Genomic DNA, 72,089 nt, shown 5'->3' on the forward strand with positions numbered 1-72,089 from the left:
TAGAGATCCTGGCTACGTCATACCACCTACATCCAAATACAGGGTCAAATACCTATTGATGACCGATATACATGCTTGATTGTTTAATGTTAAGTGAGGTGATATAGGTTTATTGTATTATTAGAGAGACAAAATACGTCCTCTTCTTCAAGTAATTCATTCATATACTCAGATATCTAATAAATATTACTCAGTACAAATCCTTCGAAAAACCTGATTAGAACTCGTCTATGACTTTATAAAATAAAATTAGAGTATATTACTCGTTTTATTTGAAGGAAGATATTCGCCATTCTCAGGGATTGATATAGGTCTTGAATATATATATGTAAATAGTCTTCAGAAGTACTAGAGATGTACAAAATTCGCATAATTCCTTCAAAAATATCTCAAACTAGGAATTTCGTTTTCTATTTCTATATATGTCTTTTCTATGTAAGGCTCAAGAAAAGACGACTCGTCTTTTTAACTTTCAAACGAGGATAATTCTGGACACACATGGATTTGAATGATCAAATTTCGACGGTGAGCTGTGAACACTATTACTGATTAACTAAGCTAAAAATGGCGAACCTATCCCTTTAAGAGATTTTTTCAATTTACAGTTGTAGAAAATTAAATTTAGTACAAATATTTTGATAAATGTAATTACATGTATTTAACTAGGCCTATTTTTGTTGAAAATATTGAAGACGGTTATTGAGCTTATTCCATTTTTAGTTCTATAATGCATGTATTCTAAGTGTATACTTATCCCCCTCTACAAGTCTATAATAATAGTATTTATATACAGTAATAAGTATATGATATATATATGACAAAGATTAACTCAGTGGCAGTTTAATATCTATACTTGTCACTTTAAATATCTAACATTCTAGCCAGGTTTGTCGTGTATTGCAAATCCTTCAAATTTAATGAAAACTACGTGAAACTATTTCAGTTGTGCATAATTTTAAAAAGTTAATTTGGGTTTTCTTTTCAACATGAAATACCTTGAATATTTGAAGAATTCCACAATGAATTATATAGATGAATTCCTCAATGTATTATACAGAAGAATTCCTCGATGTATTATACAGAAGAATTTCTCAATGTATTATACAGAAGAATTCCTCATTGTATTATACAGAAGAATTCCTTATTGTATTATACAGAAGAATTACTCGATGTATTATACAGAAGAATTCCTCATTGTATTATACAGAAGAATTCCTCGATGTATTATACAGAAGAATTACTCGATATATTATACAGAATAATTCCTCGATGTATTATACAGAAGAATTCCTTATTGTATTATACAGAAGAATTTCTCAATGTAATATACAGAAGAATTCCTCATTGTATTATACAGAAGAATTCCTTATTGTATTATACAGAAGTATTACTCGATGTATTATATAGAAGAATTCCTCATTGTATTATACAGAAGAATTCCTTATTGTATTATACAGAAGAATTTCTCAATGTATTATACAGAAGAATTCCTCATTGTATTATACAGAAGAATTCCTTATTGTATTATACAGAAGTATTACTCGGTGTATTATATAGAAGAATTCCTCGATGTATTGTACAGAAGAATTACTCGATGTATTGTGTAGAAGAATTCCTCAATATATTATACAGAAATATTACTCGATGTATTATACAGAGGAATTCATATCTGTATTTTAATAGCAAAATTCCTTGTATATTGTATTATATCCTCGATGAATTATACAGAATAATTCTTCCATTAATGTTACCATCGTGGGGGTTATTCCTGTTTGTTCTGTACACCACCTTCTGTTGAACGTTTGAAATAGTATATAATTTATAAGGCATGGTGAAGATGTCATATCTGACACATAACAGGAAGGTTTATAACCTTTGGTAGCTTCCAATATAACCCTATTGTATCATAGTAACTCAAGAACACAAGTGTTGGCTTGGGTGTCTTAGTTTTTTAAACAAACAAACTAACAAAGAAACAGACTTTGTACAGATGTCATACCACCACAATAACGTAAAAAACTAAATAATTTTTCTTCTTTTTTTACATTTTTGTGACCTTACAACTATCTAGCTATGTTCAATGGCAATGAAAGCGCGAAAAGAATTTTTCTCGCAAATCATTTTGGTGCACCTGTTAAAGAAAAGGGAAAGCACCCGAATACTACCCATTCTCATGCTGTTTTTCTCACATTACATCTTTCGACTATATGAATCTTAGTCTTATTTCTATCTGCATATTGTATGGATGTCAAATTACAACAGAATGACGTTAGTGTCAAATTGCTGATTCTGAAATGCATGTTTCATTATATAAATATGCCAGTCGAATTTAATGTTAACAATAACGTAATGATTATGCCAGTCAAATTTCATGAATCGATATTACGGCAAATTTGTATCTCATATATCAAGTATGACTCTGTCGTAGTCTAATCCCAATTCTCTTTGTGAAGGTTATCAACTTTCAAACTGTGTAAACGTCAATTCTTCCCTCTGGATTGGATCAGTGCCGTGGGTTCAAATCTTCCACAGGGCAAGTAAATTATATGTCTCGAGTCACATTACATGTAATAAATAACAATAACAATATGCGAATTGTGACACATAACAATTGTATTTATCGAGTCACATTACATGGAATTAATACAAATTACAATATGCGAATTGTGACACATAACAATTGTATTTCTCGAGTCACATTACATGGAATCAATACAAATTACAATATGCGAATTGTGACACATAACAATTGTATTTCAAATTACAAGTGAAGTCAAAGTAAAAATTCCTCGAGGATGTACCAAGATGTAGAAAAAAAGAATAAACAAAATGAAGACGTAATCAAACAGTCAGCATAAAGTATCCCTTTAACGTTCTATTTAAATAGTAGACCCTTTTAAGTTGTGATGAAATGGGGTGGAACACTTATTACAACGGCTTTATTATCTTAATTCAAACACACTTATACTTTCTTCCATTGACTTATCATTTACTTAATATCCTCTCAACTACAACACAAATTATGTAAATAAAATATTTCAATAACTCGGGTTATGGCAAAGTTTACCTATGTACTCAATGTAACACAAGCTACCTTACACCAAATGCATTCACTATACAGATTTGGCATGCATAAAATGAAATGTGTGCGTAGAACAAAAGCTCATTAATATAAATCTCTGTTTGCTTGTAGACATAAATGTGATACAAAATTATATAATGGCCACTCTAAATTCATATCGTGTACATAGGCAAAAGTCAAAATCATGAAAATGTCTAAGTGTCATGTGAATTCCCATGAAAAGTGTTTTTGAATTTTTAAAAAAAAATTCTTTTCAGAAACAAACCGCATGCTTTAATAAAAATTTGAATTTTTGAAAAAACTTTGAGGTGCTCACGAAGTAGAATTCGTAATAAATACAATGTTAGTGTGTATCAAGAAAGTTACCTGAATCATGTATTGATCAACAACAAGTTTATATGACTTGTATCATGTATTGATCAACAAGTTTATATGACTTGTATCATGTATTGATCAACAACAGGTTCATATGACATACATCATGTATTAACAACAAGTTTATATGACTTTTATCTTATACTGGTCAACAACCAGTTTATATGACTTGTATCGTGTATTAATCAACTAAAGTTTCGTGTACTGATCATGAACAATTATGTATGACTTGTATCGTGTATTGATCAGCAAATTAATGTTAATATAATGTGTTTCTTGTATTGATAAACAAGTTTATATGGCTTGTATCTTATATTGATCAGCAAAAAGGTTAAATGACTTGTATCATATATCGATCAAAAAATGTATATGACTTGTATTTTGTATTGATCAACAAGTTAAATGACGTGTATCTTGTATTAATCAACAGGTTTATATGTCTTGTATTTGGTATTGATCATCATAAAGTTTATATGGCTTGTTTCTTGTATTGATGATCAACATGTTTATATGACTTGTATCATGTTTTGATTAACAAGTTTACTTTTTCTTTGAAAGTTTTCTTAAAAGTACTATATAGTCACAGGATATGTGTTAAAATGATAAACGTTTCGCACTAGTTTACGTGTCATATGTTTTATTTATATCGAACGTCAAGTCTGCACTCACTTAAATTAGAACATGAACGAGAAAATTGACAGCTATAACCACTTGTTAGTGAGTTTTGACAGCAAGTAGTTTGTTAATAATATTTAGACTGGTTATTTAACAGTTTATATAAGATGTAAACTGAATTAATTTGTTATTGAATTATTCTATTAAAACTTTATCAACAGAGACCAATGGGACTCCGTTCGAGCAATATCATGTCCAAGATGTTACATCCGACATATTCCATGAAATAACAAATTGAAATTATGTCATCGTGTTCCTTATCAATGACAAGACTAAATATAACATGCTATCATCTTTATCATTTCCTACATGATAATCATACAATTAACTATGCGTTCTCCGACATTGATTAAATAATGTATCACCAGTGGCGTATTTGGGGGAGGGCCAACGGGTCAGGGCCTCCCCCTCGGGCCTGTGATACTGCTAGGTCTTATTTTGAAGTGATATCTGAAATTCTCATTTTGGACCCTCCTCAGGCATTTTCTAGTTACGCCCCAACGTTTGATATATTTTTCTGTGGTTAGTATTCAACTTTAATAGCGTGAAATACAGGATGACGGGTCAAGAGGATTTTAGAACAAGTTTCCTTCTAAAACTCAAATACAGTTTAATAGTATAAACTTCCTTTTAACAATTTCATAACTAGGCCTACTTTTATACCAAATTGTACAGAATTTTTTTTTTATTAGAAATTGAACGCAAATAAAGTTCAATTCTCTTAAATTAACAACTAAGGAAGTAATTTCTTAAGAAGAACCAACGTTGAACTTGCGATTGGTAGCATCTGAGAGCACTTGGATTTGCGAAATGGCGACAACTGAGAGAATTTGGTCCATTGCTGGATATAATCGACCTGGGCGCACCGACGATTTATAAATCACAGGTGCTCAAGTTCTAAACAATATTGGATCTTGTTGTCGATTGTACATCGCTGTCAAATTAAAGACGAGTATACGACGTCACAAAAACACACGTAAAACATTCTTAAAAGGACATTCCGCTTTTTAGAAAAAAGTTTTTATTATCAAAAAGTCGTAAATTATAGCTTAAGATATTTCTAAAGTATGCTTTTTATATCTTTGTATCTTCTGAATTAGGCGTTTATTTTACTTAAATCCGTAGTAGTTTTCTAACATATTCCAAAAAAGCTTAACGAACTTTATAAATGGTTTTGGCTTAAAAAAAAAAGCGGATTTTCCCTTTAAAACGAACAAGGCATATGCAGACATAGTATGGCCATGTTGAATTTGATGTCTTATTTTCTTAAAATAGATTTGTCACAAAGAAAATGCTTTAAAAAATTCTAGACATTAAGAAGAAAAAACGCTTAAAAATTATCAGTATAAATATCTTAATGGTTTTAAATGAGATTTTCATTTTCTCTCTTCTCGACAAAAAGAGCTGAAAATGGATTTTAAACTAAACCTCGCCTGTTTATAACATATTTAAAAATGTGTTTTATTGAAGATATTAAAAGAAGTTCAGATAACGATCGAAAACATTGCCTGTTTTTTTTTTCTTCTCTTTCTGTGTTTTTATTGTCATTCTTAATAACACAATAAAATACTCGAAAGTAAAATGATCAGATTTGAAACGAAAGTTTGATTTGTGAAAGTACAGTTTTTAAATTTTTAAAAATATTTTTCTTTAAGTGATGAATGTAAAAACTGTATTTGAAAATATTTTATTTCAGAATTTGAGAATAAAAAAAGATTTTATGCTTTATGAGAAAAACATATTAGAGCATAAAGAAACGTTCTGTACAGGCAAATTTTTTAACGTGATATATGAAAGCGCGTGTATGTACGAAACCATCTTAATTTTTTGTATTTGTCATGTTTGTTGTGTATGTTAAGCAGCTATGACGGGTGTGGCTCCATGCAGGGTATGCTTACTCTTCTAGACACCTTATACCACTTTTCACTATGAAACACTTACTCATTTATGACTGATATACCTCCTGGTTTGCCTGGTAGGCATCACCCGAAAACACTATTTGTCTACCATGGGATTTTTCGGTCGCTGCCCCAAAAGATAATATTATGGGGGTGGGGGTTTCGCACTAAAGCTTAATACACCCCCCCCCCCCTTTTTGTAAGACTATTTAAAAAGGGAATGAAGTTTAGAATGACAAAATGTCATTTACTCTAACGTTTGAACAACGTTTCCTTGAACGTGTTTCCCCAACAAAGATATAATAATAGAGTTAAACGGAAGAAAACGTTTGTTTAGGTGCATCAAGAGTCTTTAATGATTAACTGAATTGCATGAATCATCAGCGACAACAAAGAACGTTTGACAGACTCTCAAGAAAAATGTCAAGACATCATATTAATGAAGACAATTCAGCTAAAAGGAAATAATGACTATAATATAATGAGCTCAACACAATGGTTGTATTATTAATTTTAACTTCTATTGATGCCCAACCAAGAGGAAGTACTAATGATGCACCTAGCTTGAACCGATTATAGTGGCGGCACCAGACACATGGAATTCGGGAAACAAATAGGGGACAGACTGACATCAAAGAGGTTGGTCAACTGTCGGGATGAAATGATTCCAAATGCGGATGCGCAAGGGCGCAAACCTGTCATAAAAGGACTGGGGAAATTCTCTACAGGAAAATTTTGAAAAATTAAATTGATTTGGTGAATTCGGACATTGGGGTAAAAAAGTATCAAAATTATTTTTCAAAATTTCTCAGAATTGGAGTTGGGATACCTTGGGGTACAAACTATTTTTCTGGTGGAGGGAGGACTCCCCCCTACCCTGCGTACTCTCACTGCCTCCGGCACTGACTGATTACAATGTGAACTAACAAGATCTCATCGGATGTCGGCACGTGTTTGAATGTTATTCTATCATCAAATCAGCTGGTTTGAAATAAGACGTACTAAGAATTACACAAGCCTGGAAAGCATAGACAACGACCATTTTGAACAAAGGAAAATGGTCTGTGTGGAACTGCTTCTTAGCTCAAACATAATTCGTGCTCGAGAGAAAATCAAAATAGTCAGACAAGCAACTATTCTCTTGCAGCTCATCAGCGTAATGAGGAAGTCATGTGAAGAAAACGTTACTCGGAAATCTTCATATGAATTTCTGACTAACTACAGATCATTACCGGCTACAACCCGCGGCGCTCCGTTTTCCCATCTCCTGACCTCAACTAGGCAGTTAGGACTCTAGAAATACATCACAAAGATATCATCCAAAGATTACAGCATTACTGAAACTTGAACATCGTTTGGACGAAATCATTTTGGCTGTGTTATTCGACCAAACCAGTGCGCTAGCGTCCCGAAACTGGGAGTACAAATAGGGGGTAAACTGGCGTAATGTGGGGAAAACTCTCGCGGCTAAGTTCAAAATGCAGCAACTCTGTGGAGTGTCATAGTAGCAAACATCCTAGGAAAGATCTGAGAGGGGTCTCCCAAGGAAATTTTCGAAAAATTGAATTTGGTCTGACACATATTTTGTTAAAAAAATAAAGTGGGGGTACAATTGGGGATGCAAACCATTTTTCTAGGAGGGCAAATCACCCTCCACCCCTACACCCCCACTTGAGCCGCCACTGGACCAAACTGTCGCTCTGTTTGTTTGGTGTAAAACAGTTGTGCCACGGGAAAATCAAGAGTTACACATAAGTAAAGCTATCATTCTTTTTATCAAAGAGTTGCTGTAAGAAAATCACTCTTATCTTACCTTATACACACTGAACTTAGTGCACATATGTATCAAATCTAAACACAGAATAACAATTGAATTAAAACAAAATACTTTACAGTTGAAATAACAATAACCGTTTTTATAATAAACGTACAAGAACATGCAATAAAGGACTGCAGAAAAAAGCGAACCACGTGTTGGTCGAGAACAATTGTTATTGAAGAATTTTACAGTTACCACACCCCGTCTTCAACAATGGTGTAGACTTGATTAAAATATTTTATGACTTGGCTTTATCATAGAGTGTGACAATAAAAAAAGAAACATCTTAAGGGAAGGCTATCAAACGTGTTACGCAAATGACAATTACCAGGCAGAATATCTTTGACAATACAAGTTAATATTTAAAGGCCACGGTTTGCCATTTTCGGGGGTTGATTGGATCTTGAATATATGTAAATAGTCTTTAGAACTACTAGAACTATAACTAATTCTATCAAATATATCTCAAATGAGAAATTTCACTTTCTTTTTCTATATGTCTTGTTCTATAAAGAAAAGACGAGTCGTCATTTTAACTTTCAAACGCGGATAATTTTGTACACACATGAGTTTGAAGGCTCCAATTTCGACAATGAGCTGTGAACACTATTACTTAACTCAGATAAAAAAAATCCCGTTTCTGATTGGTCAGACGAATGGCGAACGTGTCCTTTTACAAGGAATATATCCCAGAACACAGAGGAGAGCATTGGATTGGTTGACCACGAACAAGTGTTTCAAAACAATTTTGTCAGATCATGGAAGGCAATAACAAGCACTAAAAGGACCATCATTCAGAGAAAGACCAGTGTCACAAACCAGTGACAACGTTTAATGTGCTGCATCTTAAATGATTTAAATGAATTTGGCTGGAATAAACTGAACAAAACAGAAAATTTGCCAAGTACTGTTTTATCGATTGTTTAGACGTAATGGGTTGCGGCAACCTTCAAATACATGGGCTATTTGAAATGTCCAATTTATTGACAAACTGAATATTACTCTAACTAAAATAACACTGACACTGTTTAAAATAGGGCAACACTAAGTGGCGGCGCCAGCCCCCGAGACTGCGGGTTACAAATAGGGGACAGACTGACTTAATAGATTGACAACCGTCGAGGATGAGATTCAAAATACGACAGCTCTGTGGAAGCGGATAATCAAGAGTCTCCAACTGAGCATATGAAAGGGTTCTCCTAAAGGACATTTTTCTGTGCCTCACTGACAGGGAGGAACCAGGTTGAACAAATAAGAATGAATGAATGAATGAAACCCTTGTAGGTAGTAAGTGATTTTCCAGGCCCGTGTCCAGACTTAATTGTTCGGACGATCAAGTAATATATTCGGAGGGGCGGCAGTGTAAGTGTTTAGTTTGTCAGAATTTTTTCAGGGCACAATCCATTGTTTCGCCCCCCTGCAGCTACGGGCATGGTGTATTCATTCACTGAGCCTCTCCGGCTTCTCAGCAACTATTGGAGACAAACCATTCACTAAGAAGGATGTAAATCAGACAACTTAGACCACTGTGACAATAACAATGTATTTGGATGTCAATTGAGGTAAATGGTGGTCTTTAAACTTGTAATCCGATTAAAGTAACATGAAACGAAACTAGCTGATCGATCTGCAAGTTCAAAGTGCATTACTGTTTGAAAATTATTGACTGGAGAGCTCTATTAAAATTACTTTGCCGTGTGTTGCTATAGAGACAGGGCATGATCTCCCTTCCCGATCCCTTTCACATTAAAGGGGTTGTAAAAAAAGTTTTCTCGATTTTGTATTTTGCGTATCGGGGACAATGATACATCAAATTGCGCTATTCCAATTTTCAATCAGATGTCTGAGGTTCTAACAATTCCACTAAAACTAAGTGATGACGTCACCCCCGCAAAGGTCTTATTTGATACAAGCAAAATTTGCGGAGGTGACGTCATAAAACACTTAGTTTTATTGGAATTGCAGGAACCACAGACGTCTGATTGAAAATTGGAATGGTGCACATTGATACTATTGGTGTGCCCGATACGCATAAAAATATTTAAAAACCTCTTTACAGTCCCTTTAAGAGAGCGCACAATATCTATTTGGTATCTTTTAAACGTAAACGTTGTGTCTTTTATTCGATTAGATCATTGAGAGAGTTTATAAGGTGAAGATAATCATTCAAAATCAGTGCTCGTTTAGGGGAAATCAAACCGAAACCAACCGAGGAACCATACATCCATAGCCATCAACGATTCGGCACATTTATTATATGGTTGAATACTAGTTCTGACGACAATATGTTAAACACATGATGTGATATTTAAAATTGAGGTGAATGGGAATAACATACTATTTACCTTTTTAAAAATATATAATTTCATATTAGCGGTATCAGAAACCATCTAATCGACATTTGTTGCATACATTGCATATCTAACTGTAGTGTATTGGTGCAGGTATATGGAGAAGCGTAAAAAAGCGTGCATAACTTTTAACATAACAGAACTAATTAGTAATATTCACTTATACCATAGAGATACATCTTATAAGTTTAAATCTTATTAGTAAAGAATAAAGATCCCTCGACAGTCGTAAAAAGTGCGCTACCGGCGAAATTTACATCATTGTACACTGAATGACATAGTCTTTGTTTATTTGCCTAGCCGGAAGCAGTTAATAGATGTAAACTTCATGTCGTTTAAATTCGTCAAAAGCAAAATGATGTCCACAATTCCCACCCTTTGTCGTTACTTTGTTATTGAATAATATCCTAATTCTAATTCATAAAGTTTTATGAATACTTATTGGCACCGGTTTGGGTGCATATATATATATATATATCACACTCTCTGAATATATTTTGGCAAGTTCCTGAGAAACTTATATGTTATGTTCATACAAAAGAAAGGATAGAATTAAACGCTAACGTAGAACCCTTGAATATGTTAAAATCAAAATAACGAAAACTCAAATTCGCTATAAGTTATCAAAGAATATAAAAAATGAAAAATGACCTACCTAAACACCAAATAATAACATCAATGATAAGCTGTCGAGTTATACAGGTAGATAATTGTGGGCAATATCTGTTGCCTTCATTCCTTCTTTCTTCATTCATCCTTATACTTGTCACTGTATTGTTATTAAATGAATGAATGGATATAATAGTTATAACTATAGTAATACCGACTCTTATAACACGCGACTGCTTTTAAACCCTCCAGTCTCCTTCTAATTGAACTTTAAACTGTGACGTCGTTGTTTTATCAGAGTGTTCGGAAATTAAGTGTGACGTTAGAGTATGGGTACGTCCTTTCCTTCCCTTAAGTCAAGGGTTGTGTCAAACCAAGAACTTGTTGTCAGCCACATCGCAACTCGTTGACAATCGTCACTGATTGGTTGACATTGTTGCTTTACTTAAATTGATGTCAAACCAGGTGCTTGTTGTCAAACCAGGTGCCTGTTGTCAAATACATCGCAATTTTTAAACAATCGTAAACATACAACAATACTTACAACAATGATTGCTTGACACTGTTCTACTTAAAAATAGTGTCAAACCAGGCGTTTGTTGTAAAAAATAGCAACGATTACGCAATCGTCAACGTACAATATTTACAATACTGATTAGTTGACATCATTGCTTTACTTTAAAATGTCAATCCATGTGCTGCTTGTCGAAATCATTGGCATGCACCACAGACAATCGTAAACGTTATCAAAGAATACTGATTAGTTGATATCATTACTCTTAAAATTATGTCAAACCCGGTGCTTGTTGTCAAAATATCGCAACCTTTACACAATCGACAACGTACAATAATAAGAACACGGATTGATTGACATAAAAGTTATAGTATTTTCTACTCGTAAAAGCTTGCGTTATACTAAATGTATCAGCTATAAAAAAAAAACCAGAACTATACCTTTAAGCGTTGTTCATTTCTAAATAAATTTTCCTCCAACTGTGTGAGCAATATCCAAATATGACTCTTATCTGTACATTAATGAGTGGTCAGTAAAAACTCAAGTCAGATGACCATGAATAGATATCGGTTAAAGATTGTGAAAGTTGTCGGTGAACAGTTCAGTAAATATTACTATGTTGACGGTGTTTGTGTAAGCATATCGCTCCAGGTTTCTCGACATCCTCTAAAATAGTCCGAAACTACAAACTCTGATAGATATCCCTGCTGGTTATCGCTAGTGAAGTGTGATCTTTTTTTTTTAATTTTTAATATTTTATCAAAACCAGATTAGATCGGTTCAAAGTCTTTCTCAGATGAAAATTATGAAGAAAATACGTTAAAGCGTTCATAGAAGTCCATAATTATGAAACCTTGCATAGTTGAAATAAAATGCTTCTTATCTTTCAGACTCAAAGAGTTTCAAAAAGAGTTCTCGAGAATATACGTTAAGCTTTTTTTTACATAGACAATATACCGTCTGTGGTTCTTGTTCTTGTAATTCATGAAAAAGAACTCAACCAGACTATATTTTTGTTGTCGCAAAATCCATTCGACGCGAATACCATTTGCGATATTGCGATCGTATTCTGTTAAGTAATGACGAAAAATTGAATTGCATCGCATTGCATCTATATATAAGTGTCCCCAATACACATACAAAGGCTGAAAACTACAGCGCAAGATGTAAATGGATTAGGTTTCGGACTAGACTAATATGCTATTATTTGTTTGTATTGATTAAGCAATTATTAGTCCATGTTTAATTAAGTCTATACAAAAATAATTGACTTTGAGTGCAATATAGTTTTTACATTTTACATGTTAATTGTTGCAAATGAAAGTCGAATGAAATCGAAAAAAAATATATAATACGAGAAATGACAATAACTGCATGTATTCTATTGATACCTATTGATTATCATTAGACTACCCTTCAAGTCAAATTGTGTACAGGGAACAAAACAGAAATTTCCATATCACCTCAAATTTGAACTCTTTATAGCATCTTCTGTGGCAAAGAGCATATTTTGATACGTACTTGTGAACTGTGGAGACGCCTGCCTCTAGAGACTGAAATGTCAACAGGTGATTTATGGGGGAGGGTCGTCAACTGTCGAGGTTGATTTTCAAAATGAGGCAGCTCTGTGGTGGTGGCGACGCCAGATTTCCGTTACTGTAGGTACAAATAGGGGACAGACTGACTCAATGGGAGCAACTGTCGAGGCTGAATTTAAAATTCAGCAACTCTATGGATGCAACTCGTTGAGCGTCTGGGGGGGTTCTCCTGGTAACAATGTTCGAAACATTGTATTGATTAGGTGCATTCTGTCGCATATTTTGAAGCAAACACGTATAAAAATCATATTTTAAAATTTGTTAAAATAAAAAGGGGTGGAAACCAGTATCCATCCCCTGTTTGCCCCATCTCCTGTTTCCCGATGGCGTCGCCACTTCTCTATGGAAGAGCATAGGAGCATAGAAATCCTCCCAGACCCCCACTGATGCCACCACTGCGTGTGAACTGTAGAACACTAACTCAGCAACATTTCTTCGTGATAATAGGTATATCAGTACACTTACAGCTTAAGAGGGGCGTAAAAACGAGTAAGTAGGAACTATCCTGCATTTCCAGGCATAAATCATGATCACAAGAAACAAAGTTTACTACGTCGTCTGCTATTAAAGCTTATTTTATAAAGAAAATCATGCGAATGTGGGCTAATGAAATATGAGCTTTTTAAGTTAAATTAAATTGGGGAAAAAAACGACTGGGCAAATGGTCCACCGTGAACGTTCTGTTAGTGCTCTGCAACAAATTAAGCTCAACGGAAACTACCGAGGATTGCCGAATGGCTGTAATGAATGTAGAATGGAGCCTTTGATAGTTTATTTATAACAAATTACGGAAGAGAGGGCGTTAAATATTATTAAACAATCTAATTATATCATAAAGAAACTTAGACTTCTTATATTTCAATATAAATAAAACATGATTAATATAATATATTTAACTTCTTGAAATATTACTGTTGATATATGCATAATCTGATTAGATAAATCTATGTATGAATATGACAGGTATGACTAAGGCAACAACTTCTTGGACCACACGCGCATTATACCTTACACTTTAGAAAAATTCAACGTATTTGATTTTATGTTTACATCACTGTTTATCAATCTAATCTAATTAAGTAAGATTACAATTGGTTTTTCTGAAAAAATTTCCCTATTGTAATCTAACGGGTTTTCTATGAAAGTGACGTTCTTAAGACGTTATTTTCAACTAATTAAAGTTTTTAATGTAGGGCCCGATTACGTATTGTGGGATAGCGAAATCTACAGAGGCTGTCATATTATTCTACTTTCGTTTCGCAATTCCAAAATTCGTCCGTAAAACAGTTAAAATTCTCAAAGTTAGTGATATATATAATAATAAATGTGTACACAATCATAACGTACAATGTGCATACGAAACTAGTGTATGGTTCTTAATAATATGGAAATAACACACACGAGCGTAGTTCACCGCCATTTTGAATATCAACTCGACTTAATAAGTCGAAATTTTAAAAAGGCTTTGATATTTCAACTAAGCTTTCAAATCACATTTGAAGCCTTTTCTATATATGTGAAGGCTTGGTTGAAATAGTAAACCGGTTTAAAAATCGACTTATTATGTCGATATAGAGATTCAAAATGGCTGAGAACTACGTTCGTGTGTGTTACTTCGTAGTTTCCTGTGGTACAATGTGTTCACGTCATAATTTTGGTAGGGCCTTCAATAATCTTAATGTTTCTTTAATGATACTTCTTTTGTACATGGAAACATTTAGATTTAAATAGGCTAGATATATTTGAAACAGAGTACATCAAGAAATGTTTGCGTCAAAAGTTTGGCAAGGAAGCTTTGTATATAATAATTTGTGAAACTTGATTAGAATCTACACTTTAGCCAAGATCTACGTCACCTTTGTTAAAGGAATGATATTAGAAAGCTCTATGTACTTAAGAGAATTAAGAAAGACGAGGCATGTTTCAGGCAATTATCTGTAAAACGTCAGAATTTTTCCAAATGCAATGCCAAGATAATTTATAATATTTTTTGAATTCCTTTATTTCTGAAATTATTGTTTAGACTGATGTGGTAAACAGTATAGCCACTTAAAAAAACACATTCTAATGGAAAAATAATTCTTTAGAGAAAGATTTAATGGAATGTGGTTATCTTACTATTTCTTTGCTAACCCAAATGGATAATTTCCAACTATAGGCCTATATGTATCATGCTTGAGTAGAACACTCTGACATCAGGTAGCTCTACAATTAAAAAAAAAAAACGATCCGGCATATGTGACAAAGGTCAGTTTTTATCAGACCTTGGATTTTTTTCTTTGAAAAGAAATTCGAGTATGTAACTTAAGTGATATGATTTTTGCATTAGCTGATGGGGTTCATTTACAGTAGTGGTCCCCAACCTATTTAGCTTCACACCCCTGGAGCAAACATACGGACCTATCACACCCCTACAATTTTTCATCCACATTTCCAGCATGTGATGATGTGAGTTGCTTTCTTAATTCAAAATGAATTCTTCTCCTACACCAGTTGGTCACACCCCTGATCCCCTGGTCCCACACCCCAGGGGGTGAAAACATCCAGGTTTGGAACCGGGGATTTAGAGCTATTCGAATCACTTTTCATGAAGAGGTTTCGACGTCTGGTAAGTGTACAATAATATAATACGTATCGAGAACTATCTTCTTCCATTCAGATACTAACGGTGATTGGTTTTGACAGTCGAAGTTTTTACTGTTACGTTTTTCTTTAATTGAAGACAAGCTGGGTATTTGAGGTAAGTCATACGATACGAATAGCTGGAATTAAAGAGATCTAATCGTCAAAGTTTTTGCTTTACAAACTGATAATTACGAAGAGATTGAGATTGAAAACTTTCACCTGGTCAAGAATTTAGACGACTATGTGCCTTTTAAAAAGTTTGATATAATGCAGCAGTGGGTAGTGTTATTATATAGGGTGTTACATGTAGTTATATTTGCTTTGTACAGTCAAGTCAAGTAATTGAATATAATAGAAGTGTTGGTTCTTAAATTAACCTCAAGTACCTTTTGATTGGCATTTTTTTAAAAAATTAAGAAACACTTTGTTAAATTGATATGTGTCTGCTACTTTTCTGGCGGGAACCTTTCTTTGAATTCAGTTTTCAAACGTTGAATTGAAATTGGCACATTGTTTAGTCCTTTTGTTGAAGCTTGACTCAAAGATCTCGTCTGGTGCTGAAGTATTATATACTTTTTAACGTGGTATTAAAACTTCCTAAAAATGTATAGGCCTAAATCCGAAGCATCTGCCTCCCCCCAGCCTCTGATATCTATTTTGACGGTTGTTGGTACACCAGCCGTCAACTGTCAAAATAGATATCAGAGGCAGATGTTTCGGCTTAGTTAAAACTTTTCGTCAGTTGAGCAGATTATAGAGTGAAAAAAGGGAACACTTTTCTAGCTAAATTCTGCCCATTCCAATAGAAACCATTGGCACTATTGTTGCTGTGGACGAAATGGTAACACTAAATGTGGTCTCAATTTATGAATTTTACCAATAACTTGGTTTTAAGCGATTACTAGCTGTATTGGTGGCATCTGTGGAGGGGTCAATCGCTGCTCAAAGTCGCTATGAGACTGAAAACTAACTGAAATTGAAGTTGTGTCCAGTTTCCATCAGCTTCTCGTGCTCTACTTCTATCAAAACTGTGGTCTGGTCGTATACCTGATCGTTCGGAATCTGCAACGAACCAGTCAGTATATCGTTATAGTTGCTAGTAGTCGTATATTTTACCATCTGTAATCCATTTTATGAATCAATTCTTCACTGAATGAACCAGAAACTAACTAAGTTCAGATTCTACAATTTGTTTCAATGCTTAATTATCAGTGATAAAAAAATCATTTAAAATCATATGATGGATGCCAGTTTAAACAACGTAAGTTCATATAGAAAACACTTCATTTATGCAAAATTAGCATTCTTCAACCGATTGTTCTGGAAGCTAACAAACGCACTACGAACTCCGGTGTACAGAAATAAAATGGTGTTCAATTACAAAGTAATAAGGCGAATTATATTGTTATTGGTAAACCATTGCCGACTGTTAAATGTCTGCATAAATACTTGAACTATTGTGTTTGAAACTAAAGTAAACAGATTGCTGTAGTGAATGAATGTTTTTGAAGTATAAAAAGGGGTATCGGAATTTCACTCTATTTAGGTTAGAGGCTTCCTTCCCATTCAATGATGGTCTTTGAACACTTTAACTTAAAGTGCCACATTTAATGTCCCGCCCAAATTTCGACTTCAAAATCGCGATTCAAGCTTTTTAAATGAATTGTAAAGAGATTTTCTAAACTTTTTATATGTTTCAGGTATACTTATAACATCAATTTGCACCATTTAAACTTTCAGTCAGACGTCTGTGGCTCTTGCAATTCCGGTAAGAGTAAACGTTTTATGATATCACTATATAAAACCTCACTATCGAAAAGCTACTGCTATTGGTATAATAAGGACTTTTGAGATAGTGACGTTATTAAGCGCAGATGCTGTCATCTGTACTCAGAATTTGAATGGTGATGCGATAGTGACGTCATAAAACGCTTAGTGTTAGAGAAATGGCCAGAAACACAGACGTCTGACTGAAATTTGGAATGGTACAAATCGATTCTATCAGTGTTCTTGATACACATGAACAAATTAAAAAACCTCTTTACAATCCCTTTATTTGACATTATTTGGCCAAATTTCTCTCTTGAGTTATGACATAGTTTTAGAATCTGCGGTGATCGGTAATTTTCTCGGTAGTTAAATGTCGACTTTTTTTATTTTTGGGTAACATAACGTAAATGTACTGTATATATACTTTGCTCAATCATGAATACAAAAGATATGTAAGGAAGTTTGATTTCGGTTTTAACGCTCGATAGAACGATAGAAAGATATAATTTGTATATAATTGTTCAGAAACATCCATAGAAACTTCTAATTTACGCTTGTTAAACATTTGGAACCTTTCCAACCATCAAAACATCTGCAAGCATAGGATGCTTTAAATTCATTTGCATTGCTCTTGTTATTTCCAATCTCCTTCATTTCTTCTTCTTTTAGTTTACAATGATCACCATCCCGAAGATTCTCTTGTGCCATCTGGAAGTAATCCTTTCGGATACAGCGACCATGTCCGTTACAGTTCACCTGAGTACAGTTCTGAAAGAACTTTTCCGTTTTAATGATGTATGGTCCAAGAACATGCTGTATGTAGTCGTTCATTTTGGCACATTCGTTTGGAATATGAAACATGGAACTGCTACCCCAGAAGACTACGCCGGCAGCTCCCATATCAGCTGGTTCTCGTATGGCAAGATCAAGGTCTGTCTGAAATTAATCAAAATTGTTAAGTGGTTTATAGACAACTTCATTAAGTCGTAATCTTATCAGGTGTTTTTGGAATCACAGAAACCACAAACGTCAAATCGTAATGGTGCAAATAGAAGCATTAAGTTGATATACACAAAGACCGGAAAACCAAGGTTAGACCCCTTTAAAAATCCTGATCGACAAATGCAAGAAGATTTCAGTCTTGAGAATCAAGACTATGATTACTCAGGTCCCAAGCCGTACAATTTATGTGATGTTCAGTCTTAACTGTTATAAAACTCTTACTAATAACAACTCGCGCACATCAGAGAGGCCAAATAGGACGTTTTGTTTGATATCTGTAAAACTAAAAGTGTTCAAACTCTAATCTTTTCAACACATGCAAATGAATACCAATGCAATCGTTCATAAAAAATTCGACTTCAAAATCAAGAATTTTTTGCACAAAATAGCTGATTTTTCTTCACTTAGATACGAGTAATTCCGAACAAACTGCAACTCTGGGGTTTTGAATGTGCCGACTGATTAGACTAATTATCACCAATCAGTGTTAATCAGCTTGAATTTTAACTCGGTTTCTGAAAGCTAATCACCAATTGGTGGAGCAAAATTTTAACGTAATTAAATTCAGTCTCCAATTGTCACCAGAAAATGAGGTAAGCATTACAGAGAATGATAAAGCTACTCATGTAGATTTTTTCCACTCCGAAAGTTGCAATATTTCTCTTATCAAAGGCATGAATCAAATCCAGATTCTAAGATGAGCCAACTATAGATCTGTAGTCAAGATGCACCTAAATCGAAACTGAATTTTCAGCGCAAATTGAAATGAAGAAATTTCAAAGCATTCTTAGATTATTGCTACTGCATTTTGTCGAGAGTAGGGGCGCCCCTAAAATGTGGACCAGTGGACTTGGTTCAACCAGTCCCTGTGATAGTTGAGCCACTCGTTGCTCCTATTGGTTTGCCCAACAGTCGAAAACACCCCATACTTAAGCCCCTGTAACTTATCACGTGTTATGAAATTCCTCACAATAATTGAGAAAAAGCTGAGTTAAGACTGTAAATAGCATACCTCATTGAAAAAATGTAAACCAGATTGAAATACGGCGTATGGTAAAATTGGTGCATCAAGTCCTGAGAACTTGGCTTGAACCCTGGCTGTTTCATTCAGGATACGACGAATATCATTATGTATTGAGTCCTGACTATTAGCTACTGGATTAAAATATATTCGTGGATATAGAGCATTACTGGCACTAAACAACCATCCTAGCCTGTAAAATATATACGTGGATATGGAGCATTACTGGCATCAAACAACCATCCTAGCCTGTAAAACATATACTTTGATATAAAGCATTACTGGCACTAAACAACCATCCTAGCCTGTAAAATATATTCATGGATATAGAGCATTACTAGCACTAAACAACCATCCTAGCCTGTAAAACATATACTTTGATACAGAGCATTACTGGCACTAAACAACAATCCTAACCTGTAAAATATATTCGTGGATATAGAGCATTACTAGCACTAAACAACCATCCTAACCTGTAAAATATATACTTGGATATAGAGCATTATTAGCGCTAAACAACCATCCTAGTCTGTAAAATATATTCATGGATATAGAGCATTACTAGCACTAAACAACCATCCTAGCCTGTAAAATATATACGTGGATATAGAGCATTACTAGCACTTAACAACCATCATAGCCTATAAAATATGTCATGCGAGACATATCATATATCAACGAAATATGCACCCAAAACCCAAATTTCTAAACCCTTGAAAATATATTGACAATCTGGATTAAGCAAACTCAATCACAAAGAAGGCATATTTTGACTGGGCGAGCTACAAGATTAAAGAACCTACTTATCATTGATTTGAGAGGTTATGCCAATTGGACAGGTTTTATCTAGACCGGTCGGTCTTCCCCAACATCTAGGATATCCATAGTAACCATAATATCCCTGGGGTCTGAGCTGTCTGACTTTCTCTATGGAACGTAACATAAAACTTCTGAAACAAAATAAAAATTCGTACAAGCAAGACATTTCCGTCAATCAAAAATTTCGTACAAAAAATGACAAAATCAGTATAGAAGTACAACACAACAAGTACCATCAGGTGTTTGCCAAGAAGTGTTACGTGTCCCTCTCGGATCGGGTTATTCACTTATTTGTTTGATGTGGTGTTTGAAAATCTAAAGCTCAGAGCTCATCATGTCTTGCTGCCAACACGTGCGTACATACATTTCGGAGAGCTTTCACTTTTGGATCTTTTGGGGAAATTAGATAAACTTTCCAATAATGGCCTGTAGGCGCATGGTATTCAATAAAACGACCTAATCACATATACTTTGAATTAAGTAAAGGTAGTTTGATACCAGCCCCTCTGACATTGGGGAATCATGTTTGACGTTGTCATCAAAAGGTACGATCTCGACCGAGCCACATCTCCAGATTTGGGATCAGATGCCTTTCACCTTGCACTCGTTTCAAACTGCTTCTCTGCTTCGCTATTGATTTGTGTTTTGTTTGTCCAGGATGGATGCTGTTGCTTCACCAAGTTGATAGACGCACTTTGGTATTTTCTAAGACTGCTAAAATTTGTGACCCATATTGGTCGCCATGATTCCATATCTATGATACCTGCTCCATGGAACATTGGGTTTGGTAAAAGTTTTAAGACGTTACTCTCTACCATTATCAAATGCTTTGCCAGATCACCTAACTGAAAGAGTCATTCAGATAATGAGTAAGCGTGCGATTTTGAGACTGCTGAAAACAGTGTAGTTTCATAATTGTGCGTTCTTAATGAATAATGTAAATTGTTGTTGGATTTCGAACCAATTTTGTTGCCAAATGATAAAATGTGATATCGTGGATATGCCAAAATAATCGAATCTAGTTTAAACTATTGGAAGCCAGAACAACCTCTGAGCATGTGTAGAATTTAAGAGCAATCGGATAATCATTGGTTATTAAACGATCTTATATAAGAAAAAAATAATGACTGTCTTCATAAGCAGTATCAGACCCATAGCCAGACGTGACTGTTCGGAGAGGCAAGTACTATACCCAGAGGAGCAATGGTGTATGGTGTTTAGTCGCAATAATGGAAATTGTAGGTGATCATAAATTTTATTTTTCATTATTTTTTCTGATCAGTGTCCATTTTTTATATTTCGACATAAGAAAAAAATAGTAAGAATATCGACATAATGGTGGATCAAGGGTTATGGTGTTGAAGACTCGTGCTACTCTTGAAAGAGTCGGGTACCTACCTGTGGTATACCACCATTTACATTAGGATTTCCTAAATGAGGAAATAATCCAAGATTATAAAATATAGCATCTTCATCACCGATAAAGGCATCTTTCGCATTATGTGTTATGCCAGAACCAGTAAAGTTGAAGGGGGTCCTGCTTTCACACACAAACGACGGCACATTCCAGAATACTGAAAATGGTTTAGTTGGTTCCAATTTAGGCGGTATACAAGATCTTTTTTTCTGTGAAGCATTTTGCGTCGTAAGTTCTCGCTCCTCGGTATGATTGGGTTGAACTCTATTTTTCAAATTCGTTAAATTCCATCTATTTTGTATATAAAGTCTGTTCTTGTTGATAAAGCGAAGGTTCACAAGTCTTGGAGTTAAAACCCCGATTGTCTCAAGTTTCAAAGCATTTGAATCGTTCAGGTACAAGTTAGTAGATTCGCTGCCACTAAGCGGTAAGTGTCCAAGTAATCCAATAAACATCAACAAGAGACGTAGATTCATTTTGGAGTTCTCTAGTTCATTAGACGTATTAACAATACTGTACATTATCATTAATTATCAGTATATTAAGATAAATGAGATAAAACTGTAGATATGCCTCTTATCTGCTAATTTCGGATGCATTTAATCGGGCCTGTAATATACTACATTTATGATTTTTTGCAAAGAATGTTGAAATTGAGCCAGATCGGCCGTCCAAATGAACTACTAAAACTGAGAACCAGATTGAAATATAACGATATCATTAATTTAGACTCTGAAATACTGATTGTGAGGCAGTCCTAATTTTGTCTGCCATTATTTTTCATCAGAGCCGCATTATTATTATTTTTTGTAGTCTAGATAGATAAGAATTATTTCCCATGTACCATACTCTCTAGTGGAGAGGCAAGAAAGGTCAGTCACATTATTTCGCTTTTCCAGACTTATCAATCATAATGTTTGTAAATGACATTTAGGTCATGTAAACCGAGACAACGAAAATGGCTGACTTCAGTGAACTCGTGTTGAAAAATGTAAATGAAAAGGGTGAAATCGACACGCAAGACCTTGCCAAGCTTGAAAATATTGATCACCAGAAGCTGGTCGGTGCTGTCAAGAGTTTACAATCTCTTGGAAACGTATGTATCATGATTTTTCCATACGAAATTGATATTTCATTGATCAATATGTCTTTATTTACAAATTCAGTTTTCAGTGTGAGTGTTCATGAATGATGAAATTTTGAGAAATAACTAGACTTTTTGCCTTTTTGATTTAGTTTTACTATTTTGGTCAATATTTTCCAATTTGATTTAATTCATTTGATCTAATTATGTTAGAATTTTAACGAATTTACGAAATAGTTTATTAATTTTTCTTTTCACAGATCATTAAAGTAGACCAGAAACAATCAAAAAGATTGAAATTAACAGAGGAAGGTATATCGGTGGCTGAAAAAGGTAGTCATGAAGCATGTGTTTATAATAGTATACCAGCTGAAGGTATTCGTCAGGCAGATATCATGGTATGTATGTTGAGTTTTAGTTCTAAAGGGAATGAAAAGAGGTTTTCCGGTCTGTAACTGTGCATTGAGAACACCTATTGCTTCCATTGGCAATCAGAATGGTGCCATTGAACCTGGTAGTGTTTCTGATACACATGCATATCCTAAAAATCCCTTTCCAATTTCTTAAATTCAATTTTTGAAAATTGATTTTCTATCTTGCTTATTTCATGTATATTATGTATGTCTTTAAAAGAAAAAATAAATTAATGTTCCTAACTGAAGCAGAAACAATTTATAATAGATGTTTAGGTCTGGATGTTTACATGTTTATGTATGCTTAGGACTAATATAACATCTCTCTTGATTAAAACATTATTTTATTAGAAAAACAGGATAAACACATTTCCAGAAACAAGCAAATGAATACTTAATGAACTTGCTTCGTAATCTTTTGATCTGATAATATATTTTATCAATTATTTTGTTTTAGAAAACTGTACCAAATGCTAAAGTGGGATTTAGTAAGGCCATGTCTGCTGGCTGGATTCAAGTTGATAAAAAGGCTGAAGGTGGTCCTAAAGTATTTAAAAAGGTCAGTAATGGTGTGAATTTTTAAACCAGATAAGCATAGATAAGCATAGAATGGAAGACAGAGTATCAAAAAAAAAAAGAAAGTATCGTAGTGCTAGAACATGAAACGAGATGGTACCTAATAATAACTATTTGATCATCATTTCTCATTCTTATGGCCTCATTGGCCAGTTTTGGTGGATATTATTTATATATGAATACTACTGGATTTAAAAAGAAAGTGTCTGTGTCTATTTTTGTAGGTGGACTCTATAGAAGATAAGGTAGAGAAATGTATGAAGGAAATACAGAGTTTAAAATTAGATAATATTACTGACGCACAAATAGCTGAATTTAAAAAGAGAAAATTAATTAGTGAGGAGTGAGTTTCATTTTGGATCTTTCTTTAATAATATTTGTATGCTCATCATGCTGAAGAAAACTGATCAATGAAGATGGACATTTATGACAAATTAGGGACATTTGAAAAATTGTTTGTTATCAGCTTTTGTATCTTGCCCTGTTTTCAATCCTGTCTTCAATCAGGATGAGAACTTATTGAACAGGAGTTTAAATGAATGTTGTATTTTTCAGGAAAGTAACAAGTTATATTGTTAGTAAAGGTGATGATTTTACATTAAATGTCTCGAAACCAGAAGTTGATCTGACAGCAGAAATGATAGCAAGGTTTGTTGTGTCCATATTCTTATGTGACTGATTTATATTCATTTTATAGGCATATTATATTGACTTTTTCATATTCCTAATGCCTAAAGTCCCTTGATTATTTGTGGCTGAGAATTTGCAGAGTGCACATGCTTATGAGTGATATGGTTTATAGTAATAATTTGGTGTTGTTTAACACCCCTCAACTTTCTCTTCAACTCTTCCACTCATGCATATTGTTAATGTATATAAAACTGTACATGTATGATGTACATTTATAAAATTAGGGGTGATTTTTGTTACCTGCAAAATTTGTTTCCTTTAATTTCTAAAACATGTGACGATCTGTATAACGCAGTATAATAGCTGTGTTTAATGATTTTATTATATTTCTGTATTTTCAGTGGTTCATGGAAAACAAAAACATTCAAACCATATAATTTCGAAGCTCTGGGCGTTCCTCCACAAAGTGGTTATCTACACCCTTTACTGAAAGTTAGAACACAATTCAGACAGATATTTTTAGAGATGGGTTTCACTGAAATGCCAACCAACAATTTCATTGAAAGTAGTTTCTGGAACTTCGATGCTCTGTTCCAACCACAGAAACATCCTGCAAGAGATGCTCATGACACCTTCTTTGTATCAGGTAAAGCAAACTTTTAGAACAAAAACAAAGATATACATATAAATGATTTCTATCAGCCTGAATTTAACCATCAATTTTGTCTGCCACAATTGTTAAGTATACTAGTATCAGGTAAAGAAATGAGATAAAGCAAGTTTTAATAGTTTTTTGTGGCACAATTCTGTAGTAGTTGCTTTTGTTTATAGTACAATATACTAAGTACATACTTTATATTATGTATAGTAACTTGTCTCCTTAGCTTGACAATTCTATGATTTGAATTTTAACAAATTTTCATTTGTAGAGGCTATATAATTCAAAACAAACTGTTTTCATTTTAGATCCTAAATCAGCATCAGGTTTTCCTATGGAATATTTAGAACGAGTAAAGAAAGTACATTCTGAAGGGGGTTATGGTTCTCAAGGGTAAGTTTAATGGAGGCTTCTACCCTCTTTGTAGTACATTCTGACCTATATAGAGAATGGGAAGGGCCAACATGGTAAAGCAGTGTAGCCATGAAGAAGGAAGAAGTTAGTGAAAAAAGTCATGAAAAATTATGTTTGATAATTTTAAGATTCATTAACAAACTTTCTTTCTTTGAACTCTACATGACCTACACTTTCCTTAATAATAAGCACAGTAAACTGGATGTAAAACTCTTTCCACATTATAGTTATATGTCTAACAAGAATTAGTAGTGAAATTTGTTCTGTTATTCTTTTAGTTATAAATGTGAATGGAATATAGAGGAGGCAGAGAAAAATATATTAAGAACACATACAACAGCTGTTAGTGCTAGAATGTTATATAAATTAGCACAACAGGTTAGTTTCCTTCATGCCTCTGATTTTTTCTATATCAAAACATCTCTCTTTGAGAAGATATTGTTGGCACCCATATGAGTCCGTCTGTCTGTCCTGTTTCCTTGATAACGCTCTAGAAATTCAATTATTGTCTTGGGTGCTTTGATAGCTTTGCACGTTATTGAAATATTGAAAAACGAGTAGGCTGATTCTGCTATAGTACTGGTAAAATTTTCCTCATTGCAAACTGCATGTCTTCATCAGTTATGTGCTGAAAGGTAGGATGGGGAAATGCTTATCCAAAAAAATTAAAAGGTTAGATAAAAGTGCTATTTTCGAAGATGATTTAAATTTCTATATTTTTCTTTTTCAGAAACCTTTCAAGCCTGCTAAATATTTTGCTATAGATAGAGTATTCAGAAATGAAACATTAGATTCAACACATTTAGCAGAGTTTCATCAAATAGAAGGTCTTGTTGCTGATAGAAATTTAACTCTGGGAGATTTAATGGGAACAATAAATGAATTCTTTCAAAAACTAGGCAAGTACAAATTTGTTTTATTTCCTCTGGGAACAATGAGAATGTCTCAATACCCCATGACCCATGCTTTAAGTTCTTTCTATTTAAAGCATTCTGTTACTGTTTACACTTGTTTGATTTCAGGTATGACCAAGTTACGTTTTAAACCAGCTTATAATCCTTATACAGAACCTAGTATGGAAATATTCTCCTATCATGAAGGTAAGAAAGGCATGAATGTATTCACTTCTATTCAAATTTGTAGTCTACAAAAAACAAGCTAAGATATTTATTTCATTTTTAAACTAGTTGTTTATAGGGATTGTGAAGAGTTTTTCTCAACTTTTATGTGTTCTGCGGCCATTTATAGATTTTATTCTAATAGAATAACTAAAGTGGGTTGAAATTCTATGAAATTTATGCATTATTTGTCTCTGGGCATAAACCTGAAATATATTTTTGGAATATTCTTAATTTTTATTATGATAGGTCTACAGAAATGGGTAGAGATAGGTAACTCTGGTGTATTTAGACCAGAAATGTTATTACCAATGGGATTACCTGAAGATGTATCAGTCATAGCCTGGGGTCTCTCCACTGAAAGGTATTTCATAGTCTTCAGTTCCCTTCATTTGATCTCACTCATTGTAGCAGCTCATAGGGACTTCAATGGAAAAAATTTCTACTCATTTGAAAGAGACATCTCTTGAGAAAAGAAAGAGATTGGGATAGAAAGGTTCCCTTCATTGCACACAGCATCGTTTTTATTAGCCCAAATAGAGCAGAAAATTTTTTTTATTTTCATAATGTCTTGTTTTTAGGGGCTGACATCGAAAAAAATCTAGTTTGTCTAGCTGTGCTTGCTTTGCTCTGTTAACAGTTGGAAATAAAAGTTCTTGCAAAATTTCACTTGTTGCACACTGTATGGCGTTGACTGTCTTCATTGGCCTAATCAGATACAGAAAAGTAGGTTGTGAAACTCCATTACAATTAATTTCTCTGAAGAAAATCATCAAAGAGGGCCAAGTTTGATATTTGTTTTATTTATTTATTTCAGACCTACTATGATAAAATATAAATATAACAATATAAGAGATTTAGTGGGACCTAAAGTTGATCTTCAAATGGTTTATGATAATCCTATATGTAGACTTGATAAACATTAATTTATAAATAAACTATGTCATTCTTTTCTTCTTCTTTTATTACCTGTGTTCTAAATCAATATATACTGTCAAAGTTGTATGTGGCCTACCTGAGTTCTAATCAATGTACTGTCCAAGTTGTGTGTGGCCTATTCAAGTTCTAATCAATATACTGTCAATGTTGTATGTTGCCTACCTGAGTTCTAATCAATATACTGTCAAAGTTGTATGTGGCCTACCTGAGTTCTAATCAATATACTGTCAAAGTTGTATGTGATCTACCCGAGTTCTAATCAATATACTGTCAAAGTTGTATGTGGCCTACCCAAGTTCTGATCAATATACTGTCAAAGTTGTATGTATGGCCACTTGACCCTGGGCCTTCAGGTTAGCGAGTAAGCCTGTAAATCACTGAGCCACCACAGTTTTCACAGGAGGCGAGAGATGTTTAGCTGAATGCTGAAAAACACAGAGAGTGACATAGGGTGTTCTGGAATGAGCATGTCCTTGTAACATCTTTGTTGTATCGTAAGGACGGCCAAGCGTAGCATAAGCAGGACAGGAAGAATCGAATATAAACAAATAAACTTTAATCATCAAATTCAGACATCAATGCATCATGGCGGTTACATACATGTGTGTACTACTTTCTTGTATTCATACGCATCATAGAAAAACATAGTCCATAAAGGAAAAGTAACTCCAATTAAGTATACGAGTGAGATTAATAAGCAATATAACAATCTTTTACAGTTTATTACCTACAAGTGAAAAGTAAACCCAGCAGAACATAGCAAACAATAATGTTATTTCACTCACATAACTTCTGTAAGTCTCAGTAGCAGCGCCAGCATTCCGAGACTGGGAGTACAAGATTGTTGTGGTAAAACTTTAAACAATATTTATTGGATAATGGAGACTTTCCGGAAAATAGCGTCCGACCGATCGAGACTAAATCGGTTGAACTCGTTTTGTGATGCATGATTTCATCATCACAGTCGACATTTCCCATTTATGATATAGGTGATAATATTTAGTATACATTAATAGTTATTGTCAACAAAGAACAGTAGGAAATTGAGCAATTAACCGTGTACGAGTATCTTTATTAGTAGAACCAGCTGACACAGAAGATCTAGTAGTATATTGCAGATAAAACTGTTTCGATAATCAACTTCATCTTTTCAATATGGTAGGCACCTTGTTATTCAATGCTTGTATCAGGCAAAATAATGCGAAATTACTGTCGAATTTATGGATTTCAACCAACGGAAGATTGAGTTCTTCATTGGCCGAGACTAAGAATATTTTGTCTAATGAACTGAATGGTATTCGAGAGGCAGGGACATGGAAAGCCGAAAGAGTCATAACTTCAAAACAGAAGTCTGAAATTCGTGTAAAAGGAAATCAGCAACCAATAATGAACTTTTGTGCAAACAACTATCTCGGCTTATCAGCTAATGAAGAGGTTATAGAAGCAGGAAAGAAGGCATTAGATTCCCATGGTGCTGGGTTAAGTTCTGTGCGTTTTATTTGTGGCACTCAAGACATTCACAAAGACCTTGAAGCCAAAATTGCAAAATTTCATGAAAAAGATGATGCCATTTTATATGCAAGTTGTTTTGATGCAAATGCTGGGCTATTCGAAGTTTTGCTGACCCCAGAAGATGCTGTTATTTCTGATGAATTAAACCATGCTTCCATTATTGATGGTATTCGACTGTGTAAAGCAGAAAGATTGAGATACAAGCATCGGGACATGGCCGATTTAGAGAATCTGTTGATAAAAACTAAAGGAAGTCGACAGCGTTTGATAGTGACAGATGGTGTATTTAGTATGGATGGTAATGTTGCTCCATTAAAAGAAATATGTGATTTGGCTGACAAACACAAGGCCTTAGTATTTATTGATGAATGTCATGCTACAGGTTTTTTTGGTAAAACTGGTCGTGGCACTGAAGAACATTGTGGACTGACTGGACGGGTGGACATCATCAACTCAACACTTGGTAAAGCTTTAGGTGGTGCTGCTGGTGGTTATACTGCCGGTCCAAAAGAGTTAATAGATCTGTTGCGACAAAGATCCAGGCCATATCTTTTCTCTAATACCCTCCCTCCTCCTGTCGTAGCGTGTGCCAGTAAAGCTTTTGATTTGGTGATGAAAAATGTAGATTTACCACAGAAAGTTCTCAAAAATACTCAACAGTTCCGCAAGAGAATGACTGAAGCAGGTTTCACTATTGGAGGTGATAATGAACACCCTATTTGTCCTGTCATGTTAGGTGATGCAAGATTAGCTTCCACGTTTGCTGATAAAATGTTGGAGAAAGGAATTTATGTTATTGGTTTTAGTTTTCCAGTTGTTCCTAAAGGAAAGGCCAGAATCAGAGTTCAAATTTCTGCTTCACATAGTTCAAAAGAAATTGATCATGCAGTAGATTCTTTTATTGAAATTGGCAAAGAACTTGGTGTGGTAAATTAATTTGAAAAAGTTATTATGTATGATCTTATACCGGTATTGATAGAGAATCATCATTCTTCACTGAACATTTTTGCAGTGAAAATTCTTTTTTTTACAAAATGAACCTTAACTTATGAAGCCTATTTTGACAAATAAGAACAATTTTGATGATGCCAGTAATATTTTTATACATTTAAGATTTAAGAACATAAGTTATATGGATATACTACTTCTAGTTTTATTACATACTACGTTTTGAAACACATACAGGTAACTTTATGGCCTCTATTGATTTCCCTATATGTCTTGTGTTGTTTGGTTGTTAATCGTTTTACTTGATAACGTTACCTGTATGTGTTTCAAAACCTAGTATGTAATAAAACTAGAAATAGTATATCCATATAACTTGTGTTCTTAATGATTCTTAATGCTTCTATATATCCTACATAGATTATATCAAATTTAATACAAAGCTTTTAATACTTCTAATTCATATGTATGTGATGGTCATTTTCATCAGTTTTACATCATGAAAAGTATTTTTAATTGTTATGTTATAGACCTTCAGGCATGAAAATTTTTCATGATGTCACTATTGCACAGCTGCTTAGTGCTTATATATTATTAGCATCTTTCTCAATAGTAGAACTTTAATTCTAAATATTTTTTTTCAGCATAATATTTATAATATACATTGTCGTTCTATATCTTTATACCTGGTTTGTTATGAAAATTATTCTATATCAGAATCTCATATTGTTAGTTGTTTATTTTCAACATTTTTATATGTTTCTAACTCTTGTTTTTTCTGACTTCTATTATTTTGACTGGTTTTTGAGAAATTTGTTGTTTCATTTTCTATTACAAGACTAATCTGAGCATAACCTATATACACCTATGTACTAATTCAACTACATGCCATTGTTATATGTAAATGGAGAAAATTATATATATATTTTATACATCAGCATTTTCTTCCTTTTTTAACTTCTAGACCATCGTAAAATGTTCATTTCGAAGCAAACTTTAGAGAAGAGCTGTGGTACAATCTGTAGCATGACTGCATCTGTGAACTAATGCTTTTAACAAGTTAAGCTTGTTTGGCTCCAGTTAAAAACTGGATTGAGTCATTATGTGTTTACAGAGTTGGTATTTGGGTATGTTGTGAACATCAGTAACTTTACTGACAATAGCTAGGAAATTAATCACAAGAGTTAATATAAAATAACTTTTATTGCACTCTTTCATTATTCCAGAATTTAGGTTTCTTTTTAAAACTGGACGTAATTTCTTTAGCTGATCTTCCCAGTTCTTTTCTTTCATCCATATGATATTTCTGTGCCTTTTCTTGAAATTCTTGTTTTTCATTCTGCATGATAAAAAAAAGAGGAATGAATTAGTGTATTAAATTATTCATTTCATAGCGTTAAAAGTTATTTATTTAAAGCAAAGCTTTTTGTTTAGATATTTATAACTCATTCAGGAGAACTAGATAAATACAATAAATCTGCTTCTCTCATTTTGGCTGATTTGTTGGGTCAGGCATGAATTGATCTGGTTGTATCTCATGCTGTTGATCTATAAAGTAGAGGTGGGTATCGTGCGTGAAGCAGACCATGCTTACTTTCCATACGAGTCCCTGCTATATAACTTTTACTCCAGATTTTATCATTCTTTACACAAGATTTTGATTAACGGAATTATCTTGCCTCACCAAGAATGTGGCCATCCATTGAATTCTAATTTTTTAAGTCCTGACAATAATATCCAAATTATGATGCACTAGACTCTGTTAGATTAGCCAGAAATCTTACCTTTTTCAGTTTAAAAGTCATCTCCATGTTGCCTACTGATTTACTAACAGATGAACTATCTTTACCACTCTCTAGTTCTAGTCTTTCTGCTAAACTTCTCCTACAATAAAACAAACATATAACTGTATGGAATTTAGAGGTATCCTTCTTTCAAGCCAACAACTAATAAAGAAAATAATATCTGTATTCTGAGTTTTTCAAGCTACTAATTCACTTAGGTGGCACTTGATAGGTCAGTTGATAATTACCCTTCAATTCTCTGCCATTTTGTTCTGGGAGTGGTGGCTCAGTAAGATGCTCACTCGCTCGCTAACCTGAAGGTCCAGGTTTCAACCCCGGCATAGGTCGAGACAACAACTTCAGATTTTTCAACCCGGTTTCCCCCTGTCAGTGATGCAGGTAAGAGGGGCTGACATGGAAAAAGCGTCTAGTCGTTCGAATTGGACAATAAACCGAGGCCCTGTGTGCTACAGGCTGTGCATGTTAAAGATCCCTCGAAGGTTGGAAAACAGCAGGCTTATGCCGCTGTCCTGGCAAAATTTCCCTCATTGCACCCGTCTTCATTAGCCCACATGATGCAGAAAAGTAGGACGTAAAACTCCATTTCATTTTCCATTTTCCATTTTGTTCTGTCTCTATTCCCTTTTTTCAGTGCACAGGGAATGCATTTTGAACTCTGTTCCACCTGTTTCATTGAACCTACTTTGGATTCCATGATTCTCCAGCAAGCAGAACTTAAGCGTAACCTAATATTTAATCTTCACTGAACTTACTTCATTTCTCTTCTCTTTCTCTTCTCTTCTTTAGATAATTTCACTTTAAATCCTTGAGATTCATCTTTCAATTCATAAAATTTAGGTTTAGAGATAATTTCTTCTACTTCTTCAACATTTTTCTTGTCTCTTTCCTCTTGTTTTAATAATCTATATTGTTTCTTCATCTCAATACGAGTTGTACGATCATCATCTGAACTACTACTACTGTCATCTTCACTAGGTCTACCTTCTACTTCCTATAATACAAGTTATAAAACAGGTTACAAGACAGATTACAACTCAGGTTACAATACAGGCTACAATACAGGTTACAATAATACAGGTTACAAGATAGGTAACAATACAGGTTATAATACAGGTTACACTAATACAGGTTACAATACAGATTACAATACAGGTTGTAATACAGATTACAATACAGGTTGTAATACAGGTTACAATAATACAAGTTACAAGACAAGTTACAATACAGGTTACAAGACAAGTTAAAATACACGTTATAATACAGGTTATAAAATATGTTACAATACAGGTTATACAGCAAAATAGAATGGTTCAGGGAGACCCTTCAGTAGCATCAATTTGTATTTGAGAAAGGGAAGTCTGATCTTCAAATTTGTTCACCAAAGCTTCATTTCTTCTCTCAGTATGACAGATTAATATTTTTAAAAAAATAGCTTTAAATGTTAATACATTTTTGATACTGCCAAATATTTGCGGAATTGAATATTTAGCATAAAATATCATTGGTGTCTGAATATAAATAAATACACGAGCTATGATTTATTAATGAATTATATCCACTTGACCCAGTTCACCCAGCTAGAACTTACCTCTACTTCATTAAACTGTTCTGATATCTGTTTTTGATCAGCTATTTTTTTCTGTCGTGATTTGTCTAATTTAGTTATTAGAGGATTCACCAGACGATATTCGTGAGCACTTTTATCAATTTGAAAATCTGGATTATTAAACATAGCTGAGAATCTGTCATCTTTTAATAGATTAGGTACAGCCTGAAAAACATGATAAATCAGAAACTTAAAAACTCATCTTTACTAGCAGATCTAAAGAAATTTTGTTTGGTTCCATTGGCAGAGACCATCAAAAATTATGTTTGCCTCTACTAAACATATATTTTAAAATATGATATTGATGAAAGTGGTTTATGAGATGCAGTTAAAAAAAACACTTGTAATTATGATTCTACTATTTTCAACAAATCTAAAATTTTGAGTAAAGACATCTTGTTGCAGTAAAAATCTGCAATACACTCAACATGCAGTGTACTGCAACAAAACTGATCTTTGATTAGAATTCAGTCTATGCAGATAACTATCACCAACATCTTCTGAGTATCCTACCTTTCCTTTCCTATCTTTAATCTTCTCAGTATCCTCAGATAAAAATTTCTCAGCTAAATCTCGATTAACTTGTGGTAATTTCTACAATTAAAAATTATACTAACTAGTTTTCTTAAACAAGGGCTTATTTTTGTAAATTTATTTAAACATATTCAAAGATATATTGCACAGCCTTTTTTTAATCAATCAAGGTTAAATATTTCTTCTATTGCTTTTGAAAAATTGAAGATAGTTGTCCATAGTAAGATATGCCCACTTTGCTGAATATTCTTGACCCTACCTATGAACACACATTTAAGTAATACTGCATCCTCAAATCATCTTCTATGAATGCAAGCACCAAATAGCTATTATATGTAACTGGTTTTAAATTAACAGTAAAATGTGATATCACTACTTACCTTAATTTGTACTCGACTTTTTCTTTCACTTTCAATCTTATCTTTTATTTTATTCTTCTTATATTCTTCATAGGCAAATGGTTGATTTAATGCTTTAGCCTGAAAACAAAATTTCACTCAAAATAATATTGACACAACTAGACAATCTTTCAAACCTTATATCTTGGTGCTCTTCAATGTGAAGATAGGAGAGAGAACAATACTTCACCAGAAATCACAAATGATATGCACCATAACAGATTAATGTCCCAAAGTGTAATTTTCAAGCCAAATAAAACCAATTTGATGGTACCTTGATGGTGGTCTTATAACCTAACCAAGAATAGGGAGAATGACTTGAATTATTGTGTCTTGGGGTTTCCACTCTTTGATAACACGACTACTTGAGATTATAAAGTTGGTTCCGTTTGATGCAGAAATGTACAATATCCTGCTAATTTTAACATTATTTAAAACATTAATGACTCTTTTAAAGCCATAACTTATTACCATAACCAATTTCAGATCTATCAGGGATGACTAATCACACAACATTTTTACCTGATGACACACTGCATGTGATAATAAAAAATATCAAAAAATTACCTTTTGATAAAATCGTAGATCCATAAAAAATCCATGCATGTATGCTTTAACTAAGTTAGAACCAATTAAATGAGTTAATCCCATTTCATCTAATTCTTGTCTGGATACAAATTTATAATCATCATAAACTATAAGTAAATATTAAATAATTTTTTTATTACAAAAATATTGTATACATGTTGAATAGCTTTGCAGGGTACAAATTGATTGAAGAGATATTCGTTTAAATTTTACCTACAGGTGAAAGAAACTCAGCAAAATTATTGCTATAAGTTGCTGTCCTATGTCCAATCACAATATTGTCATGTTTTGGGTACTTATATGTTCAAAGTTTTGTGGGTGAATATCTATCATAAATCTTTACTACTCACTACCTACCTACTAGACTTTCACTTTCTTCTAGTTCTTCAGTTAAATTATCTAGAAATGAACACCATCTAGGAGCTGGACCTAATGCCTATACAAAAACAGAAAAAGGCTGTAGACTAATTTTGTAGCTTTACTTACCAAATTTCTTAAAAGATTTTGTTATTTTGATCTGAAACTTCTAACTGATTCAGGTAGCAATACAAGACAATATCAAGGAATCTACAATGATGTTTTAATGACTATTACTCATACTTACCGGAAGGAAATAAGTTAATACTTTTGGTGCCTCATTAGCCATAAAAAATAATCCTGTATCATTATATAGACATAGATCATTTAAACCTGAACCAGGTTCTATAGCTGTATATGGTTTACCCTGTAAAATATAGACATAGATCATTTAAACCTGAACCAGGTTCTATAGCTGTATATGGTTTACCCTGTAAAATAATTAATTTAATTTAATTTTTAATGAATAAAAAGAAATGTTTTTAGTGAGATCCTCAAATTTTGTCTCGAAACAAGATCTACCGTCTATTAGAAGTCTGAATTTTAAATGATCTTACCGTATTTCTTTCCCATATTTTTAATATTTTGGTATCCATTGAAAACACTAAATCTAACTGATGATTAAATTCAATATTTTTAATAGGTAATTCATATTGGTGATCTTTAACTAATAATGGTTTAGGTGAGCGCAAATCATAGAGTAATATCTGAAATGGGAAAATGATAAAAACTCAATAAAAATAGTCAAAAACAACAATGGACACACACCACGTATATGCCATTTTTTTATTTCATAGTCAATTAGAATTCGGGGCATGTTCCAACATTCACATGCAAATATGAACAATCATAATACAGATGAAGACATAAGAAATTCAAGGTCTAATACCTTGACATAAATAGGCACTTTGTATTGTACCACATAAGTTTGTAAATGCAGCTGTTTCATGTAAACAACAAAATGCACTCACAACTACTAATTGAGAGCTCTGATTGGATGTTTTCTGTTTGTACAATCCAATTAAATTGCTGCATTTACAATACCAAAAAAGTTTCTCATGATGTCAAGGTATTAGACAAAGTTCTTAATACCTTGACATTGTGAAAATGATGGAAAGTTGTCCTAACAAATTTTGGACGTAAACTATTAGAAGGGTTTCACAATCACATAATTCTACGCAAAAAAAACAAATCCCAATATGTATATCCCAATACTCTATGTGCTCTCAGGGTCTTATTTACTTTGTGGTTCCACGCCAATTAATCTAAAAATACCTACATGACCAGTTTGTGTACCAACGGCCATTGTTAATGCATCACGAAACTTTATGGCTGTAACTTCTGGAGATGCCCCAAATCTGAAAATTATGATTAACACTTTAACAGAGTTCAGTAGTCTTCAACCAAGCAGTCAGATAACATGAGCACCCAGGAAAGCAGCTATAGCCTAATCTTTCTCTATTCCCAACTGTCGTTTTATCATGAAAATAGCTCACACAGCCTTGATTTATTGTCTAATTTGAACATTTAGCTCTCTCTTATTATATCATTCAAAACATTTTCTGTATACAAATATCCATACAGGTCAAATTTCTCCTTTAACATACAGCACATATATGAAAATCAATACTAAGTATTAATCAAAGTATTACTCTGTGTTTGGAGAGGTTTTATATATATCTAAAACACCAGTCTTTATTCTTGTTCTTGGATCCCAACATTCTACTGTACCCTAAAAAAATGAGAATAACTTCCCTTGAATTGAAACTCTTTTTTTAAAAAGAAATAACACAGATAATATAGCCAAAAATTCAAATTAAAGAGCCTGAGACTTCCTTTTCATAAAGTTAAGTTTTTTCAATCTTTGTTTTTCTTGAGGTTGCAACCTTTAAATGTCATTGAAGTACCAGTTTTCATTCAAAATATAAACATTTTAAATAAAGCACTGAAACATGTTACTATTTACCTGTTTTGATCCACAAGCAAATAAATAATGTGCTGGATTAAACTGACAACAAGACATTTCTCTACAAAAAAATGATCATTGAATTAGAAAAGTTCTAACTACATTGAATGGGCTATAGTAGAATATCTTTAATCAATACTAGATATTTTGTGTTTTATAAGAATTACATCATTTCAATAAGGTAATATTCCAATCAATCGAATAAGGTATGACTTGTTACTACTTACTCTGCACCTGTTTTTAATGGAGCTAGAAAACGACCTTGTTCTAGATTTAATCTGTATATTTCATCACTGAAAGATAATATATAAACCTTAAACAATATATTCTGACTTATTGCTCCTTTATAAGAGGGATAAGCTTGGATCCACTATTTCTTGTATCCCTGTCACTCTACAGAAAGAAAAGAAAGAGACAACTATATTTTACAAGGATAACAACTTTTCTAAGATCCTTTCTACCAGCGGGTCCTTGTCCAAACCTCTTGGCATTGATCTTTCTCGAATTATCTGTAACCATTTACAGCTGGGACGATTGGAATTATGAGTGAAGGTCATCGGACTAAGCCAAAGTCAAAGATACTACAGCTGTGAGCAGAAAGTGCCTACTCTTTCATGAGACATTTGATTGACATATTGAATGATCATGCATGACTTGCACAGATCAGAGTTTTAAGCTTGACACTATCATTAATCTCTTACCTGACACCAACCATATATAAATCACAAGTAGGATAGTGGAAATCTAAATCACGACCAAATTTAGGTATTCTAGTTCTATAATATCTACCACCTTGAGCATGTATTTCTATATACCTATCATCATGTAGAAACACCATCTACAAATAAAATAATAAACATAGAAATGACATTTTCCTTTCATCCATTATAGGTTATCAACAGTATATAATCAAAATATTGTGCGAAATTGATTATTTAAGTCCCTGATACACATGAAAAGTTTAGAAAACCTCTTTACGATCCATATATTTATGAAAATGGCATCATCTTTAATATAAGTCAACTCAAATACTTTTGATAAATCAAGAACTTATCACAACAGCCTGAATTCAAATTCTGCATAAAACACAAGCATAACATTATATTCACTCCGACAGTAATAAAGAGAGGCTACAAACCTTTGAGTAATCATCTGATAGTATAATAAACTGAGTAACATTAGCATCTAACCCTCGTTCAAACTTTATAGATAACTGATGTACATCATAGCATCTGACTCTAGGTTTATATGTGCCTACAAACAAAACAAAATTAGATTAGAATACGTGTTTGAGGCATGATATTAATTAAATTTACTCTCATTTATTCTGATAGATCGTCTGAGAGGATTCTTCCAAAAAAACTTTAGAAAAATTGGATTGATTAGGTGTATTTTTGCACATATATTTTTTTTAATTTGTCAAAAATAAAGAGGTGGTAGAAGTGGGGGTGCACATGACACTGACAGAGCACAGCATTCACAAATAACTTACCCACTGTACAAATATAATTTCCATCTTTGGTAACCTTGACTCTATGTGAAACTGTTGGCATGTCAAAATCTTGAATCAGTTCAATTTTACGCTGGAATTCTAAAAAAGATAAAGAATAATCTTGCATTTATTTTTTTTTATCATATCAATGATTTATAACTAACTTTCATAGTAGCCTATGACACAGCAGTCTTCCCAAATGTTTGTAATACATGTTTGTGGAAATGTCTTACCTATATTGTCTTTCTTTAATTTTCTCATTTTTCGTTCTGACAGCCACTGAAAATCATCAAAAGATAGGAATACAACTACAAGATATTGTTTGGCCAGAAAACAAAATGAATGAATGGAGTTTTAAAACACTTTTCTCCAACTGATTGGGCTTTTTGTTAGCGTTAGAGCCATTAATGTCAAAGGGGAGTTTGTTTGGAATAGCATGGCTATATACAAGTGAAGAAAATCGTTGCTTCTGTGACAACGTCAATCATAAAGCATTTTAGCTTTGTGGTATCAACAATTAGAATGGAAATGCCATTCTCGATCGCTCTGCTGAATTGAAATAAAAAACGTTTTAAAGTATTAAAACATCTTAATATATTTTCTTCGAACATTTTACACAGGTACTTTACCTCGGGAAGTGACTTTCCAGCACTAAGATTGTAGATTTTAACGTCATTTGGATTGGAAACCTGCATTATGATACTTTATTTCGCTTCTCAAAAATGTAAACAAACACACGTGAATTTTAAACCGGAAGCTTACAAATCTGCTAAAGGGAGATTATCATGTCTTGGACGAAGTTCTTTCCTGCAGAGTCTTTTCGACCAACTTCAGTCAAATCGGACGTACCAAATCGCCACATTCACGATTAAAGCAGAAATTCTGCTTGATTGTGAAATTTCCTCCACATTTCAACTTTATTGTGTATAAAATCAGTGCTTCATGAGTATTAAAACTGCTCTAAAGCAAATAAGGAAATGAAATATTTTACATAAATCATCTACTCAACAATTTTGAACAATAAAAAGTCACTTAAGGTTACCCAGTTGCAATGGTAGTCTAGATAAAGTGGGTTGTAGCTCATTCATTATAATTGCTTAGATTTTTATAAGAGCATCATTTGTGTTGCTGCCAAGACAGCGAGAGTAGGTGAAAGTCTGACAAGATTCAAGAGAGTTGTGTGATTCAGACAGTCTGCTATTTTCGATGTTTGTTTTAAATTAAAGCTACTATTCATTGTTTTCCAACTTGTGATCAAAACAGCCTGCTGCCATACTTTTAAGACTACCCGTTAGGCCTATCACCCTGCATCAATGCCAATATATCGGGGAAGGGAAGGTTGGAACCTTTCGGAGAAAGTTGGGCTTGATTTGAGAAATGAATCTAGAGGTCATAAGAATATCTGGAAACTGGTTTAATATGCTCTTAATAAATAAAACATCAGTTTTAAGTTTTCATTGTTTTATTTTCATTAATAAATGAAATAAGCATACGATGGAATAAACTAGTTAATGAAATGTATAAATACACAACCATCTAATATACAAAACACTGAAGCACAGGTTCGGCAAGATATACAAATATTCACAACCATATTAAATATATATACAATCTTTATATTAAATCACAACCATAATTTAATAATATTAAACTTCATTCTTCATTTTATACAATATCTTGTATAGTACCATATCTTGTACAAACTTTATGAATTATAACAAAAATTTGTTCAAATTGGTCTACAAAATTGTATGATATTCTACATTTTGTACCTTTGATGTATTGACGGACATCTGTGGCCAATTCAGAATATAAACAAAATCAGCCTTTTTGGGTTTTTAGAAGGAAAAAAACATAATTGACTTTAATTTTGTTCATCAACACTGTCTTATATTACTAAAAATATGTCAAAATTTTATGTTTGTATCTTCCCTTTAAATGTGCACAAATGTGACTTAACAACTATAAAAGACAATTTACATACATACACTTGTATAACAAATTAATAACAAATTTCAAACTAGGTCTACTAGAAAATATATGAAATAGCCTACAAAGCCCTTTCATAAGTAAGCTACTAGATAGTTGGCCAACCACAAAAATTTTAGTTTGCTTGATTTCTATGCCCAATTTAATGATGAATGAAGAATGAAAAATGAAAAAAAAAGACAAAACAAAAAAACTATTTCTATTAAAAAAAAAATAATACTAAAAAAATATAATTGTATATTTTATGTAAAATTTGTTAATGGAATGCATTATTTACTTGATGAATGCCATAAAATGGATAAGTTAGGTAAAGGAATGAATTTGGCACAATGGGAAATTAGTCTATGAGTAATCTTAGGCTATCTTTTTGTGTTTTTGTGTTTAATGCACCAGAATATATGCAAAGTAAACCAGATCTTTATGACCGAGCATGGAATGTCTCTTTAAGGGATAGGTTCACCATTTTCAGGGGGTTGATTTAGGTCTTGAATATATGTAAATAGTCTTCAGAAGTACTAGAAATGCACAAAAATTGCATAAAAATATCTCAAACTAGGAATTTCTCTTTCTATTTCTATAATATGTCTTCTCTATATATGGCAAAGACTCAAGAAATAACAAGTCTGGACAATGGAATTTTCATTAAACAAAAAAGATAGCCTAGGTTCCAAGCAAATATCAAGCCTAATTCTGTCTTCAAAACAGGTCTTGACCTAGTTTCCAATTTTTCAAAAGACATATATTTTGATCCCAGGTTATAGAAGTATCTAGTAGGCCTACTATCTACCAATTGCGTGGACCATAAACCAGTCAGAAGACATATAATTTGGTTCGGAATTTTCATTAAATTTCTGAAATTAGATGCCATTATAGAGTATGCTAGCAGAAATATACCCTCTTGCCTTGTAGTGAAAGAAATCGTTATTTTTATTATGTTACTGATTTTGATTGAAACATTGCGCTTGAAAGAAAAGCCTCCATTTTTCTCTCTCCCAAGAAAAAAAGCGATGAATCAAGAACCAAATAAGCTTCTTGCACATTAAAGAACATGCAATGTTTCTAAACATCCTACATGTGGACACGAATTAGTGAAAATTGAAAGCATGCTAGTCAAAACTTGTCTACAATGATACCATTTGTTATTCTTTGATATCAGAAATTTACCCCATTGTACATAGATCATTGATTGACTATATACTGTGTTCATAAGATTGACAGGAAATGTTGATAATAATCGGAATGTATGTCATTCTAAATAATATGCATTTTAATTTGATTCAAAAATGGGACTTGAATAAAATATTAAAATATAACTTAACAAATAACAATAACTAGCACATTTTGATCCAAGATTTAGGATGATGAAATAAAAAGATCATAACTTCTAAGATGTCTGCTCTTCAAAATTAAATTGGTCTATGGTTAAGTCTCAAAACATACGCTAGATCATCTCGATGTTATGAAATTTTGTAACCCTTCTCACACTACGTCACAGAAAACAAAACATCACACAACAAATATAATTATGATGTTATGTGATGCAACATGGTTAATAGCTGCTTCTTAGACAGTGCAGTTCAGTGGCCACTAGTGTTAAAAAGGTTAAACATCAGTGTTTATATCACATGACCCCTAAATTAAAGTTCTGTCGTCGGACCTCCTTCATCTTGATTGGGATCTTCAAAATATTGTAAAGGTAACTGATGCATGTACGCACTGAGTGGTCGCTCAGGGTCAGCACGTCTGACCAGTAATGTTTGTGTGTTATGGATATCACCTGTAGGGGAAACTGGGGACACCAATTCACATACAATACTAGGTTTGCGTTCATGTATGGGACTATTCACAATTTGATGAGGCAAATAACTTCCATCACAATAATCGTCACTTGTGTCACTATTTTCAGTTGGTAAAATCTTAGGCACAATGTTTTTACGTGCTGGTTTTACGGCACCAATTGTCATGTTTTGCGGTCTGGTCACAAAATTCACTATTTGAGATGTTTGAGGTGTAATGGGATTATTTAAATCATTAAAATGGCTAATGTCCACCATGTCACAACCACTGTCATTCAACCCAACATGGTGATAACTATCCAACGTGGGTTCCTCACTAACTGTCCGACCTATCTGATGATAACTATCTATCCTAGACTCCCCAGAATTCAACTCACTGTTCAATCCTGTAGAATCATCATTATCACGAGGATATGTATCACGATTTCCACATTGTACTTTAGTGACATCACGAACAGCATAAGGTGATGGATCCTTATGATGATCAAAAAAATCTTGAGATTCCATGTTATTTATAAGTAAAGATTCAGATGTAATACTGTCATTGCCTTTTCTTTGTGTTGTTGTTGCTCTTGGTTGTTCTCTTTCTTCTCCTATTGGCTCATATTGCTGAAAAATACAAAATTCAGATTTCATACAGATCATGATAAGATGAGAAAAATTGTTTTCAGATTTTTTGATAATATTGGACATAATATTTAATGTCTCATAATTTTCTGACAGATTTTGTGCACAAGGTTGCTTGTTCATCTTGAAATGAAATGAATTATATGGAATTTTATGTCCTCCTCTTCTGCACCTAATTGGGTTAATGCCATGCAGTGTGCAATGAGGAAAATTTTTTCAGGACAGCGGTTTAAGCTTTTTCGATTTTTGACTGTCGAGCGATCTTTAACGTGCACAGGCGGTAGAAAACAGAGCCCTGGTTTAATGTCCCATCGGAAGAACTAGATGCTTTTTCAAGAAATACAATTAGTTAATAAAAGCTAAACTCAACAAAATAATTCTCCATGGCTAAAACATCTCAAAATAAGCACACACACAAAAATTATCTGATAAAACTATGTTAGTTCATGTGTTATTTCATATGTTCATGAATTTAAAAAATGAAAAAAGCAAACGTACAGGTATACTGGCTTCATAACCCGAGTCATGGATACCAGGAATATTAAATACAGGTGGCGTCGGTGGTAATGGCCGATTCTTAAAGTGCTGAAATACATAAGCGATGGGGTGATCATGTTATTAAGCATATAAATCTTAGGCAAAGCTATGTTATTATCCAAAAGCATGTATACAAAGAAATCCAAAGAGCTTTTGGCCAGAAAATCATGGCTTCTATTTGCACCAAATGTGGTTCCATTTTTTTCTTCCTTTCAAACCAAATAATTGAATAAAGAAATACTTGTTCCTCTTGAATAACAGGTATGAAGCATTCTTGATTCACCAAGTCAGTAAACCCCTTTTGAATTCCTTTCAAGTAGTTCTATCCAAAATTTTATTCCACTAGCAAGTTGTTGAGTTATTTTGTGCACACGATTTCTTAGTTAAGCAATGACAAGAGTAGATGATACTCAATGATTGTTAAGTGTTTATGTAACCTACAAATCTAATATGACTATTTAATTGAAGTTAGTTTATGCTAAGAGAAAAAAAAGATCTATTCTATTTACCTTGTAAGAGTCATCATGTAGCTCTCCATGCAAGGAGGGTGGTAAATAACTTTTAACCGCAAGATTCTTACATTTTTTCTTCTCTTCTTGAGTACATCTATAATAAAGAGTCATAGTTGAAAACAATGGATTCAAATTGATAAGAGTCATCTGAACAACCTTGGTATATTCATATGGGACACTCGAGAATTTTGAACTCTTGCCAAGCAAGTTACACAGTGGATTAAATTAGTGTGTAAAAAGGCCTTCAGTATTGACACAAAGCTCATCATTGGGGAGCAACGATCTCATTTAGCTATAACGATATGCCCTAAAAGAAGCAGAAACAGTAATGTAACTTACCTATAGCATCTAAATATAGCAAACAATAAGAGAGCTAACACAAATAATCCACCAATACAAATACCTGCTATTTCAGCTGTATTTAAATCTGCAATATAGAGATTAAGATTAATTTATTTACACAATTTAAAAATTCAATGAGCTTCTGTTACCCTGGCAACCATCTTATGAAGTCAAAGGCTGTTGCAAATTGCAGTCCAAAAAGCAGCAGAATGAACTAACTCCCCGCTGAAAATAGACCACTAACATATCAGCATTACTCAAGTTTGATCAGAAACATACAAATTCATAGCAAGAATCAATTCAACACAATACGACTGAAATATTCCACATCCACAAGCAGTGAAGACCTCATTTTTTAACCTTCTTAGATTTAGACATTGAAGAGTATGGGCCTACTTACTGTTGTCAACAACCTCTAGACTAATAGGTTCACTAGGTGGACCTAGACCGCTATAAGATACAGCTCTAGTTATTATTTTATACATCTGGAAAGGCTTTAAATCATCTATTCTATAACTGGTCATATGTTCTGGTACAGTTATATTATTCTCTTTTTCTGAAATGATATAACAAAAAAAACATTATTGCAAAAATTTGCTTTAGTATGAGAAATAGTGGCACACTGATGTTTTGATCACTGAGGTTTTGATAACTGAGACAATGGTCACTGAGGTTTTGATCACACAGTCAGTCATGACTGAGACAGTGGTGACTGAGGTTTTGATCACTGACACGGTGGTAGCTGAGGTTTTGATGACTGAAACATCGGTCACCGAGGTTTTGATCACTGAAACATTGAACACTGAGGTTTTGATCACTGAGACAGTGGTAAATGAGGTTTTGATAACTGAGACAAAGGTGACTGAGGATTTGATCACTGAGACAATGGTGACTGAGGTTTTGATCACTGAGACAAAGGTGATTGAGGTTTTGATAACTGAGACTATCAGGATCGTTGAAGAGTAGAATAACAGGGCTGTGATTACTGAGATCAAAATTCCTGAGAATTGAGAAGCTATCAAAATACTGTCATTAGAAATAATCCATACCTATACAATTTCCATTTATTTTTTTGACTGGACAAACTTGTACCAAATATTCCTTGATAAAGGCTACATTGTCTACACAATCTAATCGATCCCATTCTATAATCAAAGCTTGATCAGGCTGGATATCAGGGAAACGTACATTAGGAGGAGCTGACTTTGGTTCTGAAAATTAGAAAATTGAAATCTTTAAGCTTGAAGTGGATATAAACTATCAAATGTGAAAAATAAATACTGAGTATTTATGAGACAAATTCCTCAAGAAGTAAGAAGGTCTTTAATTGAACAGACTATTTGATTGGTTGAATAATCTAATGACCTAGAACTCATGTTGCATTACAATATTGTCAGATCATAGATGACATGTGGAGTCATACAACAAAAGAGCAGAAAAACATAGAATTGTATATTCACAAACATGTTTCAGGTTCCATTTTAATATTTCTATATCAATCTACAATTGATGTATTGAGCACTGTTTTAACAGTTAAAGTATTTTATCATTGTATTTTTCAGACTGTGATAAGAATCACAAATTTCTTACTTGTATTTTTGATATAGACACATTTGTTCCATTTAATACCACTACTGAGTGTATCATTACCATATTTAACTTCTCGTGATATACCAATATGATATAAACTCTCTGATTTGCTTAGATTTAATATATACTCTGTTACAGAGGGTTTTAAATGTATCCAAGATATCTCATCCTGAAACAGAAAAATAGTGTTTTTGTAATGTTAATGCCATTTATATGTTTTAATAAATTGCTAAGAATTTTGTCTTACTTGGATAAACTTGCACATATGCAAAGACCATTTTATAAAAAAAACTTTCGATCAATTTTGTCATAAGTAGGCCTCATGGTATTTCTCAGGCCTTATAATATTTCTCAGGCCTTAAAGTATTTCTCAGGCCTTATGGTATTTCTCAGGCCTCATGGTATTTCTCAGGCCTTATGGTATTTCTCAGGCCTCATAGTATTTCACAGGCCTTATAGTGTTAAGAGTGAAGAAGTTCCTAAAAACTTCTATGTAAAGCACTGGCCAAGTTCACAATATATTATAGTATTTCACAGGCCTCATGGTATTTCTCAGGCCTCATGGTATTTCTCAGGCCTTATGGTATTTCTCAGGCCTTATGGTATTTCATATTCATTTATTGGACGGCAGTTCCAGTTTATTTAACTCCTAATTAGCTAATTCCAAGGGAATACGACGCAATACTAATAAATGTGGAAAGCCATCTTTAAATCTATAACCCTATTGTTTTAACAATTAATAAATAAACTTACCCTACAGTCAACAACTACATCTTGACGTTTACAGTAGTGTACTGTATAGTTATATATATTAGTTGTATCTAGATCAGACCAATCAATAATATAACTCGAACTGGTAGCAGTTTCAGCTTCTACTAGTATATCATTTACTGGTTCTGGTGCTGAAAAAAAAAAATTACATTACAAAAGATTAAGGGATTGTAAAGAATGTGTACCATGATTTGCACCATTCCAATTTTCAATCAGACGTCAGGTGGGTTTTGTATTTCAATTGTAACAAATGGTGTGGGCACACGTGCGTTCTTTGTCGGAGACTTTTATCGCCGATTAGAGTCTTGTCAAGGGCAAGGGCACACAAGGAGACAAACATCTCCAGTCGGTCGTTTTCCACCATGTCAATAATCAGGTGCAAAGCATGCATTTGAAAGGAAACTGAATCTGATTGGATGATGAATGTCTGCAATAAAACTATCAGGGACAATTATCAAACTTGTTTGATATTATAAATCCTGTCACGACACGATAATCTTGTCATGGAAGCACGGGCACACCCCAGATTTTACTCAAGATTCGAGTCGGAGACAAAAATCTTCGACCAAGACCGCTTGTGTGCCCACACCTTAAGTGTTTCATGACGTGACTATCACTAAAACTGGTAATACAATATAATGCCATTTGAGATAGTGACCTCATAAAACGCTTAGTTTTCGTTTTCAAGAACCATGGATATCAAATATCATCAAGGCTGTATGTAAATAATTTGAAGCTATAAGCATTAAGCCTTTGAATATACAGTGGGAATAAAATAAACATCAACATCACTTAGTAACGGTTGCTTTGGTAGGCCGCTTGGTATAATCATGAAATCATGTGGCTGGTAGAGTGACAGGATAGTGTTTGCATGAACTCACAATATTGCTTGTTTCAGAAACCATCATGAGATGCCATTTAGAGAAACTTAAAATGTTTGAAGAATCTGCCATTTAGTTAAACATTACCTCCCAAAAAATAAAAAGAGCTTACTATTTGATTTAGCAGGAATGACAAGTCTTGCTGCTCGTTTCGAGAATCCACGACTTGTTTTAGCTGTTATGGTGATTAGATGTTGAGCTGTTGTTACCAAGGAAATGGTAAAAGATGTGGCGGTGCCGTCATGTAATATTATAGTTGTTCTTTCACCATCAGATTTACTAAAACTTTCCACTTTATAGCCTGTTATTTTACCATTTTGGAGGCGGGGATCTACAGGCTATAATATAAAAGAATAAATTAATATTGAGTTTTACATCCTAAGTTATGAGACAAAATAAGCTATGCAGTGTTCAATGATGGACAATAAGTCTTACTGTGCTTTGAAAAAGAAAATGACTCCTTTAAACTTTTAAACTTGACCAAAATAAAACCAGGTAAGTCCACTGTTGAATATACAAAAGATTATCTAATTGACGAAAAGTGATTAAGATGAGTAGGATTATACAGATTTTTCTGATTAGTGTCGTAATCTGTAATACACAGAATGACAGAGTACTCAGAGCTTTTCAAACTGACATAAGAAGGAAATCAATCGGGACCAGAAAATGATGTTGGAGTACGCAGAATGTCAGAATATTTAAATGTCGGATATCACAGGTTACATTGTATAATCTTATTGGTCAAGTTTGAGTCTTTAAATTTTATGTTTTTCTAAGAGGTAATATTCCTTTAAAGAGCTTTAGAAACCTTTTAAGCCTCATTATTATACATGTATAATGGTCCTTATAACTTAAGGTAGGTTAAACAGCCTTCACCTCATGAGAAAAAAGAACGCAGAAATCAAACACCCTTGGCAACAACAAAACGGGAATCAAAGTGTCAAAAAAAAAGGAAATCTTTCCCTCCATTTTAATAGTTCTAGCATAATGAGAGCAGATGCAATGCATTCTTACCTTCCAATAAATCTGTATGTTTCGTTTACAATTAACTTCCTCACACATCCTCTCAGTATAACATCCAGAACAAAGACCAGGTGCACCAGACGGAACTTAAAAAGATAAGATGTTGTGAACGAGACCATCTAAACCAGAGCTCAAAGCTAAATCGTCTCCTTTTTTGTCGGCCATTTGTGTAAAAAGAAGTTCAGTATAGTTTGCTCAACAAAAAGTCCATGTGTCTTTAGAATAACATGGGCTAATGAAGACAGACAACACCATGAAGTGTGCAATATGGAAAATTTTGAATGAGGCAACTCCATTTCCAATTTTTCAAGGACAAAATAAGATGTCGGCATGATTCTATATTCTTAACTTTTAGTCAACGAAAAAGCTAAAGTGCACTTACTGTCTTCAGGTGTTCTAACCGATGTTTCTACCGTATCACTGAAAAATCCTTTAGTATTTATACCGTCTAAACTTGGTATGTTACTAACAGCTATAGTATACAGTGTATATGGTATGAGATGACAGATTTCATAGTAATTCTGTTTATCAAATAACTTCACCTGAAACAGATAACAAGTGAATGTGCTTGAAAATGGCAACTAAGCTACATGTAAACTTGGTTCTTTTCTGATTGACATATTTAGTCCCGCCTCCAGCATGTGCATGAGAACTGCAACTAAGCTACATGTAAACTTGGTTCTTTTCTGATTGACATATTCAATCCCGCCTCCAGCATGTCGATGAGAATTGCAACTAAAAATATTTGCTGTTTAGTGATTGCATGAGTGGGCCTATGACAAAGCTGTCTGAGAAATTTGTTGTTTTATGATTGACATATTCAGTCCCGCCTCTAGCATGCACATGAAAATAGCAATAAAATCATTTGCTGTTTAGTGATTGCATGAACATGGAAAAGCTTTCAGAGATATTTGCGATTGACAAATTAAGTCCCGCCTCTAGCATGTGCTCAGACTATGATCCAGAAGTATACTATCAACAAGATTATCATGTGCTGTTAATGAGTAAGTTGAAACAATGTAAAATGTAAACATACCATCGGTATCTCATCAAATTCAGAAGTAATAACAACTTGATATTTTCTGGTTCTATGTTGTAACCCATGAGTCCATTGAGCTTTTAGACAAGTACTATTATTATTAATCTTAATGACTGATAGGTTTTCTACAGGATCAGGTTGTACTGAAAATAATTTAAAGATATCACTGCCAATGTCAAAAAAACCAAAAAGAGAGATCAGCTATGATGTCATAGAGGTAGTTTGCGTATCATATAATGCACAACTTTAACAGTTGTAAGAGTGATTTGTCCTACCAATTGTCCTACTCAAGTCACGCATGTGTTCTATTTTTAGTATATCATGGTTGAGCTGATTTCTCCTCTTTGAAAACATGGCCAATTTAGTCTTTCCAAATATTGGCAAGGCAACTTGTGTATATACAATAATCACTTTGAGGTTCTGTAGCACGGTTGGTTAGAGCATTGTCTCTTTTACAATATGACATCATTTCCTTGGTTACGTCTAACAAATGGCAGTTATGATCATCGTGTGAAAGTACAATGACCTTGAATAAGTGATCTTCACTTATGATTCCAGTTAATCAAGTTCTAAATGGTTAATCAGGGAAAGTCAATACCAAGAGGTGTGGTCAAGAACAGCTGGTAGAAAGGATCATTTGTGAACCTAAGTTCACTTAAATATCACTTTACATACGATGCTGGTCAAGAAAATACTCAATAATTGATATTAAACAAAAATGTCTCTTTACCTATATTACGTGTTTGAATTCGAAATACATCTGTTCCATACATTTTAGATTTGTTTTTGATAATATTCTGAACCAATACTTTCATATTATATTCTATATCTGGTTGAAGAGTTACATGTCCTGATTGTAACCAGGAACATGATGTCTGACCATTGGTCATATTTGGACAGTCATATTGACCCTGCCTGGAAATAGATAGTGATATGTTCATGAAAAGATTTCATGCATATTCGAAAAGCTTCTTAAAAATCTTTCATCTAAATACAACATATGCCTTTGGGTATTAAATATTAAAATCCATTAAATAAAAATTAATCAATGGATAAATGAATGCATATGGAAAATTTCCTGTAGCTCAAAAATTGAATGTGGAGTTGACTGGCATACTTTTTCTGCACCAGATTTGGCCTGCAGCCTAACAATTCAATTGTCAACAGATCTTGAAATCTGCACAGTTTGTAGTAAAAAAGAAACCTCAGATCATTATCCAATCAAAGTGGTAGGAAACCATTCCTTATTGTGCCTTCAAACCTACATCACTGACAGGAGGAAACCGAGTTTAAAAAAATCCATGGCCATCATTATCTATGCCAATGGCACAGTTCATTAGCCGTTGCTATGGGAACTAATGGAAGACTTACCCAACAGTCCAAACAAGTGACACTTTGATATGGCTAGGATTACAATATTTAACACCAAGATCCCAGGAACACGTCATGTTCTCCCAGTTATAGACTCGACATTTAAAATTAGTAACTGGTCTTGGTTCATCTGAAATACATATTTGTTGAATTAGGCATCACAATGTTATCTATATGATTCCTCTTCTCAGGCATTTTTAAATTCAAACGTCAATACTTCATTCTTATACTGGGTTGGAACATTGTCTGTTTGTGGCAGTTGAATAGCTCAGTCAGCAGAGAATTTGGTTGCCGTTTGCTAAGCAATTAGGTTCCATTTCTTCTCAAGGTAGTTTGGGATTCAAATCCTCCTCAAGGTTAGAAAATTCTAATGCCTGTGCCAGTGCTTCCCAGAGTTGGTCCAGTGTTCTGAGATCCAGTCTCATGGTTGACTTCTGCCTCTTGTTCAGTAATTTTATTTACTTTGCTCATATGCCTAAAGACCTGAAAAGCTAGCCTCCATTTTCAAAACTAGGTGTCCTGATGAGGATTTAATATCCAAAAAATGTTTCAAAAGCATGAGATGGGCTCTTAGAATCATGATGTCCAAATGTATTAAGCAATATATTTGAAGCAGCCATATTAGATGTATATTGTATTTTCAGAGGTCTATATGCAAAAATCAAACAAGAAGATAAAACTTACGATCTACTTTGACCAATTGATGATCTAAAGGTCTCTCTTGATTTTTTGAAAAACACAAGAAATTGAAGGATGTTCTGTCCAAGCATGGTAACGTGTCTTCTGTTACAGGGAATCGTAGTCTGATAGAACGTGTGTTGATAATCCGCACATATTTCTTAGGGATGTCTTTATTACCCAGTTTAAAATATAATGATGAGGAATTTTCTTTAAAACTTGGATTAGTAATATTACACCATAACTCTAGAGTCTGTCCATAATAAACATAGGGATCATCTGGTTTAACCACTACAAAATAAACATAACTTGAATAAAAATTTCTACTCTTCTGCACCTGATTGGGCTGAAGACCGTTATGACATATAGTATGCTATGAGGGAAATTATGCCAGGACAGCGAAATAAACCTTTCAAGCAATTTGGAAAAAGATATTTAGCCAGCAGCATTATTCTGATTTTTTTTTTATTTCTAACTTTTGAGGGATCTTTCAGAGCTGCCGCATTTTGAAACACTACTTTAACAGTTGTTCCCCATTGTCTGTACCCTATTTGTACCCCCAATCTCGAGATACCACCAGGTAGGAAAAAATATGATAGGGGTATCCCATAGAAGTATAATTAGACATACCTCCATCTCCATCTAGTAGTAATGACAGAGAGAAAACAGGTAACGATGTTATAAATAATAAAAATATTGATGTTGTTAAACTTCTAATCTCCATCTTTTCCTTGTCTTCATATCATAACTCCTACTGACTGAAAATAAACAAAATATTTCATATAATAACAAAATATTACTACTGTTATAATAACAAAATATTTCATATAATAACAAAATACTTTCACTGTTATAATAACAAAATATTTTTACTGTTATAATAACAAAATATTACTACTGTTATAATAACAAAATATTTTTACTGTTATAATAACAAAATATTTTCACTGATATAATATATTTTTCTGTTATAATAACAAAATATTTACACTGTTATAATAACAAAATATTTTCACTGTTAAAATATTGGTTGAAATTTCAAAAATATATATTATAATAACAAAATATTTTTACTATTAAATAGAGCTTAATAATCAATTGTAGAGCACTACATAGAAATATCAAAACAGAACATGCTGTTGCTCAGAAATTACACTAGGCAAAATGCAGGCATTAAAACAAGTATCCTACTATTTGTCAAACGTCACTGCAGTACGGACATAGACTGAAACAGGTAATTAGTCTGAAGATTGAACAACTTGTTTCAGGTTCTGTTCCTGTCTAAAATCTTAATATCTCATAATACACATGAATACACTAGCTATATAGCCCTTTTTCACTGTAACCTTAAGCTGAAGGGGTGGCCCTTATCAACAACACACTCAAAATCAAAAAAAATCACTGTTGCTTTCAATACAAGTAATGCTGAAATTTCTAAATTCAATTGCGCATTATGAGAAATTTATGACCTATGACCTATGAATTAGTTTCATTAATCCTCATTTCCTTAAACCTGAAAGAAATATTTCCAAGTTTGAAAATACAGAATGAAATTATTCCAGTTGAAAATATACTGTAATTCCAGCCAGCGAGAGGTTGTGAAAGTGAATATATATCATGATAAGAATAGTGCTGAATGAATATTTAATTCATAAACCCTAGCCAAGGTATGATATAACCCATATAGAAGGTGTTATTATCCATATACATAGTGTTATAACAACACAGTTCAAAAAGTAACCATTCAATATTCATTGTATAAATAATCCGACTAAAACCTTCTATAGACTAAATAAACACTATAGCTCACACATTTATATAACCAACATAAATTTTTCACTAACTACACCATTATAACTATTATATAAGATAGTTTCTCACTCTCTTGCATGTGTAATATGCATGTGTAATATATAACCAATATTAGGTTTTCACATTTATCTATTGCACATTATATTATACAAGACAGTATTTTGCATATATATGTGTCTGTGTAAGTGCATATATATATACAAAATATAACCAACATTAGTTTTTCACACTTATCTGTTGCACATTATGTTATATTAGACAGTATTTTAATATATAAGATATAACCAACTCATTACACATTACGTATATCATATAAAATAGTTTCTTACATACATGTATGTGTTGGTGCACATATTATAAAATATAACCAACATTAGTTTCCACTAATTACACATTAGAAATTATGCCATTTGAATACAGTTTTAGAACTTCTGAAGACTATTTGCATATTTTCAATGCCCAAATCAACCCTCGAAAATGACGAATCTGTCACTTTAAAGCTTATTTCACCATTATATAAATTTCCAGATAATATCACATCAACCATTTAGTTTATTTATATTTATATAAGATACAACAAACATTGAAATATAATTTATAAAAATTTTCAAAAATCCCAAATTACGTTATTTTTATCATTTATGTGTATTATATTTATAAGTTATAAGTAAGATATAACAAACATTGAAATATAATCTATATAAATTTATATTACCAATATATTAAATAAAATATTTAATAATTCCCAATGCTATTATGACATTGTACATACACATTCCAGTTTAATACGCAGTTAAGAAAAAGACCTGACCCATTAAATGTTTTTAGTTGTATTATGTTAATCACTGTCATTTATAATGTTATATTGTCAGTATAATGACGTCACATGACATCTGTGACATTAGGTTTTTAAGGTAATTGAGGACAAAGTCAAAATAACATTAAAGTTATTGTTAGTTCTGGAATTTGGTAATTTAGGTCCGAATTCATCAAAAGCATTGTATTACAAGTTTTGCTCTGCCAACACAGACGCAATACAGCAATATTATAGTGAACACAAAACTATCAATCAATGAAAGTGAAAAGGATTTGAGTTTTACCTCTTACTATGTTGTTCCTATTTAGTCCATGGATTGACAAATGCACTAGAGTGTGCAATGAAGACAATTTTGACAAAAGCACTTATAAGGAGTAGTCACATTAGTAGTCAGTTATATGAATTTAATAAGATGGAAAATGAACTGTTGCACAAGTGCTTACAAAACTCTTCACTCACTACAACTTGATATACAATAAAATCTGCAAAAATTCAAAAAAATGGTTAGTAATTTATATTCAACAAACTATTCATAAGCTTTCATGAATAACCTATGTAAATAACAACAAAACACTTTTCCAACTTCAATGGGGACGCAGGCTGAAATAGGTCAGTTGTCTGAAGATCGCATAGCGTGCAACTGTGAGTAACACCATGTTTTTTTTAGGTTCTCTTTTAATATTTCTATATCGCTTTACAATTGATATGTTTTAACAGTGACAAAATTTCATTGTACCTAATAACAACAAACACATAATTTATCTTTATAGTTATATTTTCTCTGATATATAAAATAACAACCAACACATACTTTATAATTAATAACATTTTCCTCTGATATAGAATATAACAACCAACACATAATTTATAATTAATAACATTTTTTTCTGATATATTTTATAACAACCTACACATAATTCATAATTAATAACATTTTCCTCTGATATATAATATAACAACCAACACATAATTTATAATTAATAACATTTTATTCTGATATATTATACAACAATAAGCACACTTTATAATTATATTTTCTCTGATATATAATATAACAAAAAGCACACTTTATAACTATATTTTCTCTGATATATAATATAACAATAAGCACACTTTATAGTTATATTTTCCCCTGATTATAACAGTTTTTACAAGACATCAACCAGGAAAAGTACTGAAAAAATAATTACAAACTTGTAATACGAGTACAAGGAAACAGCCTTGAAAATTGCGATGTACATGAATTGTGTACATTAGGTAGTGTAAATATTATTCTCGTTTTTTGTAGGTCTGTTATGAAACGAGATTAAATAGAACTACACCCTCTATAGTTCTGTTTCTTTCCGCGTGAATACTCTGAAACACAGACATGCGTGTGAAAAGAAAAAAAATACTGTCAAACTAGTGTTGATAGGTTGAAGGTTTCAATTTTAAAATAATTGGATGAGTGCACAATATGTAGCACACAAGGGCTTTGATTAATTGTTTTTTCAGATACTTAAAGGGATTGTAAAGAGGTTTTCTGAATTTTTTTTATGTGTATCAGGGACACTGATAAGATCAATTTACACCATTCCAACTTTCACTAAAAAACTAAGTGTTAGATATCATCAATTACAAAATATGCTATTCACATAAGAATAACGTGATTAGTGACGTCATAGATAAATTTTGATATTGGGATGGGGGAGTGAGGCAAAACAGGCCTGCCCTAGATTTGGCATCTTACCCTATACCCATAAAATTGCCACTGGAAAATGAAAACTAAGAATTAAAGAAAAATGTAAATACATGTACCAGTTTGAAACCCTTGATTGACAGGTGAGAAAATGTCAAATGTCTTGTTGGGCAGATTTCATTTACCAAAGCTCTCAAACGCAAAAAGATTATCTTCATTGCTTTGTTTCAATCACCTGAAAGCCCTTTAGCCTATATTCTCATAAAATATCATATTTTGTATCAGATACACATGTATACACATAATTATATATATCAAATGATATTAGCTGGTACAACTAGTGAGTAATTTGAATAGAAGAGATTATATGTACCCGTATGCACCATTATGATATAACAAAGCATAGATTATATAATGTTTTATCTGTCATCAAACTAATATTATATATCTCAAAATGATAAGTTTATAACCCATATTCTACAACACAATAACCTATATAGTACAACACAATACATAACTTATATAGTACAACACAATACATAACTTATATAGTACAACACAATACATAACTTATATAGTACAACACAATACATAACTTATATAGTACAACACAATACATAACTTATATAGTACAACACAATACATAACTTATATAGTACAACACAATACATAACTTATATAGTACAACACAATACTTAACTTATATAGTACAACACAATACATAACTTATATAGTACAACACAATACATAACTTATATAGTACAACACAATACATAACCTATATTGCACACCACAATACATAACTTATATAGTACAACACAATACTTAACTTATATAGTACAACACAACACAAAAGACTTTTTATATCAAAACATGTCAACATTATGACATCCTATTACAGTCCAGGTTTTTGTCCTTTAGGGACAGGATCACCATCCATTTGACCAATCGTACCTTAATCTTTTTAGCTAAGATAATCAATAATAGTGTTCACAACTCACCGTCGGAATTTGAGCCTTCAAATCCATGTGTGACCAGAAATATTCTTGTTAAAATGACGATTTTCATGCAGTTCTAGTACTTCTGAAGAATATTATTCAAAACCCAATCCACGCCCCAAAAGTGGCAATCCAACAATGTCTTTTAAAATAATACTTACTTAAATGAATAATATTTTATGCTTTGAAGTTGGCAGTCCCTACTTTACTTTACATAAAATAATATATTAATACTCTTAGACAAAATAAATATATTTTGGTTATTTGAATAATATTCTAGGAAATATTATAGGGACTTTTTAGGGTTTAAAACACTCCCCATATTTGATTATTTAAAATAAATAAATATGCACTGAGTATATGTTCCATTGAAATTCTCCAATGCCTTAAAGGTGACATCCCAGATAGATGTTTCACCCAAAATTACAATACAACAGATCATTTCTAATGTTAGATTAAATTTCATCTGGGACTGTCCCTTTAAGTAAGTATAAGCTTGTTTAATGCTTCATTGATTATTCAAAATATCAATACTCTGTATGAATACTAGTCAATACAATGGCATTATAATCCTTGATTTCAATTCAATGGCAATGCACACACAATTAGGCTTTTCTTGACACTTTCTTTTATAGTCTTTCCTTTATATTCTTTCAAATATGTGTTATGATTAGAGATATGCATTTGATTATCAATAAAAGCTTGTAGGTGATCTTTGAATAAAAATGACACTATTGTCAATAACTATCCATGCTTATTATACTAATCAATACAATTTTCAATTAAAAATTTCTGCAAATATACTTACTTGGCATACTCTAGGACCACAGTTGACATAAAATTGAAATTTTTCTCTCATTTCACAAAATATTCAAAAAAAATTGTTTAGAAGCATTCTAGATGTCTTATGTACGATGCTGACAAGCAACAAATATCAAAGTTGTTTGCTTGTGTGCTCAACAACGATTTTTTACACACGTACATCTTGGATTTCTTTATGAAACTAAAACCAACGTAAAAACCTTCCTTAACAAAAATCTTCCTTCACTTTCTTTTTTTTTACGTCTTAATAGTAACAAACATATTATTCATAATGTATTTAAACTGCCTGGGGGAAGATTTGGTATACTTTTAAAACATAATATGTTTATAAATCACAACAGCTGTTAAAGAACAAAAAGTCATAAAACAACCAAAGTCAAGTTTGGTAGGCGTTTGGGACAGTATAATATGAATTATATATGAATCTAGAACACGCTTTAGGTTGGTTTATACTCCTCTGAGCGAAACTAAGAACTTTTAAGGCTTAGCTGTGAAGCTGAAGTTTCACCTTCCCTATACCTTCACAAACTCGTTTTTGGGTGAAGCAATAGTAGAATCAGATCCTACTTTTTCGTTTCGCTTGGGTCTTCACAACCAATCAGAGACATTGAAAAAGCTAACATCATTACATCACCACAGAACAAATGAAACTGAGAGATGCATAGCGTAGCAAAGCTTTGGGTGTGACCACACAAAAAATCTTGGTTGCCGATTTTTGTTGCTGTCTTGGATCTTGCGTAAAATCTCACATGTGCCTGTGCTCCCATCGAAAGATAATCGTGTTGCCAACAGGATTTATAATCGCCGATTATTTTATTGTGTGTAAGACAGAGCGTCATCATCCAATCAGATTCAATTTCCTTTCAATTGCATGATCTTATCGTGATTATTGACAGTGGAAAATGACTGACTGGAGATTTTTGTCTCAACTTGTGTCAGCAACCAGTTGGTGAAACTCTTGACAAGACTCATCAGCAACAAAAATGGTCGACCAAGACCATTCGTGCACCTACACATTTTGCTAGCTTCTTTTTCTTCACTTAACTCTTATACTTAGCAGAGTAGAAGCCTGTCTTTAGAAATGCAACAATTTGAGAAATTTTAGGACAACAAGCTAAATTTTGTCTAAGCAGTATAAGTTATCAAGTTCAATTATATTTCATTAATTTATTATAGTTATACTGGTAGTGTGTTAATTGAATTAGGTTTATAGATTTATTGACTAGTTGTCAACTAGTAACTGGTTTACTTCTGATAAAATACCTAAATTACTATAGTACTGAGATAGTAGGTCTACTCTGACTAATTTTTATACTAATATAAAACTATATCATGTTACACGAGACAGTTATATTATCTCAAGCTTGCATCCAGGCCTTAATATACAATTTTATGTAACTTTACATAAGGAAATATGTATCATAAATATATAACACATGGTATATTAAAATATAATATAAAACATATAGAAATGGATGTAAATTTATGTTATTATAATACACATATTATACAAATTTACTTATAAAGAACTCCATGTAAATATAATACACAAATTATACAAATTTACTTATATAGAACTCCATGTAAATATAATACACATATTATACAAATTTACTTATAAAGAACTCCATATAAATATATCACACATATACAAATGTACTTATAAAGAACTACATGTAAATATATCACACATATACAAATGTACTTATAAAGAACTACATGTAAATATATTACACTAATACAAATTTACTTATATAGAACTCCATGTAAATATATTTAGGCATATAAAACTTAAATTATATAGAATTCCATGTAAATATATTAGACATATGAATATTTTTGTTGATATAAACAGCCTCTAATGTAAAGTATTAAAAGGCTATAAACCAGTTACCAGAAAATTATAATATGGTTTCATCTATTTTAACTTATAAAAATGCATCAAGTTTCAAAATGTGCACCTCAAAATGTCCTTTCACATAAAAGGAAATAAAATCATTAATGCATGATGATTAAAGGTGAAAATGACCGCTGATCAGTAAAGGGTACAGTAGTTTCATGTCTTTGAAGTAGACAGTAATTAACTCTAAATCTGGACTGGACAGATAAAATATTGACCAGTACAACATTTTATTCTCTAGGTGTTTGGTCAGCCTTTTATAGTGTTCTTGACCTTCTGTTCATGTGCTCCTAAACAATAGCCATATGATTCTAATAACTGAACTTTGTTTTCAAACAAAACACCTCAGTTTTAATGGTCTTCAAACACAATCTAACCTTACTCTATAATGGTTTTAATCTCTTCTATAACTCTCAGAGTAAATATTACAGTAGTTTGATAATTCTTTCAGACAATCTGCAATATTAAGATTACAGTGGTCTATAGCTTAATATTTTAATGAAGAATATATACTGATTTTATATACTGTTGTTCAAATATTCTGATCAAAGTTGAAAGCAGACTTCATTTAAACTGAAGTTATAGAGACCGAATATAATAGGAATAATTCTTATAATCTATGTTATATATGTTATAGGTGTAAATAAACTTCATAAAACATTGGCGATTCCCTCTATAAATACAACAAAGAGACCAAGTATTTTTCTCACAGTAAACAGAAATTCATAATTCTTATTCCAAAAGAGAAATGAAATGAAATGAATGGAGTTTTACATCCTACTTTTCTGCACCATGTGAGCTAATGAAGACAGGCAACACCATACAGGATGCAATGAAGGAAATTTTGCCAGTTTATTGTCCCATCCGAACAACTAGAAGCTTTTTTCATGCCAGAATGAAAAATCTGAAGGTATTATCTCAACCTATGCCGGAATAGAACCGTGAACCTTCAGGTTAGCGAGCCTGCATCTAACTCACTAAGCTATGACTTCCCTTTTACAAAATTGAGACATAATATTAGTTGAAATAACCTATTATATTAATGTAGGTTAAGGTAGTCAATTCAAATTAAGTGGTTATTTCAGCCGGAAACTGTCTTTAGTGAAAAGTCTTAGATATAAAAAATCTATACACATAACGTGACTATACAAATATACCCTGTATTCTGCGTAAAATATCAACACCAAGATTGGAGGCTTCATAGAAATTGGAGTTGATACGAAAAGATAACCATTTATAAACTGTTATCAAATATTTAAAATAATGGTGTCCCCAAGAAACCTAATAACCGAAGAATCTCCTCATTGTCAAAGCAATTTTATTCAAATCATGTAATTTTATAGCGTAATTGATAGAGATAGGATGTGACATTTTCCATTCTGATTACAATCAAACGCAATTCTCTGATCTGAATTGAGTTTTCGAAAACTATTGTTAATGTTGAACGCCTACAACTGAAAGGTTAAAATCATGATATTCATATTAATATTGATTACGCCCAATCAGCAATTTCCCCTCATAGTTGGTATTCTGATTTTGTAATTCAGCTCCTTGTGTTTCAATTGTAATTTAGCTCCTGTTATTCATTTGTATTTTAGCTCCACGAATTCCAATGTAATTTAGCTCCAATTAGTCAAATGTAACTTAGCTCCAAGTTTTGCAATGTAATTTAGCTCTTAGTATTGCAATGTAATTTAGCTCCAAGTATTCAAATGTAATTTAGCTGTAAGAATTCAGATGTTATTTAGCTCTTAGTATTAAAATGTAATTTAGCTCCACGTATTCCAATGTAATATAGCTCTGAGTATTCCAATGTAATTTAGCTGCAAGTAATACATTGTAATATAGCTTATTAGTATTACATAGCAAAATTCTTGGAAAATTCATTTTTCAGCTTTTACTTAAACTAAAGCAGAATTTCTAGTAATTTAAGATTAAATCAATCTTTCAATTCACTTACTTTTCAATATTTGAATGGTTTGCACTTGATGTTGAACTATATAATTTATTTAAACTTTTATCAAAGCAGTAGTAACTGTCAATGCAACTCATCATATACAAAATTGTGTCCTCAAATAATAAGTATAGTGTAATAAATGGAAAATGTACTAAATAACATGGACTATTGACATATACTATTTATCTTTATTATATCAAATACTAATTCACTTAAATCAGTGATTATATAGTACTGAATAGTATTTTCTGTTGAATATTACTATGTATTGGTAAGGATTGGTTGCGCAGACTGAAAATAGGTCAGTTGTCTGAACTCGAATTACCAAATTTTTTTTTTTAGGTTCTGTTTTAATATTTCTTTATCGCTCTATAATTTGCATTGAACACTATGTTAACAGTGAAAATATTTTTATGTAATGCTAGACTACCTATTCAAGTAACCAATAGCAATAAAACACTCATAGCAAACACTTATTCAAAAGTGCTTTTGCATGCTCTCTCTTTGTTGAAAATCATGAAACATAGTTTGCATGGCTTATGACCTTTTCAATAGAATAACCCTCTTGTTTATTCAACAAATTTGCACAAGTCTTTTATCAAATAGTAGTAAAATGGAAGGGTTCACAAACAGGGCTAACTCTCTAAAGAACTGGCTGTGACATTAGACAATCCTTTATCTTGAGGGGAATCCAACTAATTTCCTAGCAAACTGCAATCTAACTACTGTCTGAACTTTTCTACAGTTCTCAAAATTTTTAAATAGATGTACACAGTGTGAAACTCTAAGTAAAATGTTTCAGGTTCTGTTTTAATATTTCTAGATGTAAGAGATTGTAAAATGATCTCATTTGTGACAAGAGTACAAATTGGAGATTAAACTGTATTTAAACCACAGATTGATTAGGACAGACAACAGATGGAGGATAGAGGGTTAAGGGCTACAGGTGAAGCTATGTAATATGATATGACAGATGGTCTGATTATTAACCCTCTGATAGCAATGTCATTGAACTTATGTTACACTTGTCTCTAGGCAAATATAGCCAGGTAGGATAACTATAAACTTTACAATATTACTAAACTATCACATTACTAAACTATCACATTACTAAACTATCACTTTACAATATTACATTACTATCACTTTACAATATTTCTTAACTATCACTTGTCAATATTACTTAACTATCATATTACTAAACTATCACTTTACATTATTACTAAACTATCATATTACTATATTACTAAACTATCACTTAAAAATATTACTAAACTATTAAAATATCGTATTACTAAACTATAACTTTACAATATTACTAAACTATCACAAAACTAAACTATCACTTTACAATATTACCAAACTATCACATTACTAAACTATCACTTTACAATATTACTAAACTATCACATTACTAAACTATCACTTTACAATATTACTTAACTATCACTTTACAATATTAATAATCTATCATATAACTAAACTATCATTTATTTCAAGAGCAATTGCTTATTTCAAGATTATATGGTTACTTCAATAGTAATTACTTATATATTCAATAGTAATTGCTAATATATTCAATAATAATTGCTTATATATTCAAGTAAAAATTCTTATTTCAATAGTAACTGCTTATATTTCAAGTGCCAACACTTCAAGTAAAAATGCTCATTTCAATCTGCTTATTTAATTCACATAAATTAATTTTTTAATTTGTAACTTTCAGTACAAAATATGTAGATAGTATGTTAAACCATGGGAAAGACAGATTAAATCTTTGTCCTCTGATCTCTCTTTGCTGAAATGTCAAGTTATAGCTTATGTTATATTGCTCTGAACATTGAATATATTGAACGCCAATTGTTCACCAAATGATGTTTTCCACATTTGGATTTGAAATCAGTCAATAGATTTTCAAAGGACCCATGTATAAAGCAAATAAAAACATACTATTCGAGCGAAAGATTAACAATACAGAATAATGTTTCATTAAATTGAAAGCTCACGGATATTAATGTTCATTGTATATGTATAATAATGAAACAACATCACAACACAGCAACAATACCATCAACACACAATTGACCAGATAGGAAAATAACGTTGAACAATAAAAAATCCATCAATAATTCAATACGAGGAAACAAGTTACAGGCCGATGCATGTCTACCATTACTAATAAAAAACTCATGTTAATACGGAAGCTGACCAATGGAATGTTTTAGAACTAGCAGACGCCATAATAAAATTATTGAACCAACCATGAATAAGATAATGCTTATCTGAACAGGTGATTTATTATGATTTTATATGATTTGGCACATGTCTTTTCAAAACTGTAATAATTGCGGAAACGACTAGTTTGAAAACATGAACTTGAGTGTTACTTTTCAAAATAAGTATTGGAGATACTGTGTATTTTGCCGAGAAAAGAAAATTATTTTGTCAATCTAAAATTTTTTTTTTGCCTATCTAAAATATTGACAAAGAATTTTGTCAATCTGAAAATGACGATGAATTTTGTCAATCTGTAAATGATGAAGAATTTTATCAATCTGAAAACGATGAAGAATTTTGCCTATCTGAAAATATTGAACAATTTTACCAATCTGAAAATGGTGACCAATTTTGTCAATCTGAAAATGATGAAGAATTTGGCAATCTAAAAAAATGACGAAGAATTTTATCAATCTGAAAATGACGAAGAATTTTATCGGGGTGATAACAAAAAAACTACACTCTCCCTTGAGTATGACATCAATCGTTAACCATTCCCTATACTAGTAACCTTCAAAATTGACATTTGATGGATCTATGACACCCAATGATGAATAAACTGAATTAATCTAAGTGGCCTATTTTCTGCAGTCAGCTGTCAGGCTATTAAAGTTTGAATTTCATGGCTGTATCCCGGCTGTATAATAAATGACAATAAATGCATTAGAAAGGAAAATCAAACCTTACCATGACTTATTACTACCATGTTAAATACGAGTCTGTCATGTCTTATAGCCTGTCCTTGTAATTGATTTTATGACAAGAAGACCTGCAATACAACTCGCTCCGGTTCAGCAATAAAACTTCATGTTAACTCAATACTAAAACTCTCCATATAAAATGAGTAATGAAGCCTTCTCTGCTTGCAGTATTTTTATGGTATTAAAGTAACTGTCCTTAATAGATTTTAGTTAGAATTTTTAGTATAAAAGTGTCCAATTTTTTTTTTACAATCTTTCTTGTCCCAATTACCAAGATATTGATCAAAATAACAAAAAAGTTTCTTGCCAAAAATGAATATTTATTAGACTTAAATACTTTTTTTAGGACTTTAAATGGTGCATTTGACCAGTGATTCTCACTGAAATCTGTAAATTGACCCTATTTTTTCTGGGATGTCACCTTTAAGTTATCTGAAAGCTAATATTGACAAACAAGCTGATAAAATAAAACTATATCAATTTACCTGGTAACACGCAAGATCTCTGCAGCAAATATCACTCACTTATGTCCAAAAACTTTAATAATAATAATGGTAATCAGATATCCAATACTGAGTCATTCGTTATAATATCTAATCTAAATATGAAGATTCACTGGTCTCAAATTTTCTGCTATTCACTTGTACACAATACACATGACAACACCATACAAAATTTTTCTATTGTACAACTACTTGGTGGTCTTTTTTGTTTTCTTAAGGAAGACATCAAAAGATTTAAAACGTCCAAAATACAAAAGTCAAATAAAGTTTTACTTTCCTTTTCAGCTACCACAAATAGATCCTAGCTTGTTCACAGATAATCTTATAGTGAGATACGTCTGCTATCAACTGATAAATATCAACAAGTTAGGGAAAATAAATAAAACCACAACCACCTACACTCTGGCCAGGTATTGGTACACTGTTTACTATATACCTGACACAAACAACCAACTATCACTGTACAAATAGGGGGATCTGACACACATGAGTAGTTCTATGCTAACTACATTAAGTTATGGTCTCCACAGCTTATACAGTAACTAAGGCCAAGTGAAATAAAATATTTGATGGTTGACTGAGTGTCATCTGATTAGTTTTGCTAATTGCTTGTATTTGATTAATGAATACTGACATGAAGTCCTAATTAATTCCTACCACAACACAATCATATAATTCTCTTCAAGTCCGTTCAATGCACCTGCCAATTCTGCACTGACCATTGATTTTAGCATCAAGACATTTCCAATAAGATTCCTGAATAGCCAGGATAATGATACCATGACTGATGCTAATGAATGAGTCAAATTATAACTAGAGTATAATTATATGTTAATTATGTGCATATTGATAAAGCATGAAAGCCTTTGATGTAGGATTTGAATGAATAACTATGGATATTCCTTTATAATTTACTAAGAATATCTCTTTTGAAGTTTTATGCAATGATTAATTTTTTTACATTCACCATACACAACACCAATTTTTAACAGAAATGTGCAATATTGAAAATTGCCTAGTTAAGTTGTGCTTTTACAGAAAGCAAGATGATCAAACAGCAAAAAGCATCCTCATAAAACATCTAATGTGATTTTTTATGGCCCATGACAATAGATAGAGTAGTATTCAGTCTAAAATATTAAATCTCATCAACACCTACAACTAACACCTACTACCTACAATTACATCTAATTAACACCTTATTATAATAGTACCAAACTTGTATTATACTACTATCAAAGTCTTTTGTCTTTTCCTCTTTAGTCCTTTCCCTATTCATAGCAATTGTAAATCTTTAGGAAAACAATGTCATTGGGACTTGGTGTGCCTTTTTTAATCCTTTTCAAATTGAATCACATTTTTCTGATATTTTGGTAATTTCCTGCCAAACTAATTGGATATTATCATCAAATTTAAAGAGTTTTTGTTTCAAAACCTAAACTAATTAAAAAATGGATGTGACACACCAATACAAAATGTTTACAATTAGTTTTACTATCATTTGCTTTTAGTTATTTTATGTAAAAAAAATTGATTAATTAATTTTCAATGGTTATCAATCAAAGCATCATTTTTTGCGATGGGTTTCTTGGTTGAGCCATTGAATTTACGGCATATTAAAAGTTTGGCTTTACTGTCACCCCAACTTTAACAGAACTAAATTTTGCAAGAAAAAAGTTTTTTAAAAGGCTCCCCTCAAAGATTTCTAAATTTCACTGAGTATCTCTGATAAAACCTTATACTAGCTGAGAGTATCTCTTATAAAACCTTATACTGCTGTACTAGCTGAGAGTATCTCTTATAAAACCTTATACTACTATACTAGCTGAGAGTATCTCTTATAAAACCTTATACTAGCTGAGAGTATCTCTTATAAAACCTTATACTGCTATACTAGCTGAGAGTATCTCTTATAAAACCTTATACTACTATACTAGCTGAGAGTATCTCTTATAAAACCTTATACTAGCTGAGAGTATCTCTTATAAAACCTTATACTAGCTGAGAGTATCTCTTATAACACCTTATACTAGCTGAGAGTATCTTTTATAAAACCTTATACTAGCTGAGAGTATCTCTTATAATACCTTATACTAGCTGAGAGTATCTCTTATAAAACCTTATACTAGCTGAGAGTATCTCTTATAATACCTTATACTAGCTGAGAGTATCTCTTATAATACCTTATACTAGCTGAGAGTATCTCTTATAAAACCTTATACTAGCTGAGAGTATCTCTTATAATACCTTATACTAGTTAGATTTTAGGGAATACTTATTTCAGGACTGGTGCAATGGCTATATACAGTATATTATATAACATGCAGTTATGTTTGTGTGTGTGACTTTTCAACTAAAATCATACTAATGACTAACTAATTTTCACATAATTAATAGACTTATCTATTGCTCTGTAACCTAGGCCAGTGCTTTCATTGAGACTCGTCTCAATACACCCTAACACTAGCTGAAAGTATCTCTTATAAAACCTCATACTAGCTGAGAGTATCTCTTATAAAACCTTATACTAGCTGAGAGTTTCTCTTATATCTCTTATTCTTTGCTAGATATTTTTTTCAAGTTTCATGTGTTTTAAATATTATATTGTAGAAGCCTTATTTCAACAAAGAATATAATGCCTTGGCGTATTTTCAAATCCCCAGGCTATCAAAACAATGAGATATTTAGGGAAACTAATTCGTTAATAATGAAGCCTTCAAGATATCAATAAATCATAGCTGAAAATTATTGTCAATATTTATTTGAATAAAGAAAGAATTAAACCATTTTTTCAAATTCCTCCAAGTCATCTTAATTCATATATTGCTGCAAATATCTGGAAGTCATTCATATATTTTTGCAAATATCTGAAAATCATTCATATATTGGTGCAATATCTGAAAGTCATTCATATATTGACCAAAATATCTGAAAATCATTCATATATTGTTGCAAATATCTGAACGTCATTCATATATTGCTGCAAATATCTGAAAGTCATTCATATATTGCTGCAAATATCTGAAAGTCATCTAAATTTATATCTTCATCCCAATATATTTGAAAGTCATCTTGTGTCATCTATATTCATATATTAGCGCAAATATTCATATATCGGTGCAAATATCTGATCTGAAAGTCATTCATATACTGGTGCAAATATCTGAAAATCATTCATACATTGTTGCAAATTTCAGTAAGTCATTCATATATTGGTGCAATATCTGAAAGTCATTCATTATACTGGTGCACATATCTGAAAATCATTCATATATTGACAAAAATATCTGAAAATCATTCATATATTGGTGCAAACAAATATCTGAAAGTCATCTAGATTTATATTTCATGCAAATTATACATGAGTCATAAAGATTCATTCTGTGCAAATATCTGAATGTCAGCCAGGTTTAAAACTAAATTATCTCAAAGGGCTTCAAACATCTATTTACAAATTTCATGCCTCGAAAGTTAGGTCACAAATACTTCAAGAGTCTAAAATCAACTACAGTCATAAATAATTATCAAAGATTAAAGATACAAATATATTAGTCTACATTATGTTGGATTCCCCACCTCTTACAAAATAAGTCTGGCAAGAGCAGACGTCAAACGGATCAATTTGATTAGAGACAATTCAATATCAACTGATGAATTGCCCAACTAATGAATTTCTTTTCAAATTAATCTCTTTGTTTATATCAAAGTTAACAGTTTAATAAAAGCACCTAATGTTAGCCATACAATAATGGCCTAATGTTTCCATACAGAAATGAAAGGGCCAAGTTTCCTTTGTTTTGTGTTTCTATGTGAAAATTAATGTGATCAGAGGGAGATGTTAAATCTCTTCACAATCTCTACTAGAAATAGATGGCGCTTTCTCTTCTCTTTGGCTTCAAAAGATTACTACATAAAATGGAGTCCTTTCTTCTCTGAGACAAGATTTTATTATGGTTTAATTCAGACTGTTGATTAATCACTTTCTCCCTGTCAATAAAAATTGGGTCTCAGAAATTTTCTTTGATTAAATCCCTGATTAGGATCCATAAATTAACGACATTATCAAATGAAAAATCAAGAAGTTGACTCATTTATAGTCGACAAGAGAAATTTTCAGTCTTAGAAAAAAAAAAAAGATGCGAGCTAGAGACAAGACATTCATTGATTCCACAAACCAAATTGAATTACATCTAAATTAATTCATTTAATTTACAATTTTGCTTCATTAGATATAGCCCTGTCTCAATATGTCTCCCAGTTGGATTCAGTAATTTGTTTTATTGCTATATTTACATCTGTTTTATATGTAAAACAGTTCTATTTTGCTTATTGGTCATGTTTTATTATAGTTAATCACATTAAAACAGCTTTCACTTGGATGTTTGACCGAATCAGTCGAGGGCAATAATATTTAACAAATAATTCCTTTTGATGTTAACTGGTGCCAAAACAATATCAGCCTATTTCATTAAGACCTTTGATAATCATTTAAAAAGTAGTACACCTAATAATTACTTGCTAGAGTGGTGAACTTTTGTCTTTTTGTTTCCCATTGCCATGGCTTCAGTCTGCCTGAAAATATGTTGCCCTTTGTCAACTGTGTAAATTCATAAAACGAGCATCCCCCCGATTCAGTGATGCAGGTCAGAGGGGCTGACATGGAAAAAGCGTTTAGTCGTTCGGATGGGACAATAAACCAAGACCCTGTGTGCTAGAGGCTGTGCATGTTAAAGATCCCTCGACAGTTAGAAATAAAAAAAAGAGCAGGCAAATACCGATGTCCTGACAAAAATTTCCCTCATTGCACATACTGTATGGCATTGCACCGTCTTCATTAGCCCAATTAGGTGCAGAAAAGTAAAACTTAAAACTCCATTCATTCATTAAGAGAAGAAGCAATATGGCAGTCCCATGGGAAGATCGTTCTATATGAAAAAGCATCATGGTTGTTGGTGTCAAAAATGTTTAATGAGCCACAAAAATAAATGCTACCAGAGCATTTCATAGACTTGTTATATTTCAACAGGTGACTAAATGTGTTTTCACCTTGAAGAGTTACACTGAGCCTAAAGCTATGCTGAAGATTAGTTTGAACCTTTTTCCACACCTTATTTTGCAGTTACAATTGCTTGCCAATTCATGCTTTAATCTGCACTTAGACCTACTAATCTAGACTTAAGAAATCCAGTGCTATAAGTAGGTATAATAGAGCTTAGCTTAATGGACTATTATTTCAGTAGAATATTTGGTCAATGGACTATTATTGTAGGAGAATACCTAGTTAACAGTCAGTAGTAGGGAAGATTACTAAAATTAATCTCTAGATGATAATCCATAACCATACTTTACACCCACATGTTTTACCAGCAGGATCGGTCAAAATCTGGATTATCTAAATTCTTCAATTAAAAGTATGATTGCCTTTACTTTAACCTCTTCGATCCATTTTTACATTTGCGAAGAGGAGGCGGTTGATTTGTCTTGACTTTGATTGTGCTTTGGTCTTGAACACACAAATCTATAAGGAGATCAGAATTCTTCAATGAAATATAACCAGAAAAGAGCCATCTTAGTTTTATTTCTAGATTCTCTGTTAGGTCAAAGAAGTCTACAGGTGTCCAGAGGTTTTCCTCAAGAATTCCACAAACTGTCACAAATCTATGACAAGAAGTATGGAGTAATTACTTTTCGTAGTCACAAATTTCATACATTCAAAAAAATGTGAATGCTGAGGTACCTTAGCTTTTTCAGAAACGATTGAGAAATCAAAAAAGTGTTTAAAATTCCTTACTCCACAGGGATTCAGGGAAACCATTCTATCAAAAACAACTGTTGACAAATACAATAGAATCAATTTCTAGAAAAGTCAACATGCACTTAGTTACATCAAATAAAATAGAAAATTTGTCAGATGATAATGGGAAAAAATAAAGATTTAATAGAGAAAAGCCCATAGTGTTTGTGTTTGAACATAAATCACATTCTAGTTAACCTTCAATCCATCATTCCTCTCTCTGTTAATTAATCAATTTAGAAAGACCAGTATGAAGACTAGCAGGAACTAAACATCATTGATTCCTTACCGATTCCATCCACGTTTACAATACAGTTCCTGTCTCCGCTGCCATGCTGGCCGAACTTTGAATAGAAAAACTTAACGAAGGATATCACTAATTCTCTTTAGCGTTCTCAGTATTCTTTCTTCGTGACTTTAATGTGAAATTCCTGGAATAGTTTCGACTGAGCGGTGCCAAGTTTCATTGTTTGAGGCTGAAGTTTCATGTTAAGAAATAAGATTCTATGGCTGCCTGTGAATATTTTACCCTAGAGAGTGATTTGTCTTTATTAGTAGTGATAGCTGTATTAGTCTAGATATTCATCTACAAAATCTTATCATATTTCATAACTTTAGAATATTCATAAATATGAGAGATGAAAACTTAGTTTCATAAAAAAAAATCTGTCAAAAAATAAGACTGCATAACTATATCAGAAGATAACTAATATTCGCATTGAAGATATGGTTGAAAGGAAATTTAAGTTGACATTATCAAGAAAACTCTTAACACAGTCAAATATTTTGAAGAGCCTAATAAGGAGAGGACTGGAAACTTGTGCTGTAATGAGCAAAAAGATATCAACTTAAGGTTAAATTTCTATGATATCCATTCAATTTTTCAAAGTGCTCACTTTACGCACAAAATTCCATTTTATATTACCGGTCAGCCCTGTCGCCAAGATTGAAATGGTGCTGGGGCTCAGATTTTGTACTCAGAAAGTTTGAAGAATTAAAGGCCCAGAGAACTTATATCTGATAATTTTTAAGTGCCAAAAACATATCAAAATCTATATCTTTTT

The 72,089-nt window shown here is 32.5% G+C and overlaps 5 protein-coding genes across 5 annotated transcripts; 3 read left to right on the forward strand and 2 right to left on the reverse strand.

Moving 5' to 3' along the window:
- Nucleotides 1-17,877: 17,877 nt before the first annotated feature.
- On the reverse strand, nucleotides 17,878-21,763 carry LOTGIDRAFT_83086 (hypothetical protein; the record flags this gene model as incomplete). Its single annotated transcript, XM_009047736.1, has 5 exons — nucleotides 17,878-18,252; nucleotides 19,331-19,532; nucleotides 20,143-20,289; nucleotides 20,756-21,003; nucleotides 21,557-21,763. Coding segments are annotated over 5 exons (1,179 nt in total), but the record flags the coding sequence as incomplete, so codon positions are not given.
- A 770-nt stretch (nucleotides 21,764-22,533) lies between these two features.
- LOTGIDRAFT_207611 (hypothetical protein) lies at nucleotides 22,534-27,420 on the forward strand (the record flags this gene model as incomplete). The annotated part of the gene is made up of 12 exons (XM_009047737.1): nucleotides 22,534-22,671; nucleotides 22,920-23,057; nucleotides 23,530-23,631; nucleotides 23,873-23,991; nucleotides 24,204-24,296; nucleotides 24,680-24,924; nucleotides 25,245-25,329; nucleotides 25,629-25,728; nucleotides 26,081-26,249; nucleotides 26,373-26,450; nucleotides 26,718-26,832; nucleotides 27,286-27,420. 12 exons carry the CDS (start codon nucleotides 22,534-22,536, stop codon nucleotides 27,392-27,394), a joined length of 1,491 nt encoding a protein of 496 aa, XP_009045985.1. The 3' UTR covers nucleotides 27,395-27,420.
- Nucleotides 27,421-28,073: 653 nt separating this feature from the next.
- On the forward strand, nucleotides 28,074-29,855 carry LOTGIDRAFT_207612 (hypothetical protein; the record flags this gene model as incomplete). The annotated part of the gene is made up of 1 exon (XM_009047738.1): nucleotides 28,074-29,855. Exon 1 carries the CDS (start codon nucleotides 28,563-28,565, stop codon nucleotides 29,853-29,855), a length of 1,293 nt encoding a protein of 430 aa, XP_009045986.1. The 5' UTR covers nucleotides 28,074-28,562.
- A 1,210-nt stretch (nucleotides 29,856-31,065) lies between these two features.
- Nucleotides 31,066-39,305, reverse strand: LOTGIDRAFT_137600 (hypothetical protein; the record flags this gene model as incomplete). The annotated part of the gene is made up of 19 exons (XM_009047739.1): nucleotides 31,066-31,203; nucleotides 31,649-31,748; nucleotides 32,422-32,660; nucleotides 33,264-33,440; nucleotides 33,789-33,869; nucleotides 34,190-34,288; nucleotides 34,775-34,902; nucleotides 35,153-35,231; nucleotides 35,400-35,519; nucleotides 35,710-35,859; nucleotides 36,432-36,510; nucleotides 36,805-36,884; nucleotides 37,119-37,179; nucleotides 37,346-37,411; nucleotides 37,820-37,956; nucleotides 38,257-38,372; nucleotides 38,611-38,709; nucleotides 38,844-38,889; nucleotides 39,240-39,305. 19 exons carry the CDS (start codon nucleotides 39,303-39,305, stop codon nucleotides 31,066-31,068), a joined length of 2,061 nt encoding a protein of 686 aa, XP_009045987.1.
- Nucleotides 39,306-45,040: 5,735 nt separating this feature from the next.
- On the forward strand, nucleotides 45,041-45,379 carry LOTGIDRAFT_137564 (hypothetical protein; the record flags this gene model as incomplete). Its single annotated transcript, XM_009047740.1, has 1 exon — nucleotides 45,041-45,379. A coding segment is annotated over one exon (339 nt), but the record flags the coding sequence as incomplete, so codon positions are not given.
- Nucleotides 45,380-72,089: the final 26,710 nt, after the last annotated feature.

Source organism: Lottia gigantea, assembly GCF_000327385.1.
Source record: "Lottia gigantea unplaced genomic scaffold LOTGIsca_116, whole genome shotgun sequence".
Classification (NCBI taxonomy): Eukaryota; Metazoa; Mollusca; class Gastropoda; family Lottiidae; genus Lottia; species Lottia gigantea.